Source organism: Globicephala melas, chromosome 7 (genome assembly GCF_963455315.2).
Source record: "Globicephala melas chromosome 7, mGloMel1.2, whole genome shotgun sequence".
In the NCBI taxonomy this organism is placed as follows: domain Eukaryota; kingdom Metazoa; phylum Chordata; class Mammalia; order Artiodactyla; family Delphinidae; genus Globicephala; species Globicephala melas.
In genome coordinates, this window is record NC_083320.1 from 112,958,598 (window position 1) to 113,029,011 (window position 70,414).

Here is a 70,414-nt window from a genome sequence, read left to right on the forward strand (position 1 = left end):
GCCGCTTCGCAGCATGCGGGATCCTCCCGGATCGGGGCACGAACCTGCGTCCCCTGCATCGGCAGGCGGACTCCCAACCACTGTGCCACCAGGGAAGCCCCTCAATAAGTTTTTTAAAACAGAAAAAAAAATGGTTATGATGGTAAATTTTATGAAGTATATTTTATCTCAATAAAAATTTTTTTTAGGGCTTCCCTGGTGGCGCAGTGGTTGGGAGTCCGCCTGCCGATGCAGGGGACACGGGTTCGTGCCCTGGACTGGGAAGACCCCACATGCCGCGGAGCGGCTGGGCCCGTGAGCCACGGCGCTCCGCGAGCCATGGACGCTGAGCCTGCGCGTCCGGAGCCTGTGCTCTGCAACGAGAGAGGCCGCGACAGTGAGAGGCCCGCGTATCGCAAAAAAAAAAAAAAAAAAAAAAAGCAGCTTTGGCTACAGCAACAACATGCCAGCCAGCAGCGTGCGTGCTGATGCTATCTGGAAGACCTGTTAGAAAGTCAAGATCAGTCATTCCGTCTGAGATCAAGCCATTCTGCTTGCTGGACCAATTGTTTCAATGTTTTATTATTATTACTTAGGTATTGTAAGGCCAACAGATCAGGAGACAATTGCCACTGAAAACATAGTTTATTGTGCTCAACATTCCCAAGAGAGGGAGTAGGGACACATGTGGAGGCATGGGACACAGAGAATGACCAAGGGGAAGTCAAGAGGCAGAGGCAGGGCAACGGGATATAGGATTGGCTAGTCTGAATAATTTCAGGGGCTCAAGGGCATAGAAACGGTCCCTGTTTTATCATCTGTCTTTTAAATTTTTGTTAAGAGCTACACATGATGTATCAGGTAGAAAGAACTGAGGTAAATAGGCTTTTAGTGTGAGCTTTTGTATTTTTCTGGCTAGGAACCAGGCTGTATTTATTGTTTGCTCTAGTTGTAGGTGTCAGAGGCTAAAATTTCCTCCAGTGTTCTTATTTTTGTGTCTTGTGTTGTCTTTGGCTTTCCCATTAGACCTCTTACACAGATTCTGAGCCTAGCAGTTCCTTCGGCTATAGTCCCCTATTATTGTAACGCAGGAGCTTTAGTTATGTGGTGGTAAGAGCTGGGCGGAGGGGAAGTGTCTAGAATCCTATGGTTAGGGCTTAGTCTTTTACTGAGCATCTGCCCCTGGGCTGTGATCTTCACAAGTGTTTCTGAGCTTCTGTTCCTCCCTTTACGACGAGAGAGGGCTGGAGTTCAGTATCTCCCTTCCCCCAAGTTGGGTATGCTCTGGTAACAGTTTCCCTGAGGATGGGCCTTTGTTAAGGAGGACAGGCTGCGCTGGTTCGTTTCCGAACGGTTCCTTTCCCCCTCCCCTTGCCAGAAGCACCGGGGGCTTTTTCTCCAGTCCTGACCCGGAGCACCTGGTAGGGCTCTTGGAGTAAAACCCACAAGTGTGACGCTCAGTGAGCCTCCAAGTTTTCCTACAAGTTGCTGACTCTGGCAGCCGCTTCTGAGGCTGGTGAGGCCTGGCTCTCTGTCCTCACTCTTCTCTCCAGTTTTCGAGGCAGCAGTTGGCCCCGCGACCTCAATTTCCTCATGATCCAAGACGAGTGGCTAAACTGTTGTTTTCTCAGCTTTTTCCTTATTGTGAGGACAGAAATGGCTTCCAAGCTCTCTGCATGCCAGATCAGAAACCACTGTAACCTACTGTAACTTCCACGCTTAAAATTAATATGATTATAGGCTAATCCCCGCCCCCCCCGCGCAGAAGTGGGAATGAATACACGCGTGTGGTGGTGCGCTACTGGGGACAGGGCCTCGGGCCTGCGCGTAAGCTCCCTGGATTAACTGATCCGACAGGGTAAAGGGATGGAAAACGGAGGAAGGCGTTTTCTGACTCATGTTTGTGGCTTTGGCTCCCCTTTCGAAGGGAAGTGTGCCCGGGCTGGGATGCAGAGGGCGTGGCGTGCGGGCGCGGCCCGCAAGCCCGCGTTGCCCCCGTGAGAACCCAGGACCCCTAACCACTGGACCACAGGGCAAACACAGCGGCCGCCGGGACAAAGAGAGCTAAAACTGTCGGGGAACGCTCCGGTCCCCTCCGCAGCCTGCCGCTCGCCCCTCCGCGGACACAGCTCCGCAGCAGCGGCCCCACCCTCCCCGCAGGCCCGGGAGCCAGGCTGCGGCGGCGCCGTCCTCGAGGGAGGGGCCGGGCCCGGGGCGCCCTTCACGGCGGTGGTCTAATACATACTGGAGTAAACATTTAACCTGTAACTACTACTATTACTCACACCTGTAGTGGATATGGTACCGCATGTAACTCACTGGTAGAACTAGTCAATGACGTGATGCAAAATCGACACTTCCGATTAATACGCTGACGGATGGGGCCCAGAGCTTCCCGGGCCTCAATTTCTCCAGGTTTAAATGCAGAGAGACATTTAATTTGACGTGACGTGTGCTAGTGGAAAAAAACCAAACTGTGGCAAGTTGAAAGAGTAAGTAAGAAAAACAACTCAACGTTCCCATACCGGGAGTCGAACCCGGGCCGCCTGGGTGAAAACCAGGAATCCTAACCGCTAGACCATATGGGAACTTCCGAAAGTCTATCTTCCTCGATGCGACATATATTATTTGCGTCAGCTTGTCGTCAGCACCACCACACGACATCTGCGCACCTCAGGCCTTGCCCCGGCTGGTAGAAATCTGTGTTGACTGCGGCTGCGCGAGCCCGGACTTCACGGACCCGCCCGCCTACGCAGCGCCGGCCGGCACATCCGGGCCCCTCCCAGGAGCGGGAACTCCTCCTCCCGGAAGTGTTCCCAAGAACCGAAGCGAGGGTGGCGCTAGTCGTTGTCACCGTCCGCACTAGCACACCTCGCTGGGACCCTGGCCGCGCCGCCACCGAAACCCAACTTCAACAGTAAATAACGGAGGGCTAGTGCTTGTCCTTCGATGTCAACTGACATCTAAAACAAAAGACACCTCTTCTCCCCCCGCCCCAATACCGGGTTCCCCGTGAAAAATCTTTTCCTCAAAAAACAAAAACGGGGTGTTATCTTTAACTCATTTAAGCTTGAAGATCTCACAGGTTGGCACTTCGTTGGTAACAGCTTTTGGCCTGAAATTCAACCTTTTGTGTGGATGGAGGGATGCCCTTTTTTCCTCCGGTCACATCGTTTCCTTTTCAGTGCTTTGATTAGGCTGTTTCACAGACAACTCAAGCTCAACGTAGTGCCCCGCCCAGCCCCGGCCCGGCCAAAAAAAAAAATTCCCTCCAACCAGAAAATGTGCGCTTACAGCGGTTAAAGTATGTATTAAAGGCTCAAGAATTAAAACAGTGTGGTTCCTGTGTCTGACATTAAGATCAATGAAACCGAATGGAACCGCCAGAACATGGTACAGGTATACAACATTGGGATTAATCGAAAGAAAAAGGTGGCATCACAAATCAGCGATAAGGGTGGTCCCCTGTATGTGGATCTGTGGTAGAAAATAGGAAGTTGAGTGCAGGACTCACCCTGTACCTCACCTGAAAACACAAAAGTTCTTGAGGAAAACACTGGCGAATTCCCTTACCGTCACATCAACTACAATCCCAAAGCAGGAAATCATAAAATAGCTGAGTGATAAATTCAACTGTACTAAGAAAACTGACTTAAAAACACAAGAGCTGAGAGATGCTCATGATAGTTTTCACCTTGCTCTTTGAGCTATTCATTTGGTCTGTGCAGTTTAATGTAATGTGTTTTATTTTATAATAAAAAGTTTGCTTTGTTTTTTTTTTTAAACCACCATAAGCAAAATTAAAAGACAAACTGGGAAAAAAAATTTACATCTCATATTATGAACAAAAAACTAACATCCACCAAACATAACAATTAGCTCCTAGAAACTGCTAAAAATATCAACAAGCCAGTAGCAATATGAATTGACACAGAGTTCCTGGCCCTTCAACAAATTAAAAGACTCACTCTTGGAAAGATAAAGGCAAGTTTTTAAAAACCTGAATGGTCTCTTGAAAGATTTCCCTTGAAAATCTAGGTCCGATCCTTTTTACTTTCTGGCTTAAAACCTGCCAAGCGCTGCCCATCTACTTGGGTGTGTGTGTGTTTTATCGATGAGGAATCATTCTGTCCTCATCTGTTAGCTGTGTATGGTTTATTCCTCCACCAAAATCACTTTTAAGGATCTAGTGAAACCGAAGCACCTACTTCTTGTCCTTCCCTGCCATTAACTGTTCAATATTTCATCCTTTAATGAAAAACGACAGCTGATTTATGCATCAGGTTGTTACAGTTGTTCAGTGATACGAACTAACCTAACAGGTGTTTGTGCCTGCCCCACATGAATACATCCTGAGACAACAGAAGTCTAGAAGTGGTTTCAGAGTAGTGGCTTTCAACATTACTCACTTTGTCCCTTCAAACTTCCCCACCTAACAAAGTTGGAAACATGCAGACCAGAGAAGTATTAAGGAGGGAGGAATAGCTGGGGTGGGGGGCAATCTGTGAAGGAAGAAGGCCTGAGATAATGCAGCCACATCGAAGAACAGCTGTGCTCACTGCCTTGCTTTTGTGGTGGCAGGTCAGGGAGCCCCGGGCTCCAGCTGCTTGAGTTTCTCCTGCAGCCCCTGGAGCTGGCTTCGACCCCAGTCAATGCGGATCTGAAGGTTGGCCATGTCTGCAGCCAGCTGCAGACCTAGAAGAAGAGGAGAGACTGTCACCATGGTATCTGTGGTGACAAATGACTCAGGGGGCTCTGGACATCCCCAGGCCTCTCTGGCCTTCACACTCTTCCTAAAACATTCCAGGTATAGCCTTGCATTGGCTCCTCGAGAACCTCACTGGACCCATACCCTCATGTCCTTCAGGTCGTTGCTAAAATGTCACCTCCTCAGGATACTTCCTTGACCCCCTTATATCACCCACCAAGAACTAAAAATTCACAGATCATAATATAGTCTCATGCCCTTATTTCCTTCCTTGTTTTCTCCATTATCATAGCCCCTCACTGCTCTTGTCCTCTCTCCTTCTACCTGTTTTCTCTGCCCCCAAGATTGGTCCACACTCTGGATCCACCTCTACGTTGCTTTCACCTGATGCTTCTCCTGGAGCAGCTGCTGTCAAGTCCTCTGGGCCATCCACACCACCCAGTCCACTGGCCAGTCCTGTCTTCAGCCTAACTGCCTGGCAGCAGAGCTGGCCACACACCTGATCACCTCCCTCCAGGGCACATCTTACCCTCTTGGTGTTGCTCCTGCCTCACTGTTGCTTTTAAGTCTCCTCGACTGGTTTCTTCCCTTCTTTTTTCTCTTACTTCCTGTCCACATTCCCAGGACCTCTGCTGATCTTATCTCATTTCAACCTTAATGCTGTGTCTGTTAGCAACTTGGGAATTTAAAACCAGTGTTATGCAGTGGGTTCCCAAACCTCTCTCTCCAGCCCAGTCCTCTTCCAAACTCCAGATGCATGTGGCCAACCATCTGATCAGAATCTCCACCACACAGTACCAGGAACACCCCCACACCACTCCTGACTTCCCCTCGGCTGTTGCTGCTCTGCAGCCCTCCCACTCAGGTGAGGGTATCCACCCTTTTAAGCATTCTGGCTAGAAACTGTGGGCTCATCCTTCACTCCACTCCTTCCCTTACTGCCCAGTTGATCTGTCAGCAAATCCTGTGGCTTTTACTTGAAAAAACATGCAGCTTTCCACCACTTACCCGATCCTCCACTGCCCTCCCCCCGCCCCCCTCCACTAGACCACTGGCCTCCTCTCTGCTATTCCAGATACAACCTTGCCTGAGAGCTCTGCCCTGGCTGGTCCCTGCACCTAGAACACTGTCCCCCCAGATCACCAAAGCTCTCTCCTTCATCTCTTCAGAGGCCTTTCCAGGCTACCATTCAAAAAACAGCTTCCCCAGCCCACTCCATACTCTACCTTACTTTTTCATAGCAAGTCTCATTACCTGGTATTATATTTAGGGCCTACTTATTTGTTTGCATGTTGTTTTTCTGCCCTCAATAAAATAAACATCCCATGAAGCTGTCTGTCCCTTTTGTTTACTGCCAGCACCTAATATGAACCTGGAACTCTGCCAACAGCGAATAAACGCTTTTTGAAAAAACAGAAGGTGTGCAACAAAAGTCTGCAATGGAGAAAACCTGCAAAGCCCTTTGCAGACTAATCCCAGCCTTGGCATTAGTGCTCAAGTGCTCCCTGTAGATAGGGGGTCCACTCACCCTCCCGGAAGCTGGCTTGAGCTTGCCGTAGACTGTGAGGAACCAGGATTCCAAACCAGTTCAGAGGGTCCTGGGGAGCTGGGGAGGGGTCTGGCTCCGGGGTCCTCGTGAGACCCTTGCGCCTGCGAAGAACTGTAAAAAGAAAGGCTGGAGGTTGGGGGGATTGTTACCTGGCCTTTGTTTTCTCAGTGACACAATGTTAAACTTCATTTGAGCTCATGATCCTAGAAAATACCGATAGTTGGAAAATCCTCTCAACCTTTTATGTTCTGGAAAACAGCTTACTACAAAGAACCACCCTTCCCCTTGTGGTTCATGTGAATCTGTCCACTCTTTCTCTTGACTATCATAAAACCAGCAAATGACACCCCTTGTTTACCCGTGAAAAAGCCACACACTGACTTTTCCCATTTCGCCTGAACATGCTGAAAGGCCAGACAGACCCTTCAACTCCCTGTTCTTTGTCTCACGAATGATTAACTGAGATTAGAAGCTTGTCCCGCTGAAACTAGCTAGACAAAAATATCTTCTGCGCAGCTGAGACTTCCTCTGATTGCAAAACAATCTTTCCCAACTGTAAAGGACCTCACCTATAACTTTCTCTCTCTGCCTGTAAAAGTCTAAAGCAAAAAACCACTCTGCTGAGACATTCTACATTCTGATCTTCAGGTCTGGGGTGCTCTCTCTATCGTTAACAGCCTAAATAAAATCATCTCCCCTGTTGTCCTATGCCTTTTGTCTTTGACATCGGAAGGGGCCCTACGGGAAGAAGGGGCGGGGGGACTCACCTGCCTCGCGGGGTCCCACCTCCTCTGGAGTCTGGGTGCCGCCTCTCACCATCCAGAACTTCTGCGGTCCGTCCTGGGCCTCGCTAAAGAACGAGAAGGGAGGCTAGACCTTTGGCGGCCCCGACCTGGCCCCTGCCTGCCCACCCGCTGCAGCGTGAAAGGGACCTCACCTGGTGCAGACGCGGACCTGGGGCTCCATGCGGGAGGCATACTGCAGAGGCCCTACCGACTTCGCACCCATGGCGTAGCGAGCTTTGGAGAGCGAGAGCCAGCCCTGGGAAGAGAGAGGAGAGCGGTGAAACTCAGTAACCTTCACGTGCCGGCCCGCCCGCCCCAGGCTCTCACCTCCTCCACCCGGGCGTTCAGCGCCGCCCGCTTCGCCTCCAGTTCCTCCAGGTCCCCGAGCAGCTGCAGGAGAAGGGAGTCCAACTCGGCTCGCGGGTCCCGCGCCGCCATGGGCTCCACACAGAGTCAGTAGCCGGCTCCCCAGGTCGCCCAATCAGCGTCCGCCGTGCCAGAAGGACAGCCAATAGGCGCGTGAGGTCCGTCCCCCGAGGGGGCGTTCCCAACCTTGGGCCGAGACGCCCACTGGGTGGAGGCGACTCGCTGAGTTCCTTTCAGGATAAGCACCCTCAGAGCAGCGGCCCGGGGAGGTGATTAGCGCCTCGTCACGCGAGCACCGGAAGGGGATCAGGCACCCGGACAGTCGGCGAGAGCTGTGGGTGTCTCCGAATCGCTTTTGGAATCGGCCGTTTTTTAAAGTACGTCTGTCGCAGTGGCGATGGAAGGAGGCATAGCTGTTCGGCAACCATTTTAAGGGAGGAGCGGCTTTAAATTCAATTCTAGAACCGGCCGCTAGGCGATCATCCGGTCAATCGCTGTGCAGCTTTTACAGTTGCTGCACTATTTCGAGCCTACAATTATGATTATTTTAGCTGTTCGTCGTCTTCTAATTAACATCGCGTTCCGCACGTTAGGTAGTGAAACCATGACCGACGCCTTTATTAACGGCCGTTCTAAGCCACGTGACAGCACCTTGACCACCCCCCCCCCCCCACGCCTAGTGGTTGCTCCAGCTTCGGGCTGGCCAATCGCCTTGCGACTCCCAGCCATTTTAACTTTGGGCATTCTCGGCAGCAGCAGAGTCTAGTGAGGCCTCTAGCGGCCTTCTCGGTTGAGGGCGGAAGGGACGACTGCGTGGTGCCGGCGGCCCCAGAAGAGAACTCCTGGACTCACGTGGAAGTTGCGCCCAGGATGGTAGGAGGGATGTTTAAGCTCCTGTTTTGGAGTTCGGGGGCTCGCGGTGGCTGGGGATGTGGCCTGTGGGCTCGGGGCGGGTGTTTCCCGGGCCCGGTCTTTCGCGGCGAAAAAGGTTTGCCTGAGCGGACCTGCTGTTTCCCAGCTGCGCCGCGAGGCCCGCCTTCGCCGCGAGTACCTGTATCGCAAGGCCTGTGAGGAGGCTCGGCGAACAGCCCAGGAGAGGAAGGACAAGGTTCGGCGTGCGCTCGAGGGTAAGTCTGTCCCCGCCCCCCAGTCACGGTAAAGACCCTTGGGCTTTCCTGTTAAAACCCAACGGGAAAAAGGCCAGTGGTGTCAAACGCTTTTAATTAGCATTTACTTGTGTTAGTATGGTGAGTGTCTTTTCAAGTATTTACTGGTCATTTTCCTTTCCTGTTGGATCTTCCTGATGGGTTGCAAATGTCGCTTGCATGATGGTGTGAATTACTTGTCATTTATGCTGCAGTATCCAGATTTTACAACTTGCGTAGTGATTTTATTTACAGTGTCTAGGTCTTCCCAAATTTAAACATTTCACGTGGTCCTATATTTATTTCCCCTCTGTCGTTTTTATTCTTGCTACTTTTTTTCACTACAAGATAAGAAGAATATCTTATTGTCTTTTAGTGCTGTTATGGCTCCCTTGTATTTTAAAACTGTTCACTCGTGTAGAACTGAATTTTATTTGCGTTGTAAATTAGGAATTTAACTTTGCAATATTTTCCCCGCTTTCCATTTGCCGTACTAATGAAGAGCCTGTCACACATGCCTGATTGGAAATGCCGTATTTATCTGTATTTTGTTGGTTCTCATGTTGGTGGAGCTCTGTTTCCTATCTGATAGTACATCAACTCCATATCTCTATTTTAGATTCACTTTGATTTTCTTAGGTTTTAGACATATAAAGTATATGAGGTATGTGTATGTAGTACTTATGTCAAGCATAAAGTTAAACACCTGTGACCTATCTGCCCGTGTTAAGAAATGAAAAATGATCAATATATTTAAATTCAGAAATATTTCCCCCAATTTAGATAAACGCAGTATTGAATATTGATTAAAAATGAACCATTTCCTTGCTGTTCTTTTTGAGGATTATCATGCTTGTTTGTATTCTTAAATCATATGGGTCGATTTTTAGTTGTAAAGGTAGTATTAGGTTGCGTGTATTCTTTTACAGCTTTCTGTTTTGGTTCAGTGTTGTTTCTAAGATCCATTGAGTGTAGGTGGGGCTCCTGCAGGTTAATATTCCATGGAGTCTTCATCCGTTTCCCTGTGGGTGGTGTTGAGCTTATTTTTAGTTTGGGGCAGGCCTGCTGCTGTGAACATTCTCTTCCATGTGCAAGAGTTAGTCCAGGACATGTTGGAGGGACCTGCTGGGTTCAAGGGCATGCTCCAAAGTGGGCATGCCCACAGCCTAGCTCCTCTGCCAAGTCTAGCATTAGTTCACAGAGGAAACCTCTGACCCAGAGCATCACGATTAATGATTTTATTGTAAGAGGGTTTCAGGGTTTCTGGTCCACCTTTGTATAGAAAGAGCAGTTTCCATTTATTCTTTAAAAATTAATTGTTAGTTTTTTTCTAACTATGAAGGGAGTGCATACTTGTGATTAAGTATTTTAGAAACCCTTCAAGTCTTGAGACTCAGGAACCATAGTAAATGAAATCTCCTATAACCACTGTTAGCAGGTTGGCATGTAGCCAAAAATAGTTTCATCCCTCTCCACCAGTTATGTATCACCTCTCTGCTCAGAAAGGAGTAAAAGGGGTATTTTTCCATCAAGTTTGTTCAGTGTTGTATAAACTGAAGGCTCCATGCATGTGTCTCACTAGCCCCTCTGTCTTCCCTCTGCAGAGAACCGCCTGATTCCCACCGAGTTACGCAGGGAGGCTCTGGCCTTACAGGGTTCCCTGGAGTTTGACGATGCCGGCGGCGAAGGTGACCTTCCCTGACCCTGTGAGCCAGCCTCACTCCCTGCCGCTGAGCCCACTGGCTTCCATGTCATTCCTCAGACACCTTGAAGAAAGGTTGTGCAGCTCCCACTCCTGAAACTGTCCCCCAGGTGCCCTCGTGGCTCTGTACAGATGACACCTCAGGGGACCTCTCCCTGAGTGCTTCCAATTCCATTTACATGACACAGTATTACCCCACTTTCTGCATTGCTTTGTCTGTTGATTGTCTCCCTTACTAGGACGGTGGGCTCTGCTGGGGCAGAACAGTGTCCATTTTGTTCATTGCTGTGTCCTCAGCTGTCAGCACTTCATTGGCACTCAGGTGTCTCATTCACTGCATCATTCAACAAATATGAAAGGAATCACAAACATTATAAATATTTGTTATGAGAGAATGGAGCCTGATACCTTTGGCCTTAACAGAATCTGGACTTGTGCTAACGTGGTAGCTACTAGCTCCATGTGATTACTACAGCTTCAATGAACTAAAATTAAATCAAATATAAAGATTCAGTTCCTTGGTCACACTTGTGTTTGTAGCCAGTGTGGCTGGGGGCCACCCTGTTGGCCCAGAGCAGGTAGAGAGCCTTTCCATCCTTGAAGGTATCGTCAGTGCTGTTCTAGGTGGATTTGGCCACCCCAAGTTAGCATTTCACTTCTCTAGACAACGTCATGTTCTTGCGCCTCACACTCCTAACAGGTGTGACCAGCCACATGGATGATGAGTATCGATGGGCAGGGGTTGAGGATCCCAAGATCATGATCACTACTTCCCGAGATCCCAGTTCCCGCCTCAAGATGTTTGCAAAGGTACCAGTAGGTGGGAGTTAGTGGGAGATGCTCAGGCCCCAGGAGCCCCAGTCCTAACCAGAGGGAGTTCATATGCAGGAGCTAAAGTTGGTGTTCCCAGGCGCCCAGCGCATGAACCGTGGCCGGCATGAGGTAGGGGCACTGGTGCGAGCCTGCAAAGCCAACGGGGTCACTGACCTGCTGGTTGTCCATGAGCATCGAGGCACACCTGGTAAGACTGAAGGGAGGGAGCAGGGTGCTGCCATGATGGCTGGCTGGGAGCAGAGGGTCTCTGACGGCTTACCTGGCCCTGCCAGTGGGGCTCATTGTCAGCCACCTGCCCTTTGGCCCAACCGCATACTTCACGCTGTGCAACGTGGTCATGCGGCATGACATCCCCGACCTGGGCACCGCGTCGGAGGCCAAGCCTCACCTGATTATGCATGGCTTCTCCTCCCGCCTGGGTAAGCGGGTGAGTCTGAGGCCGTGGGGTGAGGACTGGGGGCCTGGAGTGCCAGGCTGGGCATTTGCCACTTTTCTTCCTTCTGCCCCAGGTCTCTGACATACTCCGCTACCTGTTCCCTGTGCCCAAAGATGACAGCCGCCGGGTCATCACCTTCGCCAACCAGGACGACTACATCTCCTTCCGGTGGGTCAGTGGGCTGGGCCCGAATGGGGTCTTGACCTTTGTGTCCCTGTGCTGTTTGTTGTTGACCCCGAAGCTGCTCCCTGCCTCCCCTCACTCCTGCCCTGCCCCCCTTGCCCCAGGCACCATGTGTACAAGAAGACAGACCACCGCAATGTGGAACTGACCGAGGTTGGGCCTCGCTTTGAGCTGAAGTGTGAGTTTGCGGCTTTATCCCATATCTGGTGAGGGGCATGCTGGCTGTGTAAGTGACCATATCTCATCCCCCTTCGCCAGTGTACATGATCCGTCTGGGCACGCTGGAGCAGGAGGCCACAGCAGACGTGGAGTGGCGCTGGCACCCCTACACCAACACCGCGCGCAAGAGGGTCTTCCTGAGTGCTGAGTGAGCCCACTCACCAGTCAGGATGTGGACCTGGACCCGGGAGCTGGGGAGAGGTCAGAATAAAGTCTGCTTGCCACAGCACCCTGCTAGCCTCTGAGTGGCCAGGACAGGGCTGTCAGGCTGAGCGTGAAGGATGCGGGGTCCCCTCAGCTGGGGACCTGATAGCTCTGGGACATTCTCAGGCCTGGTGGTGACATCGTGCCTAGGACAAGGCAGGCCTGATGTGCTTTCTTGCCCCTGGGCCACAGAGGGTTTGGTGCTACCCTGGGAGATTTGGTGCTGCTCTCTGTCACTCAGGAGTCGGGGGCCTGTGACTTCATCATCTGGGAGTGGGGATAATAATGTGAGCATGGAAGTCTCACTTAGAGCAGGGCTTGGCGCTGGGGCCAGCTCTCAGCCAGAGACAGACAGAAAATAAACAAGAGGCAAACCATTTATTCACTTCATTGTGGCCTCCTTTGAGTGTAATTAAAGTTCCTCAGAGAACTCAGTGCACTTGGACTCACTAGCAGTGGAAAGCTTTATAATGACCATCTTTCCCTTTAAGGATCTCCTTAGGCTCTCCCTGGATTACCAAGGATATTTCTAGGTTATCTAGGATGTCTGGTATGTGTGGATTCACCACTCTTTGATGGTCGCACACTCAAGTTGTTTCCTATTTTTACTACCACAAACGTTGCTTCAAGAACATTGAACATACCTCTGTGCATATTTATGCGAGTATATCTGATGAGTAACCTACTGCAAGTGGAATTGTGTCTTGAAAATGATTATAGATGCTGCAGAACTGTCCTCCAGGAGGCTGTCTCTCCCAGCCACTATCATCAGATCTGAGTGTTTCCTGTGTCCTTGTAGGCACTGTGAACTGTCAGACTTTGCATCTTGCCCGAGCTCTAGGTGCAAAATGGGTCCTCAGTTGAATTTGCATTTCTTTATTTATGACAGAGGTTATGCATCTTCAAATACTCATTGACTATTAGTGTATGTGTATTCTCTGTGACCTGTTAGCTCTTTATAGAAACAGTTGTTCACCTCTATGTTGATTGATTGTTTTAAGTCTTTTAATTGTGGAGAATTCCAAACATAAGAGCTGAGAGGACTGTACAGTGAGTCCATGAGCTCATCTCAATGTTGACCAGTCTGGTTTCCTTCATAGCCCCACCCACTCCCTTTATCCACTCCATTCGTTTATTTTGAAGCAAATCCCAGACACCATATCATTTCATCCATAAATATTTCCATATATCTCTGAAAGATAAGACTCAACAGGAATAATAATACCACTGTCGCACCTAAAAAATCAACAATTATTCCGAATTCTACATATTAATGTTCAGTTTTCCCTGATTACGTTATGTTTGTTTGAACTAGGATCCAACTTGGGTCCATTCATTGCAAATGATAGACAAGTCTCTTGTCTTTTTAAAAACAGCTTTATTGAGATATAATGCACATGTCCCACACAGTTCACCTGTTTAAAGTGTACAATTAAATATTTTTTTATCATATTCACAGGGTTGTACAACCATCACCACAGTCTAATTTTAGAGCATTTTTGTCCCTCCTAAAAGAAACTCCGTACTCTTTAGCTGTCACTTCCCATTCCTCTCCAACCGTCTCCCAACTCCCAGCCCCCAGCCCCTTGTAGCCACTAATCTACTTTTGGTTTCTATAGACTTGCCTATTCTGGACATTCCATAGGAACTGTAATAGGAAAGAACCTTTTGTATTCTATTTATTACAAGCTAATCACTAAAGGGATGTTGCCTATAAGCTTGAGTTATACATAATGGCTCATCTCTGGGAACCCTGCTTCCCAGGTAATGAGCTAAAATACCTTTGTTTAACCTACAGGAAACATCCTGACCAGGTCCACCTGTAAATGACTGCAGGGAAGAAGAAATTAACACATCCTCTCCAGAGGCTGATGGGAACCAGGAAGTGTTTGATTTTACTTCCTCCTCTTTTAGTATAAAAGGAGCCTGAATTCTAACTCAGGCAAGATGTTTCTTTGGGGCATGAGCCCACCATCTTCTCGGTTTGCTGGCTTTCCAAATAAAGTCTTATTTCTTGTCCCAACAACTCGTCTCTCGATTATTGGCCTGTTGTGCGGCGAGCAGTATGAGCTTCAACTTGGAACGGAATCATACGATATGTGGTGTTACTTAGCATTGTTTTCAAAATTTATCCATGTTGTAGCATGTGTCAGTACTTCATTCCTTTTTTTATTGCTAAACAGTATTCTATTGCGTGTGTATACCTTATTTATCCATCAGTTTATGAAATTTGGTTTGTTTTTCACTTTTGGGCTATTTTGATAATGCTGTTATGAGCATCTGTGTATAAGTTCTAAGTCTCTTTTATCCTATAGAATTCTCTCCTTTTAATTTTTTTTCTTTGTAATTTATTCAGTTAGGAAATTGGTTTGTCTTGTGGAGCTTCCAGAGTCTGGAACAAAAGCCCTCCCAAAGGCAGCTACCTCCAATCACTGGTGGATGCAAGCTGCCACTTGTAACTGGAGAGACTGGCATTTTTCCTTTTTTGCCAAATGCCAGACTTGTAGGTGGGCCAACAGGTCAGCCCACACCCAATCCAAAAGTTTGTAAGAGTGGAGCAGTGGGAGAATTTTTTCAAATTTTTTGTTCCCTTTTGTGGCCTAGCAAAAAAGGAAGTCAGAAGAACTGTTCAATAGGGATGTCAGTAGTCTCAGACTATCTCCGCATAGGCCTTCTAGGTGAGGGTGGTGTCGGCCAGGTTTCTCCACTGTTTTAAAAGTTACTATTTCCCCTTTGCAACATCAGCGCAGGCTGGGTTCTTCACAGTATTGCAAAAGCTTCTCTGAGTACCTTCCAGCACCCTGTCCACTTGGCTCTGTTGGGTGGCCTAGCACTCTGAGCTGGGAAGCAGGTGGCAGACTGGCATGTGGCATGTGGGCGCTGGGGTGCTCAGGATCTTCAGGACAGTGCCAGCTGCTCCCACTGCTTGGGACTGCCGCCAGTAGGGTGCGCAAGAGGGCCAGCAGCAGCAGTGAGTCCCACTGCAGGAACACAGCTTGCAGTTCTCTGGGACAATGGAGAGGGGTGAGCCAGGGCTGCTGGTGGAGGTCTCGGGGGGTCTTTCCATCCCCTACACCCAGCCTGAGCTGAGCAGAGGGAAAACCAGGAGAATTTGGATGTTGGAGAGACATGGAGGGATGCTCAGTGTCAGGATGGTGGTCCGGTTAAACAAGAGGAGGGTGTGTAGTAGGAGGTGGACGTGCAGCTAGAAAGACAGACACCCAACCCTGGTGGAAGCATGGCAGGTGGACTAAAGTCTCAGCCACTCTGTTCACAGGCCAGATAGGCAGAAAGATTCCCAAACAGGCAGGCAAACAGACACATAGATCCCTGGCAAGACAGACTTCTAGATAGAGTCCCAGGGAGAGAGAGACTACAGCAGGACAGCCAGACAAATGGACAGATTATTGGACAGGTGGGAAGGTGCTCAGCCAGGCATCCAGAAAGACCTGTGTCCAGACACATGGACACCCCTCCCACCCCACTTCCAGCCAACCAAAAGACAGAATTCCTCAAGGTTAGACAGAGCCCCACAATTGTACAGAGAGACCATTAACTCAATGGAAAGACATTCCACTACCCAGTCAACTAGCCAGCCAGACCTTCAGCTTGACAGACTTACTCTTTGCCAGTAGGACCCAGCCTATGAGAAAGGCAGGTGGGTCCTCAGGATAGACAGATGTCTCCTAAGCCAGGGGGACAGATAGACATATACACCCCACCCTGTCAGACAAATAGACCCTCCGCCCCTAGTGGAACAGAAGATCCCAGAGTGCCAGAACCCAGTTGCGGGTTAGTTGCCCTGCCTCCCAGTCATCACCATAGGTGATATGGATGGCTCACTGACCCTCAATGTTGCCTCTGCTCCCCAGGTAGCACTGGTTTCCAGTGATCATTGACATCCAATGACATTCACTACCAGCAGGGTCCATAAAGCCCTTTCTTGATCCCACAGTGGCTGTTCCCCCTTTACTCTGGTATCCACTATACCCAAATGACTGCCATTAGTATCCATGATTACTCAGGGACTTGAGTCTCTGTGACTCCTCCAGTGGGCCTCCATATTTTCTCAAAGTTCACTGATACTTCTGTATCCTGCCACCCTGAGTCTCCAAGAACCCATGACCATCCAAGAAATCTCAGTGATTCCACTGACATTCACTATTGAGCCCTGGTTAGGGGTCCTCAATGACCTTCCCTGACTCTTTTGACCCCTCAGTTATTTAGTAAACTAACATTCCAAGTCCCAATGGCTCCTCAGTTACTTTCAGTCTCTCACTGACCTCCCAGTGACTGCCATTGACGTCTACTGACAGTCTCCATGAACATCCAAGGAACTCTCACTGGCCTCCAATGAATTCACTATCAATGTCCATCCTCAGTGATCACTGCTGACCACCTTTGAATTCTCAAAGATGACAGTGATAAACACTGAGTCAACAGTGACTCCTACTGACCCCTCAATAAGTGAAACATCCCCACTAACTGGCTTTTTGACCTCTCAGTCACTTAAACTGGGGTCAGCAACCCACAGCCTGCAGGAAACACACACACAAATCGTGACACATGAAATTAAAATTTAAAGTCCACGAAGTTTGGGACAAAGCCATGCTCATTCCTTTACATGTTGCCTATGGTTGCTTTCACCCTGCATAGCGGAACTGAGTAGCTGGGACAAGGACCAGAGACCCAAGCCCTTTAAGAAACAGTTTGCCTGTTCTTGACTTAACTCTGATGAATTAGGTCCACATTCCTCACCCCCGAGGTGAAGGATGGGCTAGCCCATCTACACTGGCCAATCCTTGGCAGGGGCCGTAGGCTTCTCTCTGCTCTCTCCAGCCTCCCCTTGGTAGCCCTGGGAGCTGGGACAGCAGCTGTCCTCCAGTCTTCTCCACATTTTCTGAAGACAAGGGACGAAAGAAAATAAGCCCCTTAAAAGCACTGAGAACACCTAGTCCCTTGGAACCCACTCCCAGAGCCTCGATTCTCAGTTTCCCAGAAGGTTTATGCGGGTTGAAATCCTCAAATTAGGACTGGATGCTGGCGCCCCCAGTTCATCCTAGCCCGACCCAGAAAAAGAAGGAGCCTCAGGAAATACACGGATTCAGTCTTTCTCACAGCCCAGGTGCCCGGGTGTCATTTTCCCCCGCGGCTACCTCCCCCGACCTCCCTCGGACCCCGCCGAAGCGCAAAGCGCGGGATGGTCCCCACCCGGGGTCCCCCAGGCAGGAGTTGCAGCTCGGTCTCGGCGACCGTCTTTACTCACAGCTGCCACGCCACCCCGGCTCGGATCCGGACACAGCCTAGCTCCCAGAAGACAGAGCCGGGGAGGCCGGGCGAGGGCATGCAGCCATCCGCCCTGCCCGGGCGCGGACCCCGGGTCCAAGAGAGAGGAAGTGGCCATGGGACCGTGCGGACTCAGCCAGCTCACGCGGAGGCCATAAAAAAGGGAAGAGCCAGAGCAGGATCCACGTCCCTGGCCCACCCCGGGTGAACCAAGCGCTCAGGCAGCCGCCCCGGTCCGGGAGCCTGTAGGCGAGGCTGGGGCGGGCTCTGAGTGTCATTGGCCGAGGGGAGCGCCCTGTCCGCCGCTGCGCACTTCCATTGGCTGGCGAGATCTGAGGCGGGGCCTCGGCAGCCTCCCACGGAGTCTACACTAGGTGGGAGCGCGGAGCGCCACAGGTGGACTGGGTATCGCTAGCCGGCAGCGCCATGAGCTGCAGCTTGGACGCGGCGAGGAGCTTCTTGGAGCAACTGGAGGCACGGGGAGTCCGGGAGGGGGCGGTCCTCGCCTACGAGTTCAGCGTGAGTGGCCGAGTTGGCCGGCAGCGCGCCGCGCTTCGGCTCCTTGCCCAGGATGGTCCAGACGTCTGTTCTCCTGTGCGCCCTGCTGCGCTTTGCCTCTCTCTCTCTGTCTCTCTCTCTGTCTCTCTCTGTCTCTCTGTCTCTCTGTCGGCCTCCAGGGGCATCTCCTCGCCTCGAGATCTCTCTGTTTTTCTCTCCCCAGCACCTCTCTCTGTCGCCCTCTCTCCCTGTCTGTCTTCACCCTCTGCCAGTAGGTCCCAGAGGGCTATGTCCACGGCCGGGTCGGGCGGGGCCGCACACGCCCTCGGGTCCCTGCGCCCTTGCCGCGCTCCCAGAATCGTCCGGTTGCTGAGCAGGGCAGGCGCTCACCTGCGCTGGACACGCGACGCCCGGCCGCTCCAGGCGACCAGGCAGTCACTCCCGTGGTCCTGGGGAGGAAGGGGCTGGGGAAAGAGGAACCAAGAGGCCCCGCTGCGGCGAGTGTGTGGACGCCGGCTCTAATAGGCACTGTGGCCTGTGGCGCTTTATCCGGTCCCTCTGGCCTCAGTTTCTCCTTGGGTGAAATGCGGACATTGATGACTCAACTGGCCTGAGGATTAAAACAACCGGTGTGGGTAAAAAGCGCTTAGCACATCTTGAGCTCTCACTTTGTAGGCGCCTTTGTCACTAGTTATAAATATTCTAAACTTTACAATGGGGTAGTGCAAGCTGTATGTAAAGAATGCTAACGCAGCAGCGTAGTAGGCATCGCATCTACATGTACTGAGGTATTTTAAATATAATAACATGGAAACGTGCTATGCAAATACAATATATGGTGACATCTCAAATTTAGAAATAAGTTTGGTAAATATATGTATGTATCTAATAAATGACTATATATCGTTGAGTATAATAAAAATAGATAACATTTATGAAATAATTTTATTAATAAATAGAAAATATATAGTGAATATGTATAAATATGATTGTAAACTATAATTTACACAATAACATTAGTTAACTTCTTAAAACAGTAGAATACACATAAATACAACATAGAATTATAATTTATCAAATAAGCAGTTATTGAAGTTCCTAAGTAATAAAATATGTAATAAATAGATAAAAGAAGTTTAAGATAAATCTAAATTTACACAAATATAAAAATCATATATAAGAAATGCATAATAAATGCAAAATATATAATTTATTCAATATGAAAATGTACATAATAAATGTAAACATAATATCCAGGTAGTACATGACATCATGTCCATCCGGGTCTGGGTCCAGTCTGGGACAGTAAGCAGTGACAGCTGCTGGAGGCCACCCTCCTGCAGGCAGCCTCCTGTACTCACAGGAGTCTTTGGGCCTCTCTAGGCCTTGGTTTCCTCATCTATATAGTAAAAATATTAATAGTGGTACCCACTACACTAGTGTGTCCACGAGGATGTAAATGACTTGATGGGCATAAGAACACTTAGAATGGTGGCTTGCACTCATCAGGGGGCTTGGTAGGTGTTACTTATTATCATCATGATTATGAATACTTGATGATGGTAATGCTATTCACTAATTATAATAATGGAACAGTAGTAAAGCACCTATAGTATCTAGTTACATAAGTAGTGTTATTCATTATAATTCATATGCATTGTATATTGTCTTATATATTGTGTATCACCATGTTTGTTATTTTAAATGCATAATATATTACAATTATTGTTCACAATACAATGTAAATACACATTGAGTGTACAGGGGGTAGATGCTCAGAGGTCTGAGTTCAATACTCACTCACTCACTGTGCCACTTCCTGGGTGGGACTTTCAGCAAGTCACTCAAACATGTGGTGCCTCAGCTTTCTCACCGGCATGATGGGGACGTCAATAATAGTACCCACTTTGGAGGGACCTTGCAGGTGGTTCAATGCCCTCACACAGAGCCTGGCACAGAGAAGGCACTCTGAGTCGCTACTATTATGGAATCATAATTAGCAGGCCCTGTGCTATCTGGGCACTGCACTCACCTCTCACAGGCCACGTGCTGTGTATCCCTGTGAGAGTCTCAGTGTCCCAGGACCCTAACCTGGCTCCTCTCTTGCTCTCTCCTCCCTCTCCCGGGTCTTCTTTCTGTCCTCCCACCAGGACATCCGGGCCCGCTCAGCCTCCTGGAAGACAGACAGCGTGTGTTCCACTGAGGCCGGCAGTCGACCAGAAAATGTGAGGAAGAACCGCTACAAAGATGTGCTGCCATGTAAGTTGGGGGTGGGAGTGGGGACCTTCTGGAGGGAGTCGGTGCTGCTTTGCATGCCCACACCCCGAGGCAGTGCAGGTGTTAGCCCGGATCCCCGTGCCACCACTGGGCCCCCAGAACTCTCCCTCCCAGGGCCTTGCTGTGGCTGCATTTCTCTCCAGCAGTCTGCGAGTGCACCTCGATGGGATCCCTGCTAGGTATGCTGTCCCCTGCTGGCTTTCATCTGGGAGGCCGTCAAGGCCCCTGTCACCCACAAACTCCACGTTTCTCACCTCTCCTGCTGGCAGACGATAAGACACGAGTGATCCTTTCCCTGCTCCAGGAAGAGGGACATGGAGACTACATCAATGGCAACTTCATCAGGGTCAGGCTGGGCGTTAGGGAAGGGGCAGAGGTGGTGGAGGGGACAGCGGGATCTCCATAGTGAACTTAGCCGTTACCAGGGCACAGATGGAAGCCAGGCCTACATCGCCACGCAAGGACCCCTGCCTCACACCTTGCTAGACTTCTGGCGCCTGATCTGGGAGTTTGGGGTCAAGGTCAGCTTTGGGGGGGTGTGAGGTATGTCCAACATTCTGGGTCCTCCCTTGGCCCTGATAACCACACCCTCTAAACCAAATCTCCTCCCTTTCCCCTTACCCCTCTTGTCTAGGTGATCCTGATGGCCTGTCAGGAGATTGAAAATGGGCAGGTAGGTGTCCTCAGCCCCTAGAATGCATATCCTTGTGCAGAGAGGAGACAGGAGAAATCTTGCTAGCTCCTCTTCCCTGATGCCATGACTCAATGGCCCAGTTCTTGGTGTGACCCTCACTGTACCTCTGCTAAGCCCACTATTACTATCTTTAATTTTTTTGTTGATCTTTTACCTTTTATTCATGGGGCTCAACCCCTCTCCTGCTGATCTTCCCGCCCCATTCCATACCATAGACCATAAGGCCCTATAACTGTGGCTTCCCCAGTACAGCTCTGATCTCTCTTTCCACCTTTCTCCCCTTTATTCACTCCACTCCAACCACCCTGGCCTTTGTTCTGCCTCGGGTCCTATGCTTTGTTCCCACTGCCTGGGACATTTTCCCCTTGGCCTGCTCCATCACCACCTTCAGGTCTTGGCTCAAATGCTACTTCCTCAATGAGATCTTCCTGGATCTCACCCATTTGGAACTCCAAGCACTCTCACTCTCCTTCCCTTGTCCTACTTTCATTTTTTTCTTCACAGTTCTTACCAACTTCTAACATACAAGATAATCTACAAATGTGTTATGTATATTGTTTATTCTGTCTTCCTGATAAGAAGAAAAGTTCCATGAGGGCAGGGATCTTTGTTTTGCCCATTAGCATAAATTAGTTACTCAAAGAATGTATGTCAACATTGAAGGCACATGGTTTCTGCATCCTGGCGTGCTCCATGGACAGGGCTGGGGGTGGGGTAAGTACTGCCCCGGGATGGCTGGCTGATCATGGAGTCTGTACAATCTGTAGTGATGTACCTTCTTCATTCCTAATTTTGATAGTTGGTCATCTGTCTGTCTCTCTCTCCTACATTGGTCTGGCAAGAATAAAGACAAGAAAACTTTAGTTGTTGTACTAAATCTGTCCTGCTACCTGTTTTTGTAAATAAAAATGTATAAGAACATAGCCACACTCATTTGTTTACATAGTGTGTATACCTGCTTTCATGCTACAATGGCCAAGTTCAGTAGTTGCAAGTTAAGTACATTGTATGGCTCACAAAGTCTAAACTATTATTATCTGGCCATTTATAGAAAGTTAGCCAATCTCTGGGCTAGAGGCTTATCAATTTTATTATTTTTTCAAAGAAGCAGCTTTGAGTTTTATTCATTTTCTCTCTTTTTTTAATGTTTATTTCATTAATTTCTTCCTTTTATCATTTCCTTCCTTCTGGTTTAGGTTTAACTTGCTCTTTTTTTTTTCTAGTTCCTTAAGCTTAGATAATAGACTTTGCGATTTTTTTCACATATAAGTATTTTAAAAAATATTTATTTACTTTTTGGCTGCATGGGGTCTTAGTTGCGGCATTGGGGATCTTTTTGTTGCGGTGTGTGGGCTCTTAGTTGCGGTGCGCAAGCTTCTCTCTAGTTGTGGTGCGCAGGCTCACTAGTTGCGGCATGCGGGCTCTGGAGCATGTGGGCTCTGTAGCTGTGGCTCACGGGCTCCAAAGTGCGTGGGCTGTAGTTGTGGCACATGGGCTCTCTAGTTGCAGTACATGGGCTCTCTAGTTGCAGCACGTGGGCTTAGTTGCCCTGTGGTATGTGGGATTTTAGTTCCCCGACCAGGGATCAAACCGGCATCCCCTGCATTGCAAAATGGATTCTTAACCACTGGACCACCAGGGAAGTCCCCACATATAAGTATTTAATATCATTCATTTTTTTCTATGCAGTGCTCTAGCTACATCTCACAAACTGGTATGTAGTGTCTTTTTTTTCAGTTAGCTCAAAATATTTTCTACTTTCCCTTGTGATTTCTTCTTTGACCAATGGTATTTGACCATGGCTGTGCTTAAATTCCAAATATTTGGGGGCTTTTCCATATATCTTCCTGTTATTAATTTTCAGTTCCATTGTGGTCAAAGAACAACTTTATATGATTCAAATGTACTGAAACTTGTTTTGTGGCCATGAATGTGATCTATCTTGGTACATGTTTTGTGTGCACTTGAAAAGAATGTGTATTCTGCTTTGTTGAGTGGAGTGTTCTATAAATATCAGTTAGGTCAAATTGATTGTGTCTTTTTGAAAGACACTTTAATATCTTCTATATCTTTACTGTATCTTCTATATCCTTACTGATTTCTTTTCTCTAAATGTTCCATCAATTGCCAAGAGAGGAGTGTTGAAACTTCCAGCTGTTCTATAACTGTGAATTAGGACAAGTTTCTCAATAGTATTATTCAAATCTTATTATTCTTACCTTTTTTTTTTTCTTTTTGGCCATGTGGCATGTGGGATCATAGTTCCCCTGACCAGGGACCGAACCTGTGCCCACTGCACTGGAAGGGTGCCCCCTGCAGTGGAAGGGCAGAGTCATAACCACTGGACTACCAGGGAAGTCTCTATTCTTACTTTTTTTCATCTACTTGTCCTATTATTTGCTGAAAGAGGAGTGTTGAAATCTCTAACTCTGATTTTAGATTTATCTACTTCTCCTTTCAGTTCTGTCAGTTTTTGCTTCAGATATTTTACAACTCTATAATTGAGTCCTTATACAGTTAGGATTATGTCTTCCTGATGAATCAATCCTGTTTTCAATATGTAATGTCCCTTTTATCTCTAAAAGGAAAAGGGTAATATCCCTTTCTCTAAAGTGTACTTTGATATTAATATAGCCATTTAAACTTCTTTAGATTAGAGTGTGCATGATATCTCTATTTTAATTCTTTTACTTTTTATCTGTGTTCATTTTTATTTATTTTATTTATTTTTTTGGCTGCACCACGGGGCTTGCAGCCTCTTATTTCCCTGAGCAGGGATTGAACCCATGCCCCCTGCAATGGAAGTGCAGAGTCCTAACCACTGGACTTCCAGGGAATTCCCCATTTTTATTTTTAAACTGTGTTTGTTATAGCTGGCACATTGTGGGTACTTACTTTTTTATCCAGTCTGACAATCTCTGCCTTTAATTGGAGTATTTAGTCTTTAATGTGCCAATAATGTGTCTAAATCTATGATTTTGCTATTTGTTTTCTATTTGTTCCATCAGTTCTTTGTTCCTTTCTTATTTTCTGTCTTCTTTTTTACTGCGAATTTTTATGACTCTGTTTCACAGTCATTATTCACTTATTAGTTATACCTCTTTGTATTATGTGCTTGTGTTCTTAGTGGAATGTGTACTTATCACAGTCTATATTCAAATAATATTATATCATTTCATGTAAAATGTGAGAACTTTACAATAGCATATTTCAATTTTCTCTTTCCATGCTTCAAGCTATTGTTGCCCTAGGTTTGATCCCAAATTTAAAATATACTACACAACACACTGCTATTATTTTTCCTACAGATTATCTTTAAAAAAAACAACTTTATTGAGATACAATTCATCCATCTAAAGTGTGCAATTCAATTGTTGTTAATATATTCCTGAGTTATACAGTCATCACCACAATGAATTTCAGAACCTTTTCATCACCCCATAAAGAAGCCTTGTATCTATTAGCAGTCATGCTGCATTTCCTACCAAACTCCACCCTAGGCAACTACTAATCTATTTTTAGTCTCTGTAGATTTGCCCACTCTGGACTTTTCCTATAACTGGAATCATATGATATGTTGTCTTTCATGACTGGCTTCTTTCACTAAGGTTGTGTTTTAAGGCTAATGTATATTGTAGCATGTATCAATACTTCACCCATTCTTATTGCTGAATAACACTCCATTGAATGGATCTACCACATTTTATATATCCATTAATCACTTCATAGAATTTGAGCTGTTTCCACTTTTTGGTGATTATGTATATTGCTGCTATAAACATTCATGTGAAAGTTTTTGTGTAGAAGTATGTTTTCATTTCTCTTGGATATATACCTAGAAGTGGAATTGCTGGGTCATATGGTAAACTCTATTTTTAACATTTTGAGGAACTACCAAACTGTTTTCCACAGTGGCTATATCATTTTACATTTCAACCAGCAATGTATGAAGGTTCCAATTTCTCCACATTCTTACCAACACTTGTTATTGTCTGTCTTTTTCATTTTTGCTATCCTGTTTGATGTGAAGTTGTACTCATTGGGTCTTTTTTTTTTTCAGTTGTGGTAAACTATACATAACATAAATTTTGCCATTTTAATGATCTCAAGTGTACAATTTGGGAACATTAAGTACACTCACAGTGTTGCAAACCGTTACCACTGTCCAATTACAGAACTTGTTCATCATCCCAGACAGAAACTCTGTATCCATTTAACAGTTTCTTCCCATTTCCCCTTCCTGCAGCTGTTGGTAGCCTTTATTCTACTTTCTGTCTCTATTAATTTGCCTCTTCTAGGTACCTCATATCAGTGGAGTCATACAATACTTGTTCTTTTGTGTCTGACTTATTTCATTTATCAGGTTTTCAAGGTTCATCCATGTTGTAGAGTGTATCAGAATTTCATTCTTTTTAAGGCTGAATAACATTTCATTGTATGTATGTACCACATTTTGTTTATCCATTCACCTATTGATGGACATTTGGGTTGTTTCTACCCTTTGGTTACTGTGATAGTGCTGCTATGAACATTAGTACATAAGTATCTGTTTTGAGTCCTTGTTTTCAATTCTTTTGGGTAGTAGAATTAATTACTGGATCATATGGCAATTCTGTGTTTAATTTTGTTGTTGTTGCTTTCCACAGTGGCTGGACCACCTTATATTCTCACCAGCAATGCACAAGTGTTCCATTTTTCCAAACACTCACCAAGACATGTTATTTTCTGTTTTCACTTTTGTTTTTATTAGCCATCCTAATGGATGGGAAGTGGTATCTCATTGCAGTTTTGGTTTGCATTTGCCTAATGAGGTGGATTTGTGGTTTACATTTACCAAACATCTTTTCATGTGCTTATTTTTCCATTTGTATGTCTTCTTTGGAGAAAATTTGTTTCGGTCCTTTGCCCATTTTTTAATTGGGTTATTTGTCTTTTTATTATTGGGTTGTAAGAATTCTTCTGAATACAAGTCCCTTATCAGTATATGATTTAGAAATATTTTTTTCCATTGTGTGGGTGTGTCTTTTCATTTTCTTTATAGTGTCCTTTGAAGCACAAACAATTTTTAATTTTGAAGACTTCCAATCTATTGTTTTGATGTGCTTTTGATGTTGTATCTAACAAGTCATTGTCTAACGAAAGGTCAAAAAGATTTACTCCTATGTTTTCTTCTAAGTGTTTTATAGTTTTCTCTCTTATATTTAGGTCTCTGATTCATTTTGAGTTAATTTTTGTATATGGTGTAAGACAGCGGTCCAAATTCATTCTTTTGTTTATAGATACCCAGTTGTCCTAGCACCATTTGTTAAAAAGACTGTGCTTTCCCCATTGAATGGTCTTGGTACTTTGTTGAAAATCAATTGAGTGTACACGTAAAGGTTTATTTCTGGACTCTCAATTCTATTCCATTGATCGACATGTCTATCTTTGTGCCAGTACTACTCGGTATTGTAGGTTTGTGGTAAGTTTTGAAATCAGGAAGTGTGAGTCCTCCAAATTTGTTCTTCTTTTTGCAAGATTGTTTTGGCTATTCTGGGTCACTTGCCATGCAGAAAAGAGTTAACATATCAGGCATAAATGATTATGCTTAAAAAGAACTTCCTGCAAGGTTGGCTCTTGACTGGAAATTGGATTTCTAATAAGAGTGGCTCACCATGCCTAAACTGTTTATACAAACAACGTGTCTATGTGACAGTAGGTTTATGTGAACATCTGCTTTCCCTCTGGGAGTCTGAAGTTTTGTCACATGCTAGTCAGAGGTGCCTACCTACCACATAGAGTCCCCCAGTAAAAACCCTGGGCACTGAATTCCTAAATGTCCCTGTGGACATTTCACATGTGTGGTCACAACTCATTCTGGAGGAATTAAGCACATTCTATGTGACTCCACTGGGAGAAGAACCTTGGAAGCTGGCACCCTGTTTCCTGCAGACTTCACCCTGTGCGCCTTCTCCCTTTGCTGTTTTATCCTGTAACCTTTCATTGCGATAAATTGTAGCCACAAGTACAACTCTATGCTGAGTCCTGTGAGCCCTCCTATTGAGTCTTCAAACCTGAGGGCAGTCTTGGGAATCCATAACACATTTATTAATGTTAACATATTGTTTATATATTAATGTTAAGATCAGCTTGCCCATATCTTCAAAAAGCCTTCTAGGATTCTGATAAGGATTTCATTGAATCTATCAATTCTGGGGGTGGGTGGGAGGTATTGCAAATAATAGTTTTTTAAATATGAAAATACAGTTGATTTTTCTATATTGACTTTGTATCCTGCAACCTTGCCGAACTCGCTTATTAGTTCTAATAGTGTGTGTGTGTGTGTGTGTGTGTGTGCGCGCGCGCGCGCGCATTCTTTAGGGTTTTCTATATATAATATCATGCTATCTGCAAGTTGACATACTTTTGCTTCTTCCTTTCCAATCTGGGTAACCTCCCTTCCTTTCTTTCTTCTTCCTTCTCTCCCTATCTTTTTTTTTTTCTTTTCTTTCCTTTCCTTTTCTTTTTTCTCTCTCTTGCTTCCTCCCTCCTACCTTCCCTCCTTTCCTTCCTTCATTTCTTTTTTCCTAATTGCACTGTCTACAACTTCCAGTACAAAAAAGTGCAAACATTCTTGTCTTGTTCCTGATCTTAAGCACAAAACATTCAGTCTTTCACCATTAAGTATTAGGTTAGCTGTAGGTTTTGGTAGATATTTTTTGTTGTTGTTGGTTTTGCTTTTTAAATCAAGATGGGGAATTTCCTTTCTATGTCTAGTTCCTTTCATATTTTTATATGAAAATGTATTGGATTTTGTTCAGATTTTTTTTCTGCATCTATTAAGTTGATCATGTGTTTTTGTTTCATTTTCTATTATTATGGTATATGATATTGATTGACCTTCATGTATTGATTTTCATATATGTGTTCCCGGGATTAATCCCACCTGATCCTGTGTAAAATCCTTTGTTAATATTGTGTTGAGGATTCTTCTGTCTATATTCTTGAGACGCTGCTTAGTAGTTTTCTTTTCTTGTGATATCTGTCTGGTTTTGGTAGCAGAATAATACTGGTCTCATAAAATATGTTGGCAAATGTTCCTTCAATTTTTTGGAAAAGTTTGTGAAGGATTCCTATTAATTCCTCCTTTTTTGGTAAAATTCACTAGATTATCTTTTAAAGATGTTAAAAATGAGAAATACCTTTTACATTTAGCTACATATTTACCTTTTTCTTTACTTTTCATCCCTTTGTGTGGGTCTGTATTCCACCTGGTTCCTTTTGTATGAAAAGCTTACTATAATATTTCTCATAGTGCAGTTTTGCTTGTGACAAAGTCTCTCAGCTTTTGTCTGAAAGTTTTTTTAATTTCAGCATTTTTAGGGTGTCACAGCATTGATCTCTGGCTTGCAGAGTTTCTAACAAAATTCTGCTGTCATCCTTATTCCTCAGTATGTAATGTGTCTTTTTTATGTGTGATGCTTTTAAGATTTTTTTCTTTATCATTGTTTTTCAGCAATTTGATCATGAGCTACCTTGGTGTGGCTTTCTTTATGATTATTCTCCCTCTGGTTCATTGACCTTCTTGGATCTGTGGGTTCATAGTTTCATCAAATTTGGAAAATTTTCCAGCTATTGTTTATTCAAAAATAGCTTCTATTCTCCCCTCTCCTCTCCTTCTGGACTCCAGGTACACATACATTAGGCCACTTGATATATATTTCCACAGGTATCTGATTCTCTCTCTTAGTTTTTTTCCCCAGTTTTTCTCTCTCTTTTTCATTTTGAATAGTTTCTATTGCTATGCCTTTGTGTTCACTGATCTTCTGGTGTCTAATCTGCTATTAGAGAGTGAATTTTTTTTCATATTCTTTTCCATTATGGTTTATCACAGGATATTGAATACAGTTCCCTGTGCTATACAGTAGGACCTTGTTGTTTATCCATTCTATATATAATAGTTTACATTTGCTAATCCCAAACTTCCAGTCCATCCCTCCCCACCCCCTTGCCCACAGCAACTACAAGTCTGTTCTGTATCTCTGTGAGTCTGTTTCTGTTTTGTAGATAAATTTATTTGTGTCATATGTTAGATATTTAGTGATATCCTATGGTATTTGTCTTTCTCTTTCTGACTTACTTCCCTTAGTATGATAATCTCTAGGTCCATCCATGTTGCTGCAAATGGCATTATTTCATTCTTTTTTATGGCTGAGTATATTGTATATATATACCTCATCTTCTTTACCCATTCATCTGTCGATAGACATTTAGGTTGTTTCCATGTCTTAGCTATTTTGAGTAGTGCTGCTATGAACACAGGGGTGCATGTATCTCTTCAAATTGTAGCTTTGTCCGGATGTATGCCCAGGAGTGAGATTGCTGGATCATATGGTAACTCTATTTTTAGTTTTTTGAGGAACCTCCATACTGTTTTCCATAGTGGCTGCATCAATTTACATTCCCACCAGCAATGTGGGAGGTTCTCTTTTCTCCACACCCTCTCCAGCATTTGTTATTTGTAGACATTTTCATGATGGCCATTCTGACCAGTGTGAGGCGGTACCTCATTGTAGTTTTGATTTGCATTTCTCTAATAATTACTGATGTTGAACATCTTTTCATGGGTCTTAGACAGTGAATTTTTTATTTCATATATTTTATTTTTCCTCTCTAGAAGTTCCATTTAGGTCTTTTTAATATCTTTTATTTCACTTTCATCCCTTTTGTGGTTCCCTTTTCATTTTTGAACATATTTATAATATTTACAAAGGCTGTTTCAAAGTCTTTGTCTGCTTGTTTCCTCATCTCTATTGGGTCTTTTTCTGCTGCTTTTTCTCCTGGGTATAAGTCATATTTTCTTGCTTCTTTGTATGTCTAGTAAATTTTTATTGGATGCTCAATATTTTAAATTTTACAAAAGTAAATTTTGGATTTTTTACCTTCCTTTAAAAAGTGTTGGACTTTTTGTGGAAGGCAGTTAAGTTACTTTTAGATATTTGATCATTTTAAGGTTTGTTTCTAAGCTTTTGTAGGGCGAGTCTAGAGAAGCCTTTATTCTAGAACTAAGTTCTTCTACTTTCAATGTTTGATCCTTCAGGTTCCCTATTGAATGCCCCTTCTAATCACTCAGGTCTCTCCACTGTGGCTGGAGGAAATGTAAATTATTTCTGTCCCACTGTGAGCCCTAGGAAATGTTCATCTTATAGTTCCCTAGCTATTATTCCTTCAAGGGAAGTTATTCCTTCCTAGCTTCATGGGGTTTCGTGTCATATGTGCCCAGATCATTATTCAGCTAAAGACTTAAGGGGACCCCTATGCAGACTTCTGGAGTTCTTTGCTTTTGTTTGCATAGTGCTGTTCTCTCAAGACCTCTGCCTTGGCCTCCCCGAGCCAAGATCTCTGGTTCCTCAACTCAGTGGGCTCATCAAACTCTCCAGGTTCTGCAGCCTGGTTACTGCCTCTTGGCAGTAAGCTGGGGAGGTCATAAGGTTTGACTCATGTGTTTCCCGTTGTTCAGTGATCACAGTCCTGCAAGGCTGTGGACCAGTGTCTGAAAATAGTGGCTCATATATTTTGTCCAGGTTTTCAGTTGCTTACAGAAGTAGAATATTCTGGACTGTCTTCCTCCTGCACAGTCAGAAGCTCACATCTCCATTGAGTCTGTCTGTGTTTACTCTGATGAGGTTCTGCTGCCTGGCCTCCTTTGAAGTTTCAGTTGTCTGTGCTTCCACCAGCAACCTGAGCTGTCCCATGCGGGGTGTGCACGTGTTGATCTGAACTTTGAGGCAGACTCCCCCTCTTCACTCTCTGCCCTTTTCCCCGTGCCTTTTGCAGAAAAAGTGTGAGCGTTATTGGGCCCAAGAACAGGAGCCACTGCAGATTGGGCTTTTCTGCATCACTCTGGTGAGCTGGGGCAGAGGTGGGAACAGCACTTTATGAAGTCTCGGATGTTGTGGAAGATTTCACAGATGATTCTGAGTGGAAAGCTTTTGGGCTGGGCCTGAACGGTTTTCCCACAGTCCCACTCACACTGCAGGGAGCGCTCTGGTATTAGCATTGCAAATAGTCAGAACTCATTATATACTGTTTTTGCATTTTAACTACTATCATGGTTATCTCTGTAAATGTTCATGTGCCTGGTTAGGTTCTTAAAATTCTTATTTCCCTTACCCTTTCAAAAGAACTCAGGAAAATCTCTCATAAGTCATAAATACAATTGGTATTGAATAAATACAATGAAACTTGTTTTAGAACAAAAGACGTTTCTTTGTTTCACTGTAAATGAGCTTGTTGGATATTTAATCATAGTTCCTCTTTCTCCCCTTTGTGAAATGTTTCCTTCACAAAAGCCATGGGAGATATTCGGGCTAAATTAATTTTTAAAAATATGTTGTTTGTATTTGATTTTTCTTTTGTTTTTTTGGGGGGGGCCATGCTGCATGGCTTGCAGGATCTCAGTTCCCTGACCAGGGATTGAACCCAGGCCATGGCAGTGAAAGCCCAGAATTCTAACCACTAGGCCACCAGGGAACTCCCTGTATTTGATTTTTAATCAGAAATGCTTTGTTTTTTGTAAATATGTCTTTTGGCACCTGTGATCTTTGTTCTCTGCCCTCTTCTCACATGCCCCATATCCACAGACAAGGGAGACATGGCTGAATGCAGACATTACGCTCAGGACTCTTCAGGTCACCTTCCAGAAGGTACTGAAAGGGGAGGAGGAGACTCCTACATAGGGAGAGCTGTTTCCTGTCTCTGTTTTCTCATCTGTAAAATGTGCATTAACAATAGTACCCATCTCTTCAGTTATTATCTGTTGCATTTAAACGGAGGATGTAGAGAACTAGGGCTGACATGTAACAGGGGCTCAATAAATGCATTTCTTTCTTTTTTTATTCTTTGCCCCTCATTTCCTATGTTTCAGGAATCCCGCTCTGTGTACCAGCTGCAGTATATGTCCTGGCCAGACAGAGGGGTCCCTACCAATCCCGACCACGTGCTCGCCATGGTGGAGGAAGCCCGGCGCCTCCAGGGATCTGGCCCCAGCCCCCTCTGTGTCCACTGCAGGTTTAGGAAAATGGGCTTTATGGGGGTCTGGTGAGACAGAGGGGATGGTGGTGGAGAGGGGACAGGGAGGATAGTGCAGGGCTTGGAGCCAGTCTTACAGTCTGAGTGCCTGTTTCAAGAAACCTGAGGCCACACTTGCTCAAGTTGCAGCTGAAATGGTTAGTATTTATTGAGCACAGACTGCTAGGGAGTAAGTACACAGTTGATGCTCAACAAATATAAGCAATTAGAAAGGTTTTCCTTTCAAATTATAATCTGGGATTCTGGGAATCAAAAAGTGCTGCAGGGGACACTCCATTAAGGCCCTCACCCCCAGCCCCAAATGCCCCCTTTAAAAGGGGTTGCAGGCAGGCCCTGACCAAGCTCACTCTGATTCTCACTTGTCAGCGCGGGCTGTGGGCGAACAGGTGTCCTGTGCACCCTGGATTATGTGAGACAGCTGCTTCTGACCCAGGTATGAAGAGGGCATACAGCGCAGTGTGGGTCCTGTGCCTATGAGGTCCTGCTCAAGTGCCCATCTCTCTGCCCTAGATGATCCCACCTAACTTCAGCCTCTTCAGTGTGGTCCTCGAGATTCGGAGGCAGCGGCCTGCAGCCATACAGACAGAGGTGGGAGACGGGTCTCCTCGTTCCAAGGACATATCCCTCCTGTTCTGGTCTTTCCTTCTCGATGACCCCTCTTCCCTCCCCCACCCCTTCAGGAGCAGTACAGGTTCCTGTACCACACAGTGGCTCAGATGTTCCTCTCAGCGCTCCAAAATGCCAGCCCTCACTACCAGAACCTCAAGGAGGTACCAAGGCCCCCTTCCAATCCTCAGAGACCAGGACCCAGAGCAGAGGTCTATGGCCACCACCAGCGCCAGCATCCAGCCCTTGGACTCCCTCCGGGAGCAGGGACTGACGCACTATGATATCTACCTTTGTCCTCCTCCTTGCTCCCTTATCACTGTCCCCTCTTAAGCTTCCCCCACAGAGCCCACAGTGACCTCGCACCACTAGGAGCCTGGATAGCGTCCTCCGAAGCCTCATGCCTTTCCCTCCTGCCTTTCCCCAGAATTGTGCCCCACTCTACGATGATGCCTTCTCCCTCCGGACTTCCCACACCCTTCCTGCCACAGCCCGCCCATCCGGCGGGGTCCTCAGGTACCCAGCTCCCTCCCCTCAGTCTTCCATTTTCACTTTCTCGTCCTTGGAGGCTGGCCCTTTCCTCACCCTTGAAACACCAGCCCCTTCCTTGCCGTTCAGTTCACCAAATATTCACTGGCCCTTTCTTGCAGCTGACCTCTGGGAACCCTCCACAAGATGATTCTTTAATCCCAGAGATCCATTGCCTCTGCCCCTCAGGCTAGCTCCCGATGTTAGTTCTCTCCTCGCTTTTCCACTCGGTAATGCAGCAGATATTTTTTGAGGCCACCCAACTGTAAGGCCTCATGTCGGGTGCAGCAGAGACTTCAGCCCTTGGTCCCTGAGACCAGCCCTCCATTTTGAGACTCTCCCTTGCTTCTCTTTAGATGTCACTTCCTCATTCATTTATTCAACAGACAACTACACAGAAATGACCAATCCTCAATACCAATATCTTGCCCCATTCACCTGCCAGGCTGGCCCCTTCCTTCCTTCATCCACCCAACCTGCTGGGCGCTAGGGACACAGAGACGAGACCCCTTTCCCCAGAGGCGCTACCACCTCCACCTCCTCGCTCTGTAACTGCGCGCCGCCTCGGGCGGGAAGGAAGCCGGTGGTTTGCGCGCCGAGCGCGCTGCCCCCTCCCTCCCCAGCCTCGGCGCCGCCGCTTCACTTCCTCCCCACCCGCAGGAGCATCTCGGTACCCGGGCCCCCGGGCCTCGCCATGGCCGACACGTACGCTGTGGTGCAGAAGCGCGCGGCCCCCGCGGGCACCGGGACAGGGGCGGGCGCGCGGGCGCGCGGCGCGGAGGAGACGCCCCTCTACAGCCAGGTGACGCCGCGCGCCCGGCGGCCCCAGGCGCACGCGGAGGACGGGCGCGGGCCGCTGCCCGGCCGCGGTAAGTCGACGCGGCCCGGGCGCGGGGCTGGGGAGGGCTGGCCCCGACCTGCTCCGTCTCCCGACCCCCTGTGGCTGCGGTCTGGAGGGTCTGGAGGCCACGAGGACCCCCACCCCCCCTCCACCGAGTCCGGCCCGGTCACGCCCCGGAGGCTGACGTCCTGGCTTCCCCGGCCACGCCTCTGGGACAACCGCCCGTCCTCTGGTCACGCCCGGAAGCGTCCCGGGCCAAACCGCGGTCTCTGGCCCGACCACCTAGTCTGGGCGGAGGTCTCCGATTTGGTCACGCCCCTGGCCACGCACCCTCCTGCTGGGCCCCGGCGCCCGGCCCCCAGCCTGCCTTCTCTGGCCTGGGAGGATGCGCATTTGCCTCCGAGTGGCTCTCCGGAACTTCGAGGGGCGGCCTGAGCCGATCTGTTAGGTGGTTTTCTGCCCGCAGTTCCTGTTGACCAAAGCCCAGCAGGGCCTGGCGCCTACGAGGACGTGGTAGATGGAGCTCAGACTGGTGGGCTAGGTAAGTCAGACAGCCTGGGTCGCTGGGACTCTCTACAGTTTTAACTGAATCCCAGGCATTTGGGGCTTTAAGATGGTGTTAGGAAAACACACGCCCTCGGAGTCCTGTGGATGTGTCAGCAGCAAACCGTGAGGGCCTGGAGGCTTGGGGGTGACTTTCCACGAGTTGCCTACCTCTCTGCACCTCAGCTTCTCCGTGATCCCTACGGTGCCCTTCCTTTTCCAGGCTTCAACCTGCGCATTGGAAGGCCTAAAGGACCCCGGGACCCGCCTGCCGAGTGGACCCGCGTGTGAGTGCAGCGCCCTTGCCTGCCTGTTGGGTGCCTGGTCCACGTGGGTTCCTGGACTGCTGAGGGCCGTGCTCTACTCTGTGACGTGCTGGGAATGGGGTTGCTGGGCTGAATCAAAATAAAAGTTTCTCAGTGTGGAAAATATGGGGGCTTTGCCTCAGTGATCATAACGTTCAAGGCGTGAGGCTTGGGGAGGTAGTTGGTTGACGATGGCTGGTGAGGTTACACTGAGCATATTCAAGAATAAATTCAACCCCAAGAGTCTGGGCAGGGCTCCCGGCTGTGAAGGGAAGGATGGACAGATACGCTTCTGGAGACTGTCCCCTTCACCACTTGAAGGACTGGTTCATCTCAGTATCTGAGCTTCCCTCACTCAGACACTCAGCTTATAACACAGGGAGATGGATGGACCCCCGTTGACCTCCACCATTCAGACAGATGGAAGCCAGGCATAACAACAGCCAAGCAGACTGATTTCAGACAGGTGAAAAGATCCCCAGATGGGCAGGCAGACAGATGGAATCCCAACCTGGACAGGCATATAGCAATTCCCTTAGACAGCCAGACCTTCAGAGGGACAGTCCATGGGTGGACCTCCAGCCAGAGAGAGTGACCCACTGACAGCCTAACAGACCACTCCATGCAAAACAGACCACCCAAAAGACAGACCACTTCCCCCAAGCTAAGCAGCTAGACGGACATCAGCCAGATAAACCCTTGGCTAGACAGACTCCCAGGCAGATGTAAAGAGATACCCAGCTGAATAGACACAGATGTCCTCTCAGCTAGACAGACCTCCCAGCTACACAGACCCACTCCCATGTGGGCAGACAGCCTGACAGACCTGGTCACACAGACTCCCAACTAGCCAACTGGACTCCAGCCAGGCAGATACTAGCCACACGGACCCTTGATTGCACAGACACCCCACCCAGCCAGCCAGACTTCCAACTAGGCAGACAGGTGGGCAGACCCCCCATTTTGGCAGAGAAATTGATATATCTTCTGCTGGGAAGACACCCAGGTGGACACTCAGGCAGTCAACTGGTCACATAGGCAGATGGACCCTCATATAGAAAAAGCATCATGAGCCAGACAGATCCTCCACTACCCAGACCATCTGCCAGTTGGACACACACTGCAAATCTTCAGGTAGATGGAATCCCTGCTAGCCAGATGGGCTCCTAGCCCTCAGATACATAGGACCCCATTGGATGGGTGGACTCCTAGTCGGACAGATAGATTCCTAGCCACAATGACACACCATCCTCAGCCAGAGAAATAAATGGACCCCAAGCCAACTGGCCAACTAGATCCCAAGTTGGATGAACAGACCCCCAAACCAGATGAACGCGTAGACCCCCATCTGGACAGATGACTGGACCCCAACAAGTCAGACCCCTAGCTGTTCACACAGGCTTCTAGCCAGACAAGCCTCCAGCCCTTGAGCTGGACAGCAGATGCACACAGACCACCAGCTTGGCAGACAAATCTGCAGCCAGCAAGACAGCCCTCTAGCCTCACAGTCACGTGGACTGACCTCATACTGATAGACTGGTAAACCTCCAAGTAGACTCAGCTGGAAAAATAAACTCCGGACAGACTGACTCCTAACTTGAAAAGATCCTCAGACAAACCCATGACTGGACAGACATGCAGACCCCCAGCCAGAAAGCAGCCAGCCAGACCCCATCTAGACAGGTAGATACTCAGCCACACAGATCTCCAGCTGGACAGACAGACACTGGGCCACCTAGCCATATAACCTTCAAATGAGATGGAACGCCAGGTAGACAAAAAGATGAGTAAATTTACACTTGATGCTTCAAAATCCTGATCCTGCTCTGTAAGCCTCCCTCCCGACGTGATCTTCCTTCTGGCAGTGTCTGTCTGACAATGTCAGGTTTATCTAGGAGGACTCCCAGTCATTCCTCCCCAACACAGTGCCTTCTCCAGGCTGTTGGAAAGCTGGCCTGTGTCTGTGACGAGCGTGGACCACCAAGGCCTCCACCTGCTCAGCCAGGCCACATCCCTCACACAGTTACTGTGAGAATTCAGTGAAAGAGAATATAAAGAGCCTACCATCTGCTCAATAAGTGTTTGGCCGTAATTAGCTCCAGGGCCCTGCATTCAATACAGGTCCTGAGACAAATCATTTGCCCTTTGAATGTTGGTAGAAGGAGGGTGAAACTTGCCTTCCCTGACCACAAAGTGCTTGGTGACAGTGACTTAATTTTTCAAGTATGTAAAGTCTCTGCACAAGAAGCAGTTCGACCAGCAGAAACCAGGAATTGCAGAGAAACTAGAGATTCCCCAGTTCAATGGGAAACAGGTGAAAGTTGGAGCAGATCTTGATGGAAAGAGGCAGGAAGGAGGCCCCGGGGCTGCTGATAGCAGAGGAGGCTGGAGGTGTCATTGAGAGTGTAAACCAACCTGAAAGCCAGAAATATTAAGTCATTGCACTCCGGAGACCAGAGGGGAAAAGCAGTAGTGTCTCAGAGTAGAGGGGGCTAATGGTAGAAGGAAGAGGCAACTTTCCATCATTTGATGTTTCTTTAAGCAGGTCTGTATCATAATGGTGAATAGCTTGGACTCAGTCACTTACTAGTGTGATATTGAGCAACTTTCTTAATTTCTCACTGCTTCAGTTTTCCAGTCTATAAAATGGGACAATAAAGTTATATTTATCATAGCGTTGCCACATATATGACTGTGAATCTGGATTTTTACAATGGACATAGAAAGGAAGATTTCTTATTTTTTCAGGGCTTATCCCCAGAATAAAACAGAATTCCGTATAGTTGAAATAATTATATCAAAAGCTCTAACTAAGACATGGGACTTCCCTGGTTGTCCAGAGGATAGGACTCCATGCTTCCACTGCAGTGGGCACAGGTTTGACCCCTGGTGGGGGAACTAAGATTCCAGAAAAAAAACCTGAAAGCCAACCAGACAAACAAAAAAACCACAAAAAACAAAACAATAAAGCACCCTTTACCCAAGACAAAAATAAATGAAAGCAAATTTAATTATACATTCTCCTGCTTAAAATCTAGTGGCTCCAGTCTTTGATTACTGTTGCATTTTAAATCAGTGGGCAGAAAAATGTTTTATTCAACATAGGTTATTGAGATGATAAGTAGTCATTTAGGAAAAAAGAAGTTTGAGCCATATACCTTACAGCAAGATAAATTCCAAATGCATCAAAGATTTAAATGTAAAATATTAACCCATGTTACACCATGTTATTCACTGTAGTAGCAGAAGACTGGAAACATTAAATTAAATCAATTAATTAATTAATTAATTAATGGATGCATTGTGTCTTTATTTCTGTGCGAGCTTTCTCTAGTTGCGGCGAGTGGGGGCTACTTTTCGTTGTGGTGCGCAGGCTTCTCATTGCGGTGGCTTCTTTTCAGGCTCTAGGCGTGCGGGCCTTAGTAGTTGTGGCATGTGGGCTCAGTAGTTGTGGCACACGAGCTTAGTTGCTCCTTGGCAGATGGGATCTTCCCAGACCAGGGCTCGAACCCATGTCCCCTGCATTGGCAGGTGGATTCTTAACCACTGCGCCACCAGAGAAGTCCTGGAAACATTTTAAATGTTCTCCCTGGGATCCTGGTTAAATAAATGCTGTGATGGAATCTTATGCAGCTGTTTAAAAAAGGAAGAACTCCTCTATGCACTGGTGTGGACGAATCTCCAAATCACATGGAAAAATGAAAAAAAAGGGACTTACCTGGTGGCACAGTGGTTAAGAATCCCCCTGCCAATGCAAGGGACATGGGTTCAATCCCTGGTCCAGGAAGATCCCACATGCCATGGAGCAACTAAGCTCGTGCACCACAACTGCTGAGCCTGCGCTCTAGAGCCCGCGAGCCACAACTGCTGATCCCACGCACCATAACTACTGAAGCCTGTGCATCTAGAGCTGGTGCTCCGCAACAAGAGAAGCCACCAAAATGAGAAGCCCGTGCACCAGAACGAAGAGTAGACCCCACTCACCGCAACTAGAGAAAAAGCCTGTGCACAGCAATGAAAACCCAAAGCAGCTAAAAAATAAATAAATATATATTTTTTGAATTTTATTTTATTTATTTTTTAGACAGCAGGTTCTTATTAGTTATCTATTTTATACATGTTAGTATATATATGTCAATCCCAATCTCCCAGTTCATCACACACACACATACACACACACACACACACACCCCTGCCGTTTTCCCCCCTTGGTGCCCATACATTTGTTCTCTACATCTGTGTCTCAGTTTCTGCCCTGCAAACCAGTTCATTTGTACCATTTATCTAGGTTCCACATATATGCATTGATATACGATATTTGTTTTTCTCTTTCTGACTTACTTCACTCTGTATGACAGTCTCTAGATCCATCCATGTCTCTACAAATGACCCAGTTTTGTTCCTTTTTATGGCTGAGTAATATTCCATAGTATATATGTGCCACATCTTCTTTATCCATTCGTCTGTCGATGGGCACTTAGGTTGCTTCCACGACCTGGCTATTGTAAATAGTGCTGCACTGACCACTGGGGTGCATGTGTCTTTTTGAATTATGGTTTTCTCTGGGTATATGCCCAGTAGTGGGATTGCTGGGTCATATGGTAATTCTATTTTTAGTTTTTTTTTTTTTTTTTTTGCGGTACGCGGGCCTCTCACTGTTGTGGCCTCTCCCGTTGTGGAGCACAGGCTCCGGACACGCAGGCTCAGCGGCCATGGCTCACGGGCCCAGCCACTCCACGGCATGTGGGATCTTCCTGGACTGGGGCATGAACCCGTGTCCCCTGCATCGGCAGGCGGACTCTCAACCACTGCGCCACCAGGGAAGCCCTGTTGGAAGATTTTTAATCACAGTTTCAATTTCTTTACTTGTGATTGGTCTGTGCATATTTTCTATTTCTTCCTGGTTCAGTCTTGGAAGGTTATATCTTTCTAAGAATTTGTCCATTTCTTCCACGTTGTCCATTTCATTGGCATAGAGTTGCTTGTAGTAGTCTCTTAGGATGCTTTGTATTTCTGCAGTGTCTGTTGTAACTTCTCCTTTTTCATTTCTAATTTTATTGATTTGAGTCCTCTCCCTCCTTTTCTTGATGAGTCTGGCTAATGGTTTATCAATTTTGTTTATCTTCTCAAAGAACCAGCTTTTAGTTTTATTGATCTTTGCTATTGTTTTCTTTGTTTCTATTTCATTTATTTCTGCTCTGATCTTTATGATTTCTTTCCTTCTACTAACTTTGAGTTTTGTTTGTTCTTCTTTCTCTAGTTCCTTTAGGTGTAAGGTTAGATTGTTTATTTGAGATGTTTGTTGTTTCATGAGGTACGATTGTATTGCTATAAACTTCCCTCTTAGTTCTGCTTTTGCTGCATTCCATAGGTTTTGGATCATCGTGTTTTCGTTGTCATTTGTCTCTAGGTATTTTTTGATTTCCTCTTTGATTTCTTCAGTTATCTCTTGGTTATTTAGTAACATATTGTTTAGCTTCCATGTGTTTGTCTTTCTTACATTTTTTTCCCTGTAATTCATTTCTAATCTCATAGCGTTGTGGTCAGGAAAGATGCTTGATATGATTTCAATTTTCTTAAATTTACTGAGGCTTGATTTGTGACCCAGGATGTGATCTATCCTGCAGAATGTTCCATGCGCACTTGAGAAGAAAGTGTAATCTGCTGTTTTTGGATGGAATGTTCTATAAATATCAATTAAATCTATCTGGTCTATTATGTCATTTAAAGCTTCTGTTTCCTTATTTATTTTCATTTTGGATGATCTGTCCATTGGTGTAAGTGAGGTGTTAAAGTCCCCCACTATTATTGTGTTACTGTCGATTTCCTCTTTTATAGCTGTTAGCAGTTGCCTTATGTATTGTGGTGCTCCTCTGTTGGGTGCATACATATTTGTAATTGTTATATCTTCTTCTTGGATTGATCCCTTGATCATTATGTAGTGTCCTTCCTTGTCTCTTGTAACATTATTTTAAAGTGTATTTTATCAGCTATGAGTATTGCTACTCCAGCTTTCTTTTGATTTCCATTTGCATGGAATATCTTTTTCCATCCCCTCACTTTCAGTCTGTATGTGTCCCTAGGTCTGAAGTGGGTCTCTTGTAGACAGCATATATATGGGTCTTGTTTTTGTATCCATTCAGTGAGCCTGTGTCTTTTGATTGGAGCATTTAATCCATTCATGTTTAAGGTAATTATTGATATGTATGTTCCTGTTACCATTTTCTTAATTGTTTCAGGTTTGTTTTTGTAGGTCCTTTTCTTCTCTTGTGTTTTCCACTCAGAGAAGTTCCTTTAGCATTTGTTGTAGAGCTGGTTTGGTGGTGCTGAATTCTCTTAGCTTTTGCTTGTCTGTAAAGCTTTTAATTTCTCCATCAAATCTGAATGAGATCCTTGCTGGGTAGAGTAATCTTGGTTGCAGGTTTTTCTCCTTCATCACTTTAAATATGTCATGCAACTCCATTCTGGCTTGTAGGGTTTCTGCTGAGAAATCAGCTCTTAACCTTATGGGTTATGTCATTTGTCATATGTCATTTGTCATTTTTCCCTTGCTGCTTTCAATAATTTTTCTTTGTCTTTAATTTTTGCCAGTTTGATTATTATGTGTATTGGTGTGTTTCTCCTTGGGTTTGTCCTGTATGGGACTCTCTGCGCTTCCTGGACTTGAGTGGCTATTTCCTTTCCCATGTTAGGGAAGTTTTCGACTATAATCTCTTCAAATATTTTCTCGGGTCCTTTCTCTCTCTCTTCTGCTTCTGGGACCCCTATAATGCGAGTGTTGTTGCGTTTAATATTGTCCCAGAGGTCTCTTAGTCTGTCTTCATTTCTTTTCATTCTTTTTTCTTTATTCTTTTCCACAGTAGTGAAGTCCACCATTCTGTCTTCCAGGTCACTTATCCGTTCTTCTGCCTCAGTTATTCTGCTATTGAGTCCTTTTAGTGTATTTTTCATTTCAGTTATTGTATTGTTCATCTCTGTTTGTTTGTTCTTTAATTCTTCTAGGTCTTTGTTAAACATTTCTTGCATCTTCTCGATCTTTGCCTCTATTCGTTTTCCGAGGTCCTGGGTCATCTTCATTATCATTATTCTTTATTCTTTTCCTGGAAAGTTTCCTATCTCCACTTCATTTAGTTGTTTTTCCTGGGTTTTATCTTGTTCCTTCATCTGGTACATAGCCCTCTTCCTTTTCATCTTGTCTATCTTTCTGTGAATGTGTTTTTTGTTCCACAGGCTGCAGGATTGTAGTTCTTCTTGCTTCTGCTGTCTGCCCTCTGGTGGATGAGGATGTCTAAGAGACTTGTGCAAGTTTCCTGATGGGAGGGACTGGTGGTGGGTAGAGCTGACTGCTGCTCTCGTGGGCAGAGCTCAGTAAAAGTTTAATCCATTTATCTGCTGATGGGTGGGGCTGGGTTCCCTCCCTGTTGGTTGTTTGGCCTGAGGCAACGCAACACTGGAGCCTACTCCAGCTCTTTGGTGGAGCTAATGGCAGACTCTGGGAGGGCTCACACCAAGGAGTACTTCCCAGAACTTCTGCTGCCACTGTCCTTGTCCTCATGGTGAGACACAGCCACCTCCGCCTCTACAGGAGACCCTCCAGCACTAGCAGGTAGGTCTGGTTCAGTGTCCTGTGTGGTCACTCCTCCTTCCCCTTGGTCCCAATGCACTCACTACTTTGTGTGTGCCCTCCAAGAGTGGAGTCTCTGTTTCCCCCAGTCCTGTTGAAGTCCTGCAATCAAATCCCACAAGCTTCAAAGTCTGATTCTCTAGGAATTCCTCCTCCCGTTGCCGGACCCCCAGGTTGAGAAGCCTGACATGGGGCTCAGAACCTTCACTCCAGTCGGTGGACTTCTGTGGTATAAGTGTCCTTCAGTTTGTGAGTCACCCACCCAGCAGTTATGGGATTTGATCTTATTGTGATTGCGCCCCTCCTACCGTCTCATTGTGGCTTCTCCTTTGTCTTTGGATGTGGGGTAGCTTTTTTGGTGAGTTCCAGTGTCTTCCTGTCGATGAATGTTCAGCATTTAGTTGTGATAGAGGGAGTGAGAGCATGTCCTTCTACTCCGCCATCTTGAACGAATCTCGATAATTTTTTTTAAAATAAAAGCGTATGCAATTTAACTTACATTAAAAAAAGAAAAAAATACTTGTATATTTTTATATATAGATATGTTTTCCTTGGATATGCAAAAAGTATGATTGAAAAAAAGCACAAGAAACTTGACAGAGGACTGACTGTCTGGGGCCCAGGTGCTCCCACCCACCACTCTGCCTTCCTTTCACGTACTCAGACCTTCCACGCTTAGGTATTTGTGTATGGTGGGCTCAGGTCCTACTGGCACTGCTGTGGTGCCCCAGGGTCCCACATCCAGCACAGTTATGCCCTGTTCTGAGTGAGGGCTGGCCTTCCTGCCTCCACCTGCCCACATCCTTGGGGAGAAAAAGTGCCTTGGAGTGAATCCCCACCCTGCCACCTTCCACCCAGCTGTCCAGGAGGGAAGTCCTCTTTCCTTGGGTAATATATATGTATCCCAGTGTAATATGCTGAGAGACCCTTTTCTCTCTTTCCCAAAGATACTTACATCACAGGACAGTGAATGAGTTCTTTTTGGGGGAGAGGATGGGCAGGTCAGCAGCAGCCCTCTTGATAAAATCTCAAAGCCTCCTTAGTTCAGGGTTTCTGTCCTGTGATGCAAACCCCTGGCATGCACAGATGACACTGGCATCCCCTTGTGGGGAGCAGGGGCGTGGGAAACTGACTCAAGATGCTTATTCAGGCTGCTGTTTTTACTGCGAGTGATAAGATGTTTCTCTGATTCAGAGGTCTGATGTCACATATAGATGAAACTGGGGCAGCTAACCTGATCGCTCGCAAGGAAGGGCCACCCTCAGAGGCTTCATGGATTCACCACTGGCCTCCTTCCTTGTCTGTTCACAAGCGCACTCCTGTCTCAGGTGTTTGCACTGGCTATTCTCTTTGCCAGGGAAGATTTTCTCTCACATTCCACTTCTAGTATTTTAGAAAATTTACCTCTTTTTGTTGTTTTCTATCTGTCTCTCCTGACCAGAATGTAAACTCCATGAGGACAGGAATTTTTGTTTTGTTAACAGCTCTATGCCTGGTTCCTAGAACAGTGTGTAGCACTCAGTAGGTGTGCAAGTTAATTTATGTCACACTATTCCTAGGCTTCCCAATTTCTAGGAAAATATCACACTTTGTTTCAAATGTGCCCTTAGCCTTTCCATGTTAGTGACTGCCTCAGGCTGACACACAGCCCTCCTCTTGTTGAGAAGGTACTCAGCATTGGGAGAGCCATCCTCTGTGGGCCTCTTCCTTTCCTGAACATCTTTGCTAGCTGTGAGTTGAATATTGCCCCTCCCCTGTCCCAGATGTCTAAATCCTAACTCTGGGAATGTGTGAAGGTGACCTTATTTGGAAAAAGGGTCTTTGCAGGTGTAATTAAGTTAAGTGCCCTGAGATCATCCTGGATTTAGGATGCGCCCTAAACCCACTGGCTGATGTCCTTACAAGAGAAAGGGGAGGGAGATTTGAGACACAGAGACAGAGAGAAAAGGCTACTGAAGATGGAGACAGATTGAACTGAGGCATCTACAAGCCAAGCAACACCAAAGAAAACACCAGGAGCTGGCAGAGAGGCCTGGAACAGATTCTCCCATGGAGCCTCCAGAAGAAACCAGCCCTGCTGACACCTCCAGTAAAGACCTCTGGACCCCAGACCCGTTGTTTTAAACCACCGGTTTATGATCATGTGTTATGGCAGCCACAGGAAACTCATATATTGGGTGTGCCAAGAATAGCCCTTCTCAGAGCTATGTTTGCAGCAGGAAAATTTCAGGGAGGCAATGGCTCCCTCTGAGCTCAGTGTTCCTCAGCTGGGATACAGCCCTTTGTGTGAGTGGTACCTGTCTCTCACATGCCTCAGTGGGATGTGGGGTCAGGGGATGCAAGCATGATGGGGGCCCCTTGGTCTCTCATCGGTAGTCTCATGTCTTCCGCCAGCACCCATGAAACAGGGATGCACTGTGGTCAGTGTATAAGTAGGGTGGTATCAGGTGACACCTCCTCCACACACCCTGCGGTGATTCCTCCCTCCTTTCTGTGTTCAACATCTTCTGACTTGACTTCTTCTCTATATAAGGTGTTTGTTTCTTATTTTAGATTGTGACGTCTCTGAGAAAAAAAACGAGGCCCTATCTGTGGCTACATGTGTTGTTTTTAATCCCAGTGGTGCAGAGGTGTTTTACACAGTGTTGGAAACTTTGTTTTGGTTTCCTAACTCTTAATTCAATGCTCTTTTCAGTCACCCCCTATGCACATGTATCTCATTACCTTCAGAAGCAAAACATGGTACTAAAAGATGCTGCCAGACTTTGGGCAGTGGATATCTGATCTCATGCAGCCAAAAGAAAGAGGTGAAGAATTTCTGTTTAGCCCTTGGGTCCTCAGCGAACTTCTCAAATCTTAACATAGAAGGGGGTTGCTGAGGTCTGGAGCTGCTGAGAGTCTAAAAGCCTCTCGTAACTGGGCTGGCCTGGGCCCGGTCCCACTTCCTCTTCTCACCTTCTACTCACCCTCACACGCAAAGCCAGCACTTCCGGCAAAAAGCACTGTCTCCCCAGGGCTCCCTACTCTCCTCCTTCAGTCACAGTTTCTCTCATCCCACAGGACCCAGCTCCCATTTCACCTGCCCAGTGAAGGATGGAGCATTCTCTCACCCTACCCCTCGGCTTCTATTCCCCAGAGCACCTGGTGTCAGCCCTTGTCATATCCCTCCCTGGGCTGGCAGGATCCTGGGGATGCAGGACAGTTCTGTGTGTCAGGGATGTGTCTTGCTCCTCTTTGCTGCCTACGTGTTTGGAGCATACCCTGCACAGAGCAGTGTTCAGTAAGTGTGGATTTCTATTCAGTAAGTGGAATTGCTCAATCATGTTCCTGCAAACTGGCCTTGTTGGAAAGCTTGCAGAATGCCAATAGCAGCCTCAGTGAAAGTCATGGAAGAAATCACTAGGCAGCTATTGTTCATTGGTCAGTGCAGTAAGTGGGAATTGTTTTATTTGCTTACTTTACGGCACATTTCTTTTAAAATGTACAAACTGGTCCAGGGGACATGAATCCCTAAGAAAATATGAGAAAGACAAGTGTTTGTAAAGCCACACCAGCATTCTGATCAATTTCATAGGCTTTAAGAGCTAAGAAGAGTGTCCAAACATAAATACAAAATGCACTTGAAAAGGGATTTCAATGGATTCCACAGGTCTCAAGCAAACCTATGGCCCTGCAGCCTTCCTTCTGAGGATGACTTCTCCAAGAAGTCTGTCTATCTGGCTGGCTATCTGGGGACTGATGACTACTGACAACGTTAACAGGCTGACTACCATGACTTTTTTCCGAGTGGCAGACATAGGAATTTTACTTTATCTTGTTAAACTTATTGTGGTGAGCAAGACCCCGGTTTTAAAAGTCTTTGGGTTCCCCCACATGTTTAGCAGAGTTTGGGGTCAATAAATATTTACTGAATTTAATAAGAGCTGTTGGTGAGGAAGAACTCTACAGTGTAGTCCTGCCTAAAAACCTAAAGTTGAACTTTCTCCACCCTGACCTTGGAATAGGTCAAGGGCCCCAGTGAGAGTGTGGGATCAGCAGCTCTACAGCTACCAAAAAATGGTTCAAGTTTGCATTGTCACGTGTACACTGGATGCTTTAAAATCAAGGAACATCAAAATTATCAACAATGTGACATTGTGATTTGTAATAGATATTTATTTTGGACTTCTCTATTGTTTCTGGCTCCCAGCTCCCCAAACTCTTGGAATTTCCTAAGCAATAGGAGCAAGGGAAGCACCTTTTATTATAACATTTGGTCCTTTGCCCTCAGTTCCTGAAAGTGCTTCAGGGCCATAAGGGTGAAATAGGTGTCATGTTATTCATAGCAAGCCCCTTTCTACTACACCTGAGTTTAGATTAATGAGGTGACTTTTGGAAAACCCCTAGGTAACTAAGGTTGGAGGCTGGTTGCCATGGAAACCAATCAGATGCTTAGAGGGTTGGGACATTCAGCACCAACCTCTCACCTGGGAAGGCGGTGTGGGGGGATAGGGGGTGACTGGAAATTGAGTTCAATCGTTAGTGGTCAATGATATAACCAATTATGCCCACATAATGAAGCCTCCATAAAAATCCCTGAACTTCTGGCTTTGGAGAGCTTCCAGACTGGTTACCCAGAATGCATCCCCATGCTGGGAGAGTGGCACACCTCAAACTCCACAGGGACAGAAGCTCCTGTGTTCAGGACCCTTTCAGATCTCACCCTATGTATCTCTTTGTTTTGGCTGTTTATTCCTATCCTTTCGTATCCTTTGTAATAAATCAATAATCTAGTAAGTAAACTGTTTCCCTGAGTTCTGTGAGCCACTCTAGCAAATTAATTGAGCCCAAGTAGGGGGTTTGGGGAACCTCCAGCTGATCGCCGGTTGGTCAGAAGCACGGGTAACAGCCTGGACTTGCGATTGGCATTTCAAGTGCGGGGGGCAGTCTCGGTAAGACTGAGCCCTTAACCTGTGGGGTCTGATGCCATCTGCAGGTTGATGTCAGAATTGAGCTTAATTTGTGGGACACCTAATCAGTGTCGGCTGAGAATTGCAGAATTGTTTGGTGGTATTGGAAAAAACACATCGGAAACAATTGCTTTGAATATTCTAGCTAGCTTCTTGTTTCTCAGTTTGGATTTGTTCTAGGGGGTGGAAGAAATCTTCATGATCAATACATCCCAGCTTAGGAGAGAATACTCAGCCATATTTTTGTTTCCCCCAAATATGACAGATGTATTTAGATGTGAGGAAAGGGACACTAACATGGGTCCTATGTGGGGGAAACCTCTACAGTGTCCACAGGACAGAGGGAGGAGGGGAGGAGAAAGACAAGGAAGCACTTTCCATTCTGTATGAAAAGTACAATAAACAATGCAGGGGAGCAAGGGTGAGTGTATCTTGGTCCAGTAAAAAATGAGAAAGGAGGGGTGGGTCAGGAAGGGACTCCTGAGGAAATGACACCTGGGCTGAGCTATACTCACTGAGTTCAGTTACTTGTGGGCTAAGTTAATTACCAGTGAAAGCTGGTCATTGAAACGGCACCACAGGGACCCCATAACATGTGAACTGGTCCTTTCATATATTGCCAACAGGAAAATATATTGAGGTAACTGTTTTCAATAATTATTAGATAATGCCTACCCTTTAACAAACCAGTTCACTAGGAGTCTACTCTCTGGATGTATTCTCAAAAGTTAACTAAAAATGGTTTTCTCTGGAGTTGAGGTGTGGGGAGGGTCTGGCCGTGAAGGGGGTCACTCTCTGGGACAGTGCTATGTGATTGCTAAAAGCAGCCGAATAAAACACTCTCCTGGAAGTATCATGAAAGGCAGACTTGTCTTTGTGAGCTGGCGGCCCACTGGGGAGACTCAGGTGTGCACTGGATCAGCCGTCACCCGTGCCCCCCTTTCCTGTTTCAGAGGGGAAGCCAAAACCTACAGAGCTCCTGCACAGCGTCCTTCTGAGGCCATGCCATACCTTTGTGGGCAGCTATTTCTGCATTTTCCCCAAATTCTAAGTTTCTTGATATGTTCAGTTTTTCAAAGAGACCTGTGTTATTTTCTTTTAAGCAACTGAGTTTTGTGATTCTAAGATGAATTGGTAATTTTAGCTCTAATGTGGAATTGAGGGCATGGTGTTTGGGGAAGGGAAAGATAAAAAATCATGGTATGTTCGAACTAGCAACAACCATGTTTTCTGGATGAGGGAACTGGGAGAGAAGGAGGCAGGTAGAGGTGACAAAGACATCATTTGGGAGACAGGCATCAGTGGATGTGAACGAGGATGAGGGCACAGCAATGGGAGTGCAGTTGCAGTCTGGAAAGGAGCCTGGTTGCCTTACTCGGGATGGTCGCTTGTAGGCAATCAGGTTCATGAGTTGAGTTCCTGGCAGCTGACACTGATAGAGGCAGAGTGCATTTTTCACAGAGCATCTTTGCCCCTCAGGGCAGAAAGAGCAGGAGGTATTGTCCTGTGGGTCTAGGCCTAGCAGGACTGACTGATTAATCAGTCTCATTTATACTGCAATTCGTATGTGTTTTGAGGATGACCAGGGAAGATGTTCCCAGCATGTGGGCAGGAAACAAGCCCACATCCTTGGCGGCCTCTTGCAGTACGCCCAGCGAGGCTGCACCTGAGTCCTGGCTGAGGGAGAGCAGAGCAGAGGCGGGAGGCTTCCAGTGTCGGAGTTGCCAGCCTTGTTTCTGGTTCCACGGGGTGTACTCTAGGTTAAGGAATAGAATTGGCTTCAGCGCCTTTGGCCACGCTGAGTCCTGTCCCCACGTTCACACTCACAGGGCCAGCGCCTCAGATGTGTGAAGGGAAGAGCGCGGGGCGTGAGGCAGTGGTGCATGGAGGGGTGGGGGGAGTGACTGTGCTCAGCCTCTGCCCCAGTCTGGCCTCTGGACTGTAAGACAGGGTTTTGGCACTAAGAGATACAGGCCTCAAGCACTAGGCACCCTCCAGGAGCAAGACGCTCTACCGTCTGAGCGAGGCTTGGGAGGAAGGGAGTGCTGTGCAGGGTGCTGGGAGAGCCCACTCAGCCCACCCACACCGACCCCCCTGGCCAGACTGCGGCCAGGGTGCTAACCTGCCACGTGCATGGTCGGATCTCATCGAATCCACTGGGCGGGTCAGGAATTATTTGAATACTCAGACTTTAAAAGCTAGCGTTGAAACTTCCGGTGCTTCGATGTCTAGTCACGGAAAGGCTTTGCTGGAAATAAGTATGCAAAGTATAAAATATACATCGTAGATGATGTATGGACCCAGACCCAAGGTTGTGGCCTGAGCCACTGGAGCTACTTTGTCCTGGAGGAGCCAGCAATGCTACACCCAGATTCCTGACTCAGGGAAACTGAGATGGGGAGTGTTACTGTTTACGTTTCTAAGTTTGGATGATTTGCTTTACACAGCAGAGGTAAAACACACAATGTGTTACCTGATAGGACATGGTCTGTTTGCAGCCCCCTCAAAGTGGATCTTTTAGATCAGGAGCCCTGCCACGGGGCTTGATCTCTCTTACACTGGGGCCTGCGTGGCTTTCCTCCATGACACTCATTTGGCTCCAATTCAGGGTCAGCCAGGTCTCTTCCAAGGCTGAGTTAGGTTATTCTGGGACCAGAAATCTCCTGAGGAATCACTGAGTTCTCCACTTTTTGGAGAATTCAGTCCCCATTAGCAATGAAGAAAGTGATACACAAGCCATCTTGGCAATTATTGACTTATGAGTTTACCATCATTATTTGGTCCTCAGAAGCCTCATCAATTTTGGGTACCTGGGGAAAAAAATCCAGTTTCTGGACCTGAACAGCTGGTGGTGACACCTCACAAAGCCTTGTCCAGGAGCTTAGCTAGCCTCTCCTTAAGGACATTCTGTGCCATCTCCATTTAATATCACCATAAGTCACCGAGGAAAAGATGGACTAGGAGTGGATCCCTCCCCTAGAGAGTCAATACTCAAGAAATATTTATTGAATGAATAAATAAGTTCCTTTTACATTGTTGATATGATTATATATGTTTATATATTTATACCTATAGCTGTATGCCTCACTTTTCTATTTAACATTATTCTTGAAGTGTCTCCAGGCCATCTGCAGTCTTTGTAGACATCACTATGAGGGCAGCACCAAGGTCCATATGACAGTGGCCACTTATGGCTGAGCACTCCACCGGCTGGTCCATACTTGGTCTGCCCAGCATGGCTAGTGGCATATATTTGCTTCACAGGACATCTTTACTGTGCCTATGTTTAGGGGGTATTTTCTCTATTAATAATGTTGAGGTGTACATACATGTTCACTTGCATGAATATGTATTTGCTTAGGATCGATCCCCAAAAGTGGACTCCTTGGGTTAAAAGGCAGCAAGAAAGACCACAGCAGCCATGACATGCAGGGGCTGGCCTGGCGTCACAGCGGGGCCCTGATGTCCTCCTGTGGAACACAGGGTGAGTAGAAACAGGATGTGCTCTGCGTGAGGAGTGCTGTTCTCTGCTAGCGATGTGTGGTGTGTCAGGGTCAGCAGGAGGCTGTGTGGAAATGGTGGTTGGTAGGAGAGGAGGAGGCAAGATCCATGGTGACCTTTAGCTTCCCACCATATTGTTTTCTTTGTAGGCTTAGAAAATGCTACATCACCAATCAAATTACCTAAAGGATTTTAAAATTAAACTTGACAAACTGATACTAATATTCATCTGGGAGAGAAAATGAACTAGGAGAATTTGAGGAATTTTGAAAACTATATCAATTAAATTGGCAGAGATAGATGGAGCAATGGAACAAAAATCTTAGATCTAGAAAAAGCCTATGTACATCTGGGAATATGGTAAATGTTGAAGGAGGTGTCTTATATGGGTGGAAAAAAAGGAATAGATTAATGTTTAGAGAACTGATTACAAATTTGGGGAAAAGAATTGGCAGCTCTCTTTCCCACCATTAACATATATAAATTTAACAAATATTAAAAAATTAAACATTAAAAAAATTATAAAGGTAGAAAATGGCTACCTATATACCTATCATCTACCTTACGACTATATTTGTAAGTTACACATGTGACCAAAACAAATGAATAAGAATGGGTGCATTTTTTAAATGTGAAAAAATATGTAAACTGAAATTGGCTTACAATTCTACTCTCAAATTGGAGAAGTCTCATCTCAAATGGGGTCCCTGCATGAATTCTCAGTTGTTTTCAAGAGTACCTGCCTTGAAAATGGTCCCCTTCGTTGCTCATTTTGGGAAATATTGATGCATACCACAGATGGTACAGGAACCCAAGGGAGAAACAAGAGCTGACTGGTAGAGCTGGTCACTCCTCTACCGCCCCCTATTGTTGTTATTGCAAACATCATCCCCACTCTACACCAGACGGGATCATGGAGAAACTAAGCTATTCTTCATTTTGTGCAAATCCATTCTATGCACATCAAGATTTATAAGCCATCATATGGGAGGTAATGACTCTTTTTACCAAACTATCCAATAACATTTTGGGTTGCATATCTAGGTACAGAGAGTGCTGGTTAGGCTGATCCCATTGCAAGGCACAGACATGAGCTCTAGTTCTGACAGTTTATGCTGAGAGGCCGGAAGCAGCAAAGACCCTTCTTGGTGGCTGCAAAACCAGACTTCACACAGGCCTGGGGCACTGACCATGGCCATTCAGATGTAACCACAAAACCTGGGGGCCCCATGATTTTGCCACACTTCAAAAACAGGCACTCTCTCATTCCTCTCTTCTGTTTCTCCCATTAATTCTTTGCTTTCTATTCTTCCTTCTTGTACTGCATACAGAATTCCCTGATAATTGATTTACTTGGTCCAGCTAACCGCAATCCAACATGGTGTTGTTGGATTTGTCAGAGTTCTCAAAGCAGACCCTAGAAGTGCACCCCCAGTGCACTTCTAGAGCGTCACTTATCCAATACAGTAGCCAGTAACCACGCGTGGCTATTTTAAAGCATGTTTATTAAAAGTAAGAAAGAAACCAAAAACCTAGTCCCTCAGTTGCACTACCCACATTTCAGGTGCTCAGTAAGCATCTGTGGTTTGTGGTAGCCTGTTGAATGCAGGTCGAGAACATTCCATCATGGTCAGAAGTGATACTGGACAGCAGCACTGCTCTGGAGGCTGGCCTTTGGCAGGCCCGGATCTAGGTGGAGTCAGTCAGAGGTGTAGCAAAGGGTCTCAGGACAGGGGACACAGCAATGTTTGCACGTGGGCTTGCATCTAACCTCTGTAGACAGTGGCCAGAGCTTGGAGGCTACCATGCACATAAAGTTGGGTCTGGCACACAAGTCCTGTTTCCCTGCAGTGGAGAATAAGGCTAGAGAAACCCTGGACCCAGCGCTGGCCAGCATTCCCAGACTGCCTTCTCAATGCCCTCTGGCAGTCAGCCGCATTCTTTGTGTTGCAATTTTTCTTATCCATAAATGACAAGATTTTTTAATTTTTCAGCCAGCTTCTAGCACAGTGTGGAATCCAGTGACTTATTCAGTGAGAGCAGCAGAATGCTAGTTTTCTCATAACTAGGCTAATACTTTGGTCACTAGAGGCCTCACTAAGGGAAAAAGAATGTGCTCACTGGCAAGTTCTAATGAGAAAGAAAATACTGTGGTCCCTTCATCAATAATTTTCCAAGTGACTCCTAAATACATTAAAAAAATATATATGTTATTGATTGTTCTTAAGAGGCTTCCTTTTTTCTTTAATGTTTTATATTTCAAAAGTATTATGTTCTTTTTATACATAATTCAAATAATATGAAGCATATAAAGTGAAGAATCATGCAAGCTTCCCTCTCCCCATGCTAATACAAATGGGCTCAACTGTGCTCACATTACATGCACCAGCGGCCTCTCCTGGGTTTGACCATGGCAAATGTCTGTACTACACTTGCAGGCCCCTCCTCCTGTCAGTGGCAGTGCTTTTGAAGTACTTGTACCCTGATTTATTCAACTAGGTCTCCTATGGGTGGAGACTTAAAGTCCTTCCAGTTTTCACTATTAAAACTTATATTGACGCAGATACAGTTGCTAATTTACCTTTGTGTACTTTTGTGAGTCTGCAAGATCTTGTCTTAGAAGTAGAATTGCTGGGTCAGAAGGCATACACATTTTAAGTTTCAGCAGCGATTGTCAAATTATCCTCCCCTAAAATCTTGTCAGTTGACATGTCTGCAGAAATTTAATGAAAGTGGCTGTTTCTCCAAGCTTACCTTCCTCAAACTTTTCAGACCTTGCTAGGTATTTTTTTTTTTTTGCTTGAATTTGCAAATTTTTAATGATCAATGAGGTTGAGAATTTATCATATGCCTATAGCCAAATGTATTTCTTCTTCTCTGAGATAACATTCATATCCTTTGTCGTCTTTCTGCCAAGTGTTTTTTTATCCTTTTCTTTGAAAACGTTTTTTTTGCATATAAGAACAAAGTGATCATCATTTTTATGGGCTAAGAAGCCTCAAGGTTAGTGGGTGTGGACAATTAAGATTTGATAAAAATTTATATGCTCTGACCCATTTTTGCCACTTACCTGAATTTATTCCCCCAAACCCCTAAAATTTCAGTAGAAGGCAAGAGCTATGTGGCCAATAATATTTAGTTTAAAAAAATGGAAACAACTAACCCTTAAAAATGAAAACTATATGCAACATGGAGAATGCGTCTGATATAATATTGAACGAAATAAAACCATATGCAAACTATCTGCATGATAACAACAACCATGGAAAAATATGCATGCAAATAGCCTCATTTAAGTGGCCTCTTCCTGGAAGGGAATATGGAAAACTGAAAATAGTGGTGTGTAAGAGAGGTAAAACTGCAGGAGGTTCTTCTAATGAAAAACCCTAAACTAAACAAATCAAGAGATAAAGTGTAGGGAGCTGGAGAGGGTGGAAGCAGGGGCCTCGGAGTGAAAGAGCTAGCTCGCTATGTGCTATCTGATGGACTGGCCTGTGCGAGACTTGCAAAAGACCACGCCCTGCCACACATACATACACCCTGCATTTCCCAGCATTAGTCACTGGCCTATAACTCGTCGTGTTTGTCATGGCTATCTATGTTTTAATTCTATTTTTCTTAACATTTTTCTCTGATTTGACTTTGAATCTAATCATTCTTTCTATAATAGTAATATTTTGCTAGTTATATTTTTTCTTATATTTAAATTTTATTTTATTTTTTTATACAGCAGGTTCTTATTAGTTATCAATTTTATACATATTAGTGTATATGTGTCAATCCCAATCTCCCAATTCATCACACCACCTCCACCCCACCACCACTTTCCCCCCTTGGTGTCCATACGTTTGTTCTCTACATCTGTGTCTCTATTTCTGCCCTGAAAACCAGTTCATCTGTACCATTTTTCTAGATTCCACATATATGCATTAATATATGATATTTGTTTTTCTCTTTCTGACTTACTTCACTCTGTATGACAGTCTCTAGGTCCATCCACGTCTCTACAAATGACCCAATTTCGTTCCTTTTTATGGTCGAGTAATATTCCATTGTATATATGTGCCACATCTTCTTTATCCATTCATCTGTTGATGGGCATTTAGGTTGCTTCCACATCCTGGCTATTGTAAATAGTGCTGCAATGAACATTGGGGTGCATGTGTCTTTTTGAATTATGGTTTTCTCTGGGTATATGCCCAGTAGTGGGATTGCTGGGCTAGTTATAGTTTCTTAATGCATATAAAAATTAATACTGGGACTTCCCTGGTGGCACAATGGTTAAGAATCCGCCTGCCAGTGCTGGGGACACAGGTTCGAGTCCTTGTCCGGGAAGATCCCACATGCTGTGGAGCAACTAAGCCTGCACACCGCAACTGCTGAGCCTACGCTCTAGAGCCCACGAGCCACAACTACTGAGCCCATACGCCACAACTACTGAAGACCGCGTGTCCGGAGCCCATGCTCCACAACAAGAGAAGCCGCAGCAGTAAGCAGCCTGCGCACCGCAACAAAGAGTAGCCCCCGCTCGCCGCAACTAGAGAAAGCCTGCGAGCAGCAACGAAGACCCAACACAGCCAAAAATAAATAAATTAATTAAAAAAATTAATACCAAACTATTAACATAACATAGTTTTCATCAAAGTCTCCGTAATCAACTCATCACCTCCAGGATCACACACATCACAGGCCAGGGAACACAGGAGAGTAGAGGAACTACATTTTTGCTTGGAACATTTGTTCTGTTTAATAAACTAAGTTTAGATAGGCCTCTAATCAGCAGAGGTACTTCGGGGACACAACCTCTTTGTGGCTTTGCCTCTGAGCCCTGTGCTGGGTCAGCAAGGCTGCAAATGGCCAGGAGCTGCACTGAGCAAGTGCTGGGCCTCCAGCTCTGGCAGGGCTCTAAGCAGAAGACACCAGCCAGAAAACCAAGGGGTTAGAGATGATAGGCTAGCAAGAATTTATCCACAAGAATGAAAAAGATTGTTTCTTTCCTTATAAAGACTCTTACCCCAAATTAAGTGTTAAGATAAATATTCTTTGGAATTAACCTCCTGGATCAAAACACCAACTCTGGGGGAACTCTTAGAAGCAGATAGCACAGATGCTAGGTGACAGTCTCAGCATCCAAATTTGGCTGCAGCTGCCCCAGCATCCTGCGCACATCTACTTTATATCTAGAAAAAGTAAGAGACTACTACTAAAAGTGGGGATACTAGTCCTGTCATATTTCTACATTATCTGGTCCCTCTTTTTTCCTCTATAAAGTTGGTGGATATAGGGAAAGCCAGGGATATGTTAGCCTGGAGAACACATCATTATAAAAGGACTCTGCTCTAATCAAATGTCATTCAGTACATTTTACTTATTACTTTTACCTTTTTTGTTTGTTTGCATTAGCACACACTGTTTCATTGACAACCTTTTTTTTTGTTTGTTTTTCAGTGATGTTAAAAAACATCATAGGATGAGGAAGACGGGGATATGGTAAAGCTAGCTAACATTGTAGAAATAGTGAGCACAAGCTCCTGACCTTCTGTCCACAACAGCTGCAGCAGCTGGTTCCACAACACAGTAGAGGGTGTCTGTGGGGATGACGCACCTCACACACAGGTCTGAGAGTCCCAGCAGGCAAAGCTCTATCTTATTGCTACTGAGATCTGTGGAAGTGGATTTTTAACACTTCCTTTTGTGGTTTTGGCCAGTGCTGAAAAACTCTCACTACCAGAAACTTTTCATATTGGGCTTTGTACCTGGTCCTATTTTCCATCTTAGCTTGAGGTTGAGTGTCCAGTGTTCCTCAAGTTGAGGTAAGAAGTTGGAGGCCTAGACGACATACTGTCAGTCTGTAAGGGAGTGTCCATGGGAGAGCATGACACCTGGATTCTCACACCTGCTCTCTTGCCCAGGTGGACTGCCCAGGGGAGCAGTTTCATCAGTTACCACCATGCTTATGTGGGTCACAGTGCCTTTGCAGAACCATGAATATCATGTCTTCCAACAAAGGAGCGCAACATGGCTTAGTAAGGGAGGCTCCCAGTGGAAATATAACAGATGGATCACCATGTTGGCTCATGTGGCCCCCACAGCTGAATGAGGACTCCCCCAAGCCTTTTCACGTATGCCACTCTTGATCCACATACCTCCACTGTATTCTGCACTTCTTTTCTCTCCTTAGTTGTTTGTGTTTTACAGGAAAAAGAGCACATGATCATGTAAAGAAATGGTACCTGGTAAAACTATACAAATACTTAAAAACACACACACAAAAGTGTGTGCAGGGCTTCCCTGGTGGCGCAGTGGTTGAGAGTCCGCCTGCCGATGCAGGGGACACGGGTTCGTGTCCCGGTCCGGGAGGATCCCACATGCCGCGGAACAGCTGGGCCTGTGAGCCATGGCCGCTGGGCCTGTGCGTCCGGAGCCTGTGCTCCGCAGCGGGAGAGGCCACAACGGTGAGAGGCCCGCGTACCACAAAAAAAAAAAAAAGTAGTGTGTGTAACCCTCTTTTTTAAACAACTGGAACATTCTATGCTCATTGTTTTATATGTGAAATGTGACCTTTGCACTAACCAGGATGAGTTAGGTTTTCTTTGTGCACCCAAGGGACTTGAAGGCAGGATCCCAGACGTGGGTTGTGAATGGTGGCTTGTGAGTGCTCAGAGAGCAGTGATGGCGACAAGGGCCCAGCTTTATTCAGAAGCACACAGGCCTGGCGTCTGTTTGCCTTTTTGACTGAGACATTAGGTAGATCAGGAGTATGCTGTAGACCAGTGTTTTCCTCATGTAGGATGTTGCTTTAGTTTCTTGTTGCTGCTGTAACAAATTACCACAAACTTAGTGGTTAAAAACAACACAAATTATCTTATAGTTCTGTAGGTCAGGAGTGCGACATTGATCTCACTAGGCTAAATCAAGGTGTTAGCAGGGCTGTATTCCCTTCTGGAGGCTCCAGAGGGCCATTTCCTTGCCTTTTCTGGCTTTGAGGCCCATTTCTCCATTTCTGCATCTTCAAAGCCAGCAGCACTGAATCTGCAGATCTCTCTTTCTGACCTTGCTTCCATCCTCACATCTCCTTCTCTGACTCTGACCATCTGACTCCTTCTAACACATTTGAGGACCTTTGTGATTCCATTGGGCCCACCTGGATAATTTCCTCTTTGCTGTATAAACTAACATATTCACAGGTTCCAGGGTTCAGATAGGGACATCTTAGGGGGGTCATTAATTTGCTTGCCAGAGATGTCAATTGCTATCACATGAAAAAGAGGAATGAGGTTTTCTGTTAAAAAGTTGTATTTTCAAATAAACACAGGAGCCTTTGATATGCTAAGGTACACTGCATCTTTCCAAAAGAGTGCTCCGAAGTGATAAGGTCTTGTGTCACACCAACACCTGCCCTCCACACCTGCCTGAAACCCAGGAGGCCACCTGCATGCCACAGGCAAGGGCTTCCTGGCCAGGAGACCCGTGAGACGCAGTCCTGGGGCAGCTTTTCCCACCATATTGCCAAACCGACTCCCTGAAAGAGACTTCAGGTAACCGGGGAGTGGTTGTAAGGACAGCAGGCCCATCAACCCAGGGGCCCGGCGGGGGAGGGCCCCGTTGAGGGGGCGGGGTCTGCGGGGCGGGGCCTGCGGGGCCCCCCCACAAGTTGGGCTAGCGAGAGCAGATGGGGCATGTAGTCTGCGTTCTCAGGGTCAGTGGTGAGGCTCCGTGGGTTGGCCTGGTCGCTGGCCCCTGGCCCCGGTCGCCCCTGCCCCTTGCTACCTTAGCGTACATGGTCCAGGCCCGCCTGGTGCCCGCCCTGCAGCCCTTGCCCTCCTGCAGCCACAGGAGCCCCTCTCCCAGTTCTCCGCCTACATTCCCGGTAGCCCTCATCAGTCTCTTCTCTGTGTTGCTCCTCTGCCAGCCCCGTAAAAAGTTTATTTCGTATCAATTCCAGGGGCTTCCAAAGGTTATTTTCCATTCTCCACAGTAATAAAGGGTTTTCGGATCTCAGTCCATTACCTTCCTCACCTTCCCCCCAACACACACACACACACACACACAGACACACACACACATACACACACACACACGCACACACTGTAAATCAAAAGTTCCTGAGAACAATTCTTCCCCTTAACTGGAGAAGTGCCTTAATGTCTTTTTTCAGGCTGGTCACATCCCAATAACTTGATTTCACAGTTCGCAGAGTGTGTCCAGCAGTTTGGGAAGCACATAAGTCCTGGGCCATGTGCTCACCACTTGGCTGCGCTGAGATGTCTGCACCGAGTGCTGTTCAGAAGAGGGCGTGTCCTGCGCTTCTAGCACAGCCAGGCTTCCATCAGGGCCAGGCTCTGTCGCTCCCTCCATGTGTATATCTGTTATCATGTTTTGTTCTTGCAGCTCTTGTGGTGAGGATATTTCCTCCCCCATTTTTCAGATTAAGAAATCGAGTCTCAGGTGTATAAAGTGCCTTACTCAAGATCATGAAGTTACTTGGTGATGAAGCCAAATGGCCCAGAAATGCCAGCATCCTCTGTACTGAGTGCCCTATGGGATTAGGAGGATAGGGTCCAGAGCAGCACTACCCAACTAAAAACAGAATTCAACCCACGTTTTTATATATTCTAGTATCCACATTAAAAAAAAGCAAAAAGAAAGACCTGGGATTGCTTTTAATAATATATTTTATGTAACCCAATGTATCAAAAATATCATTTAAACATGTAATCAACATAAACACTAATTATACAGTTTACTTATTTTTAGTACTAAGTCTTCAAAATTTGGTGAGAATTTTACACTTACAGCACATCTCAATGCCCCATGTGGGTGGTGGCTGCCACCCTGGATGCCATGGCTCCAGAGCCACACTTTCTGGGCTTGCTCTTGATTGTGTGTTGTCAGGCACGTTATTAACATCTCAATGTCTCCAATCTTCTTATCTAGAAAATGGAGGCAAAGTACCAATTTCATAGGGTTGTGGTGAAGATAAAATGGGAGAACCGATGCAAGGAAGTAAGGCCCACGAATGACCCATTAGAGCTTTACAATTTTTAAGGCTATTTGCGTGATTGTTGGATTCACGAAGATTTTGGAGTCAGATCGACTTAGGTTCAACCACCACTCAATGGCTCCCCCAGTTGCCTGTTTTTAAGCTGGTCACTTCCTCAAGCCTGACTCCTCATCTACAGCCTCTAAACCTTGGGCAGTGAGCAGCTGGTCTTATCTCCTACCTCTCCCAGTCTCCTCCCTGGTTCTCTTAGACTTTCAGTTAAGTCAGCCCCTGAACATGTCCTGACTCAGAATCATGGACTTGCCACATTAGAAATGATGTTTGTTCTGCACTAACTCACAGAGGATTGCCTTCTGATGGAAGGGAGCCACTGGGAAGAGGGGCAGACATTGCTTAGCAAGGAGATGCATGTTAAAATGATCTAGAGAGGTTTAAAAAACACCCACAGGAAGGGGCACTTCAGACCAGTTAATCAGGACCTCTGGGAGTGGGACCAGTGCCGCACACGGGACGCCAACCTGTGTGACCATTCTCAGAAAGGCATGGAACATATTTTTACTTAGAAAGTGCTAGATGATGACTAGTCAGGATACTTTGTCTCCTTATCTCTGTTCTCATGGCTTCCGAAGTTCTGACAATGTGGCCTACTGCCAGAACACCAGGTGAGAATTGAGAGGTTTGGGATTTCTAATACCCTGTCTGGTATTTTCATCGTAAGTGTCTTTGCTGTAGATATCTTTGCCACAAACATTTCTGCCAAATAACAAATAAAGCAATTTCACCTTAAAAGTAGCAGTAAATAAAATGTGTGTAGATCCATGGCAATACTGCACAAATAACTGATTTTATTCTGTGGGTTGTACCTTAGCACTTGTCTTCCAAGTCTTTTGTTCATAGCGTTTTATACATATATTTTTTCAATTTGTTGTCTTCTCATTTGTCATCATACTTTTTCTTTATCACTAAAATGTCTTCCTTCCTTAAGAGAGGCATCAGTTTCCAAACACTAGAATGCATGTTTATGCATCCTGAGCTCTGTGTTGCATCATGAAATCTTCTACAGTGTTTGTTCTTTGCATATTGTCACATGTCCATTGATAGACATTCCAAAGTTCTATGGGGAATGTGGGTTCAACCCTGTACCTTCAAGATCCTTGGCCTCTTTCTCCTCCAGTGTAGTGTGTTTCAAAATAAACCAACTCTTGGGGCAGATCATTGTCATCTTTCAGCTTGATAAAGCCACTTATAACGTCATTAACTGGAAGAAATGCTAATGGATTTCAACCCGTTGAAACTAAACTATCAACCAGTTATTTTACCTTTCATGGCAAAATTGCCTTATGGTCAATTAGTTATGAGGCAGAAATGTTTGCCACAAAATGCTTTGTGTGAAAGTACCTAGAACCCTCTAATACAGTTCTGGTCAGAATGGTTAGAATTTGCCTACTTTTTTCAGATTAAAAAACTGAAGTCCAGCTAAATTTAGTAACTTACCTAAAAGAAAACTTAAGTTTACATTAGTGTGATTTTATTACAAATCATTAAATTACAAATATACAGATATTACAACTCATTAAATAAAATCATTCTATTGATTTTATTTGTAATGCCCAAGCTAGACCCTCCATCCTCCTGGAAGCTTCTTGTTATATAGGGTGAAGTGGTTCTCAAGTCCATGGTGTTCACCTAATGGCCTGTATCATAAGAAGGCCTGACATTTTTGTAGCACTTCACAATTTACAAAGTAAATCTTCCACAGGCTTTTTGCAACTGCAGATCTTATTAAGTCCAGTCATAGGAATATGAAGTGTGCTGTCAATGTAACCAGCAAGGCCATCTGAAAGCCTTGGGTGAACTGTTGTTCAGGAAGCTTGTTGAGCTTTGACACCCACTGGCCTGTTCACCTCCTCACCTCAGTTTCCTCATCTGTAAAATGAGGGCTGTAATGATTATTATTGGGGAAGTAAATTCCTACCAAAACAGAGTGCTCTCTGCAAAACAGAGAAGAAAGCAAGCAGTTTTACTAGTGAACAAGCATATCAGAGTACAGTGCATTGCAGGTTATCTGTGAAGAGAGATAACAAAGGCAGTTATACCACTCACTTATACGCCAAACTGCCACAGCTGTTCTATGACACCCTATTTTTAACCACGACATACATAAACTCTCATGGTTAACACACCTCACCTTCCCATAGAGGACTTGACTAAACTCACTTGGAAGTCAAGGAACAACTTGGTCTAGTTAATCGCCTTTATCCAAGGGGATAATAAATTTCTGTTACAATCTTCCCTGCTAGCAGATGGTTACAGCTCCAAGAAAGTCACTTAGGTTAAACTCCACAGTGACAGGAGAGTGAGGTGTCACCTTCTCAGGTGTTTACATTTCAAAAGGGATGAACCCCAGTCAACTGCAAAATATTTCTGGGTTATCAAACTGGCAAATGGCTTATCTTTACAAAAATTTATACACATATCAAAAGATTAGAGAAAATATTCACAGTCACTAAGTTTCTCACAGAAATGGTCTAGGAAAGGTGGGGGAAAGGTCTCCTTCCCTCTTAACAACAGGAATAATTCATTTAAAAATGTATCATTACAATAATAAATAAGATAATATGTGTGAAGCATCTAGCCCATAGAAAAAGCTCCATAACAAAAAAAATATTCAGAAAGCATGTTCTGAAATAATTTTCCTTGTATTTATGTTCATTATACAGAATTTTTTGGATGTTGAGGAAAACCACAGTCTGATTGCACAGGCCCTCAACCTGGAATATTTGGGACAGAAACACTAGCCTTTTTAATCCTTTGAACGTCTCTTTCTTTGTTTAGTGAGTGACTGGTGAGTCTGGGCCAGGAAGGAGGTGTGGCAGGGAGGGGGAGACAAACCCTGCAGTCCTCATCAGGCACATGACCCAGGAGGCCTGGTGCAGGCGGTGGCCACATTTTCCCTCCACTTCTGGCCATCCCCTGCCTGCTGAGCTCCAATACCTCTGCATCCTGTCCTGTGGAGATGTCAGCCCTGGACAGGGGAGGAGAGAGGGAAAGAGAGAGGAGGGGGAGGTTGGGAACTGGTTGTGACTAATGTGCCAAGGGTATCCTGTGTCTAGGATTTTTCTCATCTTGTTTAATCTTCCTAGAAACTCTGAGAGGTGAATATCATCACCCATGGGTAGATAAGATGAAACATGAGCCATTCAAGGACCAGTCAGGATTCCACAACTAAGAAGGAACCAACTACCTTGACCCGAGAGGCAGACTCTCCCTCCATACCTAGGGGCTTCCCTGAGAACTGACCTGAGGCCTTGGGTCTCAGATGAAGATCTTAACATTACTTCAGACTCTTCTAGGAATTTTGCTAAACACTTCAGTTTAGTAAATACCCATTTTGGACATAAAGAGCATGTTCCATCTTCAGATTGTTGATGAAAATTCAATTAACTATTAAGTTAAGAAGAAGAAAAAAGAGAATTTTATTTGAGCCAAACTAAGGATTATAACATGGGAAGCAGATCCTCAGAAAGCTCTGCCTGTTAGAAGTTGAAGGCATAGTCATACACATTTTTGAGACAAAGGATGATATATCAAAATGGCATACTGATATTTTACATAAAGGTCACCAAGGATACATAGTGCAGGTAAACACATACAAAGTGAGCAGAAAGTCATCATGACCCTTTACAGAGCTGGGAAAGGACACCATCCTTTTTTTTTTTAAAGAGGGTATTAAATCATTTTTTGATTTCACATGATAATGGATGATACACAAGCTTCATTCCCATCTATAAGTTTATCTGGTACCATAATTCAATTTAGATATATTGCATAGGAGTCCCAACAATCATATTAATAACCTAAAAACGCCATGACTTTAGTTGGGTGACCATTTTAACAGTGAACTCCAGGTCACAACACAGTAACTGTCAGTTCAACTACACCAGGGTTTTTGAAAACAATGGTTTCTCCACCCAAGTACGTTGTAAATAAACTTCGAATGGAACCTGGCATCACCCTGAAGGAATTCTAACTTCACACTCTTGAAGTAGTTTACCAAAATGGCTTCAGAGTAGACTAACTTTACACAACACGTTTAAAAAAAAGACATTTATTCAGCATCATGATCAGACTATTACATTTAGCAATCAACAGCATGGATGCAAAAAAAAAAAAAAAAAACCTACACTAAAACCCTTTGTTGGAATTCTTTACACTTTCCACAGAACAGAAACTAAAATAACCTGTTATACGATTAGTCACAAATACAGTCCTTGAGGTTTTTTTACCCATACACATGAATATTGTCTAAAACATGTCTTCTTTGTATCAGCTAGGCCCTGACACCACTGTGATTGGCTGAGTTCACAAATCTGCTGCAACCTGTGGCTTCCTGTCACTTCTCTGGCTCTCCTCTCCTACTAAGCTTTGTTTCCTGACAGTAATTAAAATCTTCTGCCACTCCCATAGCTGCTGCTGCTGCTGGAACTGCAATAGCCACCTTGGTTTTGTGGTTTGGCAAACTATTGGCCTCCACCACCATAGGGGCCAGAACCTCTGCCTCCAAAGTTTCCTCCTTTCATGGGTCCAAAATTTGAAGATTGATTGTTGTAATTGCCAAAATCATTGTAGCTTCTGCCACCTCCAAAATTGTTTCCATTATCACCACCAAAGCCGCCTCTGCCTCCTCCGTTGTTATAGCTATCATAGCTTCTGCTCCTTCCATAGCCACTGCCCTGGTTTCCATAACCCTGTCCACAACTTCCATAGCCTCTGTTTCCTCCAGAGTAACCAGGGCCACCTCCTCTATAACCACCATCATTACCAAATCCATTATATCCATCCCCACTGCCACCATATCCACCACCATCACAGCTGCCACCAAAGCCACCTTGACCACCGAAGTCTCCTTCACAACCAAAGTTGTCATTCCCACCAAAATCACCTCAGTGACCACCACCAAAATTCCCAGAACTACTTTGACCTTTTTGGCTGGATGAAGCACTAACCATCTCTAGCTTTGAAAGGACTTTCCTTACTTCACAGTCATGGCCATTCACTGTGTGGTATTTCTGAATGACAATCTTGTCTATAGAGTCATGGTCATCAAAAGTTATGAAAGCAAATCCTCTCTTTTTGCCACTGCCTTGGTCTGTCATGATTTCAATCACTTCAAATTTTCCCAAATGTTCAAAATAATCTCTTAGATGATGTTCTTCAGTGTCTTCTTTAATGCCACAAGCAAAAATCTTTTTCACTGTTAAGTGTGCACCAGGTCTTTGAGAGTCTTCTCTTGAGACAGCCCTCTTTGGTTCCACACATCTTCCACCTTGTGTGGCCTTGCATTCATGGCTGCGTCTATCTCTTTCACAATGGCATATGTGACAAACCCAAAGCCTCTGGAGTGCTTGGTGTTTGGATCCCTCATTACCACACAGTCTATGAGCATTCCCCTTTGCTCAAAATGGCTCCTCAGACTCTCATTGGTTGTTCCAAAGCTCAAATCTCTGATGAAGAGCTTCCACAGCTGTTGGGACTCTTTGGGAGACTCTGACTTAGACATGACAACAGTAGAGGGGGGAGACTTTAATGATGCTTACTTGGTGGCGTCCACGGGCAGAAAGCAGAACACTATTCCTTTAAGAAATAACATTTCTAGCATCAGAAGAAAAAAGAAAAAAAATGATCTTTACAGTTGAACAGGCACTCCCATCTTTGAGGAACTCTAGTTAATGTGTAAGGCAGACACACACTGCACATTAGGGAAGGAGGGAGGAGGCCCAAAGAAACACAGAGGGAGAATTTTATGTTTTAATTTTTTCTTGTCCTGCCTTAAAATATAAATTTTATTTCATCATCTTCCCCCTTTTTGTCATTAATCTTTCAATAGAAAGCATTAGGTGATCAAATATTTTGTCCCCCAATGCCAGGGTAGTTGTTTACCTGACCTGGATCCATCATGTCCCTCGATGCCAGGTCTTAAAAGCCCCAGTTCTTTCTTTCCTTTTAGGGGGTTAGTCTAGTAGAATGCTTGGCAAGGACTGAAAGTCAATTCTAAGTTGTCCAATAGGACTTATGCCAATTTTATCCCATATGTGCATTGTGCATGCCCATTATTTTATATAGAACTATAGATATGATCAATAGTTTCAAGTCATTTAGACATTATTATTTTAGTTGGAGTTTTGAATATAAGTTGAGAGGCACAAGAGATTGATTGTATAAATGATATAGAACACAATCAATATAGCCAACAACAATAACAGAGTCAGAAGCAGAGATTTAAACAGCAAATCCCCAGAACAGAACCATTTACCCAAGATTTCATTTAGACTAGAAAGGGGATCTTTCAATGCAGAAATTTGATTTTGTATGTGAGTCATTAGATGGTTATATTAGAGAACTCATCTGATATAAAAGCACAACACTGTCTGGATTACAGCATGTTTCCTGCAAAGTCGTTTTAAAAATCAAGAACCATTTGGTTTTGCAACATCATTTTCTCATCATAGAAACTTCAGAATTGAGTAGATTAATTGAATGTGGTAAACAAACATGGAGGTATATGCTGATGGGGAAACATCTTATAGATTATAGGAACATCTGAAAAGTCAGTGAAAAGACTTATGAGGGACTTATATTGGCCTTGTATTTACCAAGGAATGTGATGACAAATCTGACAGTCAGTAAAATTGCCCCCAATAAGTATTCCTTGTGATAGTGTTACTAAAGAGTTTTCTTTTCATCTTAAACATTGGGGCAAAAGCATAGCTAGAAATAAAACAATAACTTTTTTTTTGACTTATAAACAGAAATTTACTTCTCACAGTTCTGAAGTCTGGAAGCCCAAAATCAAGGCACCAACAGATTCGGCATCTGGCGAGAGCCCACTTCCAGATTGCAGACTGCTGACTTGCTGTGTCCTCACATGGTAGAAGGGGTGAGGGAGCTCTCTGGGGTCTCTTTATAAAGGCACTAATCCCATTCTTGAGGGCTCCACCCTCATGACCTAATCACCTCCCACAGGCCCCACCTCCTAAGACCATGATATTGGGGATTAGGTTTCAACATATGAATCTGGGGGATGCAAACATTCAGACCAGCAGTGAGTGTAAATCACCAAGTGGAGAATGTGAGGTGAGAAGGAAAGAGAGCGAGTGGTAGCCAGAGACGAAGCAAAGCCCAAGGAGCTGGAGCATGCTCACACCTGTGAAGGGACAGCGAGAGAGGGAGAAGTACATGCAAACATGGGAAGGAGGGTAAAGCCTGAAGACATGGGTCTCCAAGGAGACAGTGATTTTTGTGACATAGGTCAGTTTTCTTTTTCATTTTTCGTTGGTATATACTTAAAGTGTGCAAATTGTCGATGTGATATACATACACATTGTGAAATAGTCACTACAATCAGGTTTATGAACACATCCATCCCCTCACAAGGTAACTGTGTGTGTGTGGTAAGAACACTTAGGGTCTACCCTCTGCAAATTTCAAGTATATTGCACACTGTTGTAACCTATAGTCACCATGCTTTACATTAGATCTCCAGAACCCATTCATCTTACATAACTGAAACTCGATACCCTTCACTGGAATCTTCCATTTCCCCTACCCCACTCTACTGTCTGCTTCTACAAGTTCAGCTTTTTTAGATTCCACATATAAGTGAGATCATACAGTATTTGTCTTTCTGTGTCTGGCTTATTTCACTTAGTAGTGATATAATGTCCTCCAGGTTTACCCATGCTGTTGCAAATAACAAGGTTTCTTTCTTTTTTTAGGCAGAATAACATTCCCTTGTATGTATGGACTGCATTTTCTTTATCCATTCATCTTTCAGTGGACACTTGGGTTGCTTCCCTATCTTGGCTATTATGAATACCACTGTAATCAACACAGGAGTGCAAGCATCTCTTCGAGATCCAGATCAATTCTCTTGGATAAACACTCAGATGTGAGATGGCTGGATAATAAAGTGGTTCTATTTAAAAAATTTTAAGGAACCTCCATACTGTTTTCCACTGTGGCTGCATCAGTTTACAAATCCCACAAACAGTGCCCAAGGATTCCAATTTCTCCTCATCTTTGACAACACTTGTTGTCTTTTGTTATTTTAATAAACTATCCTAACAGGTGTGAGGCAATATTTCATTGTGGTTTTTTAAAAAAAATGATTAGTTAATTAATTAATTTTTAACATCTTTATTGGAGTATAATTGCTTTACAATGGTGTCTTAGTTTCTGCTTTATAACAAAGTAAATCAGTTATACATACACATATGTCCCCATATCTCTACCCTCTTGTGTCTCCCTCCCTCCGACCCTCCCTATCCCACACCTCTAGGTGGTCACAAACCACCTAGCTGACCTCCCTGTGCTATGCGGCTGCTTCCCAAGCTATCTATTTTACATTTTGTGGTGTATATATGTCCATGCCACTCTCTCACTTTGTCCCAGCTTACCCTTACCCCTTCCTGCCTCCTCAAGTCCATTCTCTAGTAGGTCTGTGTCTTTATTATCGTCTTGCCCCTAGGTTCTTCATGACCTTTTATTTATTTATTTATTTTATATTCCATATATATGTGTTAGCATACGGTATTTGTTTTTCTCTTTCTGACTTACTTCACTCAGTATGACAGACTCTATGTCCATCCACCTCACTACGAATAACTCAATTTCGTTTCTTTTTATGGCTGAGTAATATTCCATTGTATATATGTGTCACATCCTCTTTATCCATTCATCTTTTGATGGACACTTAGGCTGTTTCCATGTCCTAGTTATTGTAAATAGAGGTACAGTGAACATTGTAGTACATGACTCTTTTTGAATTATGGTTTTCTCAGGGTATATGCCCAGTAGTGGGATTGCTGGGTCATAAGGTAGTTCTATTTTTCGTTTTTTAGGGAACGTCCATACTGTTCCCCATAATGGCTGTATCAGTTTACATTCCCACCAACAGTGCAACAGGGTTCCCTTTTCTCCTGACTCTGTCCAGCATTTATTGTTTGTAGATTTTTCTTTCTTTTTTTAAACATCTTTATTGGAGTATAATTGCTTTACAATGGTGTGTTAGTTTCTGCTTAATAACAAAGTGAATCAGTTATACATATACATATGTTCCCATATCTCTTCCCTCTTGCATCTCCCTCCCTCCTACGCTCCCTATCTCACCCCTCTAGATGGTCAAAAAGCACCGAGCTGATCTCCCTGTGCTATGCGGCTGCTTCCCACTAGCTATCTATTGTACGGTTGGTAGTGTATATATATCCATCCGACTCTCTCACTTTCTCACAGCTTACCCTTCCCCCTCCCCTATCCTAAAGTCCATTCTCTAGTAACTCTGTGTCTTTATTCCCATCTTGCCCCTAGGTTCTTCATGACTTTTATTTTTTCTCTTAGATTCCATATATATGTGTTAGCATACGGTATTTGTTTTTCTCTTTCTGACTTACTTCACTCTGTATGACAGACTGAAGGTCCATCCACCTCACTACAAATAACTCAATTTCATTTCTTTTTATGACTGAGTAATAGTCCATTGTATATATGTGCCACATCTTCTTTATCCATTATTCTGTCGATGGACACTTAGGTTGCTTCCATGTCCTGGCTATTGTAAATAGAGCTGCAATGAACATTTTGGTACATAACCCTTTTTGAATTATGCTGGGTCGTATGGTAGTTCCATTTTTAGGTTTTGAAGGAACCTCCATACTGTTCTCCATCATGGCTGTATCAATTTGTTCCCACCAACAGTGCAAGAGCGTTCCCTTATCTCCACACCCTCTCCAGCATTTATTGTTTATAATTTTTTGATAATGGTCATTATGACCAGTGTGAGATGATATCTCATTGTAGTTTTGATTTGCATTTCTCTAATGATTAATGATGTTGAGCATTCTTTCATGTATTTGTTGGCAATCTGTATATCTTCTTTGGAGAATTGTCTATTTCAGTCTTCTGCCCATTTTTGGATTGGGTTTTTTGGTTTTTGATATTGAGCTGCATGAGCTGCTTGTAAATTTTGGAGATTAATCCTTTGTCAGTTGCTTCATTTGCAAATATTTTCTCCCATTCTGAGGGTTGTCTTTTGGTCTTGTTTATGGTTTCCTTTGCTGTGCAAAAGCTTTGAAGTTTCATTAGGTCCCATTTGTTTATGTTTGTTTTTATTTCCATTTCTCTAGGAGGTGGGTCAAAAAGGATCTTGCTGTGATTGATGTCATAGAGTGTTCTGCCTATGTTTTCCGCTAAGAGTTTGATACTTTCTGGCCTTACATTTAGGTCTTTAATCCATTTTGAGTTTATTTTTGTGTATGGTGTTAGGGAGTGTTCTAATTTCACACTTTTACATGTCCAGTTTCCCCAGCACCATTTATTGAAGAGACTGTCTTTTCTCCACTGTATATTCTTGCCTCCTTTATCAAAGATAAGGTGACCATATGTGCATGGGTTTACCTCTGGGCTTTCTATCCTGCTCCATTGATCTATATTTCTGATTTTGTGCCAGTACCATACTGTCTTGATTACTCTAGCTTTGTAATATAGTCTGAAGTCAGGGAGCCTGATTCCTCCATCTCTGTT

General features: G+C 45.1%; 3 protein-coding genes, 1 non-coding gene and 1 pseudogene across 5 annotated transcripts; 2 read left to right on the forward strand and 3 right to left on the reverse strand.

Moving 5' to 3' along the window:
• Positions 1–2,495: 2,495 nt before the first annotated feature.
• On the reverse strand, positions 2,496–2,567 carry TRNAE-UUC (transfer RNA glutamic acid (anticodon UUC)). Its single transcript has one exon. It is a non-coding gene; the product is annotated as a tRNA-Glu (tRNA).
• A 697-nt stretch (positions 2,568–3,264) lies between these two features.
• On the reverse strand, positions 3,265–7,983 carry CCDC115 (coiled-coil domain containing 115). Its single transcript, XM_030840478.3, has 5 exons — positions 7,349–7,983; positions 7,174–7,277; positions 7,004–7,086; positions 6,216–6,347; positions 3,265–4,674 (listed from the first exon to the last, which is right to left on the reverse strand). Exons 1-5 carry the CDS (start codon positions 7,457–7,459, stop codon positions 4,562–4,564), a joined length of 543 nt encoding a protein of 180 aa, XP_030696338.1. The 5' UTR covers positions 7,460–7,983; the 3' UTR covers positions 3,265–4,561.
• IMP4 (IMP U3 small nucleolar ribonucleoprotein 4) lies at positions 7,582–14,136 on the forward strand. Its single transcript, XM_030840474.3, has 11 exons — positions 7,582–7,764; positions 8,144–8,260; positions 8,406–8,514; positions 10,137–10,220; positions 10,935–11,044; positions 11,123–11,255; positions 11,341–11,495; positions 11,578–11,672; positions 11,792–11,865; positions 11,946–12,107; positions 13,909–14,136. The coding sequence occupies exons 2-10, from the start codon at positions 8,258–8,260 to the stop codon at positions 12,056–12,058; spliced, it is 876 nt and encodes a 291-aa protein (XP_030696334.2). The 5' UTR covers positions 7,582–7,764; positions 8,144–8,257; the 3' UTR covers positions 12,059–12,107; positions 13,909–14,136.
• Positions 14,137–17,813: 3,677 nt separating this feature from the next.
• Positions 17,814–38,005, forward strand: PTPN18 (protein tyrosine phosphatase non-receptor type 18). Of its 2 annotated transcripts, XM_030840481.2 has the most exons (15): positions 17,814–17,915; positions 20,045–20,153; positions 20,441–20,517; positions 20,597–20,692; positions 20,806–20,844; positions 30,682–30,750; positions 31,488–31,550; positions 31,772–31,914; positions 32,302–32,368; positions 32,446–32,523; positions 32,616–32,705; positions 32,969–33,057; positions 33,730–33,938; positions 34,377–34,451; positions 34,677–38,005. In XM_030840481.2, exons 1-15 carry the CDS (start codon positions 17,823–17,825, stop codon positions 34,742–34,744), a joined length of 1,365 nt encoding a protein of 454 aa, XP_030696341.1. In that variant the 5' UTR covers positions 17,814–17,822; the 3' UTR covers positions 34,745–38,005. The 2 variants fall into 2 exon arrangements, with proteins under 2 accessions (XP_030696341.1, XP_060157504.1); XM_060301521.1 differs by lacking the exons at positions 20,045–20,153; positions 20,441–20,517; positions 20,597–20,692; positions 20,806–20,844 and having other exon boundaries at positions 17,823–17,915.
• A 26,273-nt stretch (positions 38,006–64,278) lies between these two features.
• LOC115843899 (heterogeneous nuclear ribonucleoprotein A1 pseudogene) lies at positions 64,279–65,396 on the reverse strand (annotated as a pseudogene).
• Between the last annotated feature and the right edge of the window lie 5,018 nt (positions 65,397–70,414).

Excerpts from the sequence above, each read along its gene's own strand:
- CCDC115 (XM_030840478.3), bottom strand. The coding sequence starts at position 7,459 with ATGGCGGCGCGGGACCCGCGAGCCGAGTTGGACTCCCTTCTCCTGCAG. Across the intron at positions 6,348-7,003 it reads GGTGGGACCCCGCGAGGCAG|TTCTTCGCAGGCGCAAGGGT; the intron begins GTGAGTCCCCCC and ends TTCTTTTTACAG. Across the intron at positions 4,675-6,215 it reads TCAAGCCAGCTTCCGGGAGG|GTCTGCAGCTGGCTGCAGAC; the intron begins GTGAGTGGACCC and ends CTCTTCTTCTAG.
- IMP4 (XM_030840474.3), top strand. Across the intron at positions 8,515-10,136 it reads GGTTCGGCGTGCGCTCGAGG|AGAACCGCCTGATTCCCACC; the intron begins GTAAGTCTGTCC and ends TTCCCTCTGCAG. Across the intron at positions 11,256-11,340 it reads TGAGCATCGAGGCACACCTG|TGGGGCTCATTGTCAGCCAC; the intron begins GTAAGACTGAAG and ends TGGCCCTGCCAG.
- PTPN18 (XM_030840481.2), top strand. The coding sequence starts at position 17,823 with ATGAGCTGCAGCTTGGACGCGGCGAGGAGCTTCTTGGAGCAACTGGAG. Across the intron at positions 32,706-32,968 it reads ACTACCAGAACCTCAAGGAG|AATTGTGCCCCACTCTACGA; the intron begins GTACCAAGGCCC and ends GCCTTTCCCCAG. Across the intron at positions 33,939-34,376 it reads CGGGCCGCTGCCCGGCCGCG|TTCCTGTTGACCAAAGCCCA; the intron begins GTAAGTCGACGC and ends TTCTGCCCGCAG.